Below are 72,089 nucleotides of genomic sequence, written 5' to 3'. Positions count from 1 at the left end.
ACTTACCGGCAAAATTCCGCCCGAGTTATCCAAATGGATTACACAGGCATGAACAATATTTGCAGGAGTTGTTTAACATATTGTCAAACTTAATACTGAACCTTATTTTTCTATAGCTAACACGAGCACGAAGAGAGTGGTGGAGACACAGGATAAAGAGTGTGAATATTTTACAGATTAAAAAGTTAAAAACCAGGTGAAATGTTTTTAAAAACCAAATTGGAAAATAATTAAGTAAAGTAGTGATGGAGGTTCAGGTGATGGGTAATATCTGCATGATGTGGAAGCTAGTGGACCCCATTGTGGCTCCACATGAACACATCTATAGTAAGTGTTGGTTGCTCAAGGAACTGCGACTCAGATTTGATGAACTGGAGTCTGAGCTTCAGATGCTGTGACACATCAGGGAAGGGGAGAGATACCTGGACGCTGTGTTTCAGGAGGCACCCCTTAGATTAACTACCTTGAATTTTGCCAGTGGTCTGGAACACAAGAGTGTCACTGAGTGCGGCAGGTAGAGGGAGCTGAGGGTTAGCACTGCAGGAGACTCAGCCCTTGTCCCTGACCAACAGGTAGGAGAATCTTGCTCCTTGTGTGGATGAGAGAGGAGATTGTAGGAAGGATGAGCAAACTGACCATGGCACTGTTTCAGGGAGCTGTTCAAGTGGGGCGGGGGGAGGGGGGAGGAGTGGAGGTGGGGTGGAGACAAATGTAGTCATAGTTGGGGTAGTATGGTCAGGGGAATAGACACTGTTCTCTGTAGCCAGGATTGAGAGTCTTGAAGGCTGTGTTGCCTGCCTGGTAAACACAGTGAGCGTTTTAACAACACCAGGTTAAAGTCCAACAGGTTTATTTGGTAGCAAATGCCATTAGCTTTTGGAGCGCTGCTCCTTCGTCAGATGGAGTGGATATCTGCTCTCAAACAGGGCATACAGAGACACAAACCATGGACTACTCTCTGGAATCGGTTGCATTCTTGGACACACGCATCTCCATTAAGGACGGTCACCTCAGCACCTCACTGTACCGCAAGCCCACGGATAACCTCACAATGCTCCACTTCTCCAGCTTCCACCCTAAACACGTTAAAGAAGCCATCCCCTACGGACAAGCCCTCCGTATACACAGGATCTGTTTGGATGAGGAGGATCACAACAGACACCTCCAGACGCTGAAAGATGCCCTCATAAGAACAGGATATGGCACTCGACTCATCGATTGACAGTTCCGACGCGCCACAGCGAAAAACCGCACCGGCCTCCTCAGAAGACAAACACGCGACACGGTGGACAGAGTACCCTTCGTCATCCAGTACTTCCCCGGAGCGGAGAACCTACGGCATCTCCTCCGGAGCCTTCAACATGTCATTGATGAAGACGAACATCTCGCCAAGGCCATCCCCACACCCCCACTTCTTGCCTTCAAACAACCGCACAACCTCAAATAGACCATTGTCCACAGCAAACTACCCAGCCTTCAGGAGAACAGTGACCACGACACCACACAACCCTGCCACAGCAACCTCTGCAAGACGTGCCGGATCATCGACATGGATGCCATCAGCTCACATGAGAACACCATCTACCAGGTACACGGTACCTATTCTTGCAACTCGGCCAACGTTGTCTACCTGATACGCTGCAGGAAGGGATGTCCCGAGGCATGGTACACTGAGGAAACCATGCAGACGCTACGACAACGGATGAATGAACACCGCTCAACAATCACCAGGCAAGACTGTTCTCTTCCTGTGGGGGAGCACTTCAGCGGTCACGGGCATTCAGCCTCTGATTTTCGGGTAAGCGTTCTCCAAGGCGGCCTTCACGACACAAGACAGCGCAGAGTCGCTGAGCAGAAATTGATAGCCAAGTTCCACACACATGAGGACAGCCTAAACTGGGATCTTGGATTTATGTCACACTATCAGTAACCCCCACAGCTTGCCTCCTGGACTTGCAGAATCTCACTGACTGTCCTGTCTGGAGACAATACACATCTCTTTAACCTGTGCTTAATGCTCCCTCCACTCACATTGTCTGTATCTTTAAGACCTGGTTGGCTGTAGAGATTCACATTCTAATCAGTATTCTGTAACTTGATTTTGTGTCTCTGTATGCCCTGTTTGAGAGCAGATATCCACTCCATCTGACGAAGGAGTAGCGCTCCGAAAGCTAATGGCATTTGCTACCAAATAAACCTGTTGGACTTTAACCTGGTGTTGTTAAAACTCTTACTGTGTTGATATAAAGGCAGTGGATAGTGATGTAGAAACAGTTTGGATTGAAATCATGAATAGAACATAGAACAGTACAGCACAGAACAGGCCCTTCAGCCCACGATGTTGTGCCGAGCTTTATCTGAAACCAAGATCAAGCTATCCCACTCCCTATCATCCTGGTGTGCTCCATGTGCCTATCCAATAACCGCTTAAATGTTCCTAAAGTGTCTGACTCCACTATCACTGCAGGCAGTCCATTCCACACCCCAACCACTCTCTACGTAAAGAACCTACCTCTGATATCCTTCCTATATCTCCCACCACGAACCCTATAGTTATGCCCCCTTGCAATAGCTCCATCCATCCGAGGAAATAGTCTTTGAACGTTCATTCTATCTATCCCCTTCATCATTTTATAAACCTCTATTAAGTCTCCCCTCAGCCTCCTCCGCTCCAGAGAGAACAGCCCCAGCTCCCTCAACCTTTCCTCATAAGACCTACCCTCCAAACCAGGCAGCATCCTGGTAAATCTCCTCTGCACTCTTTCCAGCGCTTCCACATCCTTCTTATAGTGAGGTGACCAGAACTGCACACAATATTCCAAATGTGGTCTCACCAAGGTCCTGTACAGTTGCAGCATCACCCCACAGCTCTTAAACTCCAACCCCCTGTTAATAAAAGCTAACACACTATAGGCCTTCTTCACAGCTCTATCCACTTGAGTGGCAACCTTTAAAGATCTGTGGATATGGACCCCAAGATCTCTCTGTTCCTCCACAGTCTTCAGAACCCTACCTTTGACCCTGTAATCCACATTTAAATTAGTCCTACCAAAATGAATCACCTCACATTTATCAGGGTTAAACTCCATTTGCCATTTTTCAGCCCAGCTTTGCATCCTATCTATGTCTCTTTACAGCCTACAACAGCCCTCCACCTCATCCACTACTCCACCAATCTTGGTATCATCAGCAAATTTACTGATCCACCCTTCAGCCCCCTCCTCTATGTCATTAATAAAAATCACAAAGAGCAGAGGACCAAGCACTGATCCCTGTGGCACTCCACTAGCAACCTGTCTCCAATCCAAAAATTTTCCATCCACCACCACCCTCTGTCTTCGATCAGATAGCCAGTTACCTATCCAATCGGCCAACTTTCCCTCTATCCCACACCCCTTCACTTTCATCATAAGCCGACCATGGGGGACCTTATCAAACGCCTTACTAAAATCCATGTATATGACATCAACTGCCCTACCTTCATCAACACACTTAGTTACCTCCTCAAAAAATTCAATCAAATTTGTGAGGCACGACTTGCCCTTCATGAATCCATGCTGACTATCCCGGATTAATCCGCATCTTTCTAAATGGTCGTAAATCCCATCCCTAAGGACCTTTTCCATCAACTTACCAACCACCGAAGTAAGACTAACCAGTCTATAATTACCAGGGTCATTTCTATTCCCTTTCTTAAACAAAGGAACAACATTCGCCATTCTCCAGTCCTCTGGCACCATCCCCGTGGACAGCGAGGACCCAAAGATCAAAGCCAAAGGCTCTGCAATCTCATCCCTTGCCTCCCAAAGAATCCTAGGATATATATCATCAGGCCCAGGGGACTTATCGACCTTCAGTTTATTCAAAACTGCCAGGATATCCTCCCTCCGAACATCTATTTCCTCCAGCCTATTAGCCTCTAACACCTTCTCTTCCTCAGAAACATGGCCCCTCTCCTTGGTGAACACTGAAGAAAAGTATTCATTCATCACCTCGCCTATCTCTACTGACTCCATACACAAGTTCCCACTACTGTCCTTGACCGGCCCTAACCTCACCCTGGTCATTCTTTTATTCCTCACATAAGAGTAAAAAACCTTGGGGTTTTCCTTGATCCGACCCGCCAAGGACTTCTCATGTCCCCTCCTAGCTCTCCTAAGCCCCTTTTTCAGCTCGTTCCTTGCTAACTTGTAACCCTCAATCGAGCCATCTGAACCTTGTTTCCTCATCCCTACATAAGCTTCCCTCTTCCTTTTCACAAGACATTCCACCTCTTTCGTGAACTATGGTTCCCTCACTCGGCCATTTCCTCCCTGCCTGACAGGGACATATCTATCAAGGACACCCATGACACCCATGGAGGAATGGCAGGGGAAGGAAGACAAGAGTGGGAGTACTCTATAGACCCCCAAAATATGATCTCTCAAGAAATCAAAGCATAAATATCAAGGGCATGTTTGAAGGGAACTGCAATTATCATGGAAAATTTTAATCTACATGTTGATTGGACAAACCAAACTGGCAAGGGTAATGTGGAAGAAGAATTTGTGGAGTGCTTTTTGGAGCAATTGTGGAACCTACCCAGGAACAGGCAATTTTAGATTTGGTTTTGTGTAATGAAAAAGGATTAATAAGAGACCTTGTGCTTAAGGATTCCCCAGAGAGTAGTGATGACCACAATATGATAGAATTCCAGTTTGAGAGTGAACACCACAGATCCATAACCAGCGTCTTCAACTTAGATAAGGGCAATTATAATGGTATGATGGATGAGTTGTCTAAGTTGAACTGTGTAAACAAGCTAAGATACAAGTCAGTAGATGAGCAGTGACAGATATTCAAACAGCTGGTCCAAAATGCTCAGCAGGTGTTTATCCCAACCAAAAAGAGGGATTCCATGAGAAACAGGCAAAATCCATAGTTGACATAGGAGGTCAAGGATTATGTTACATTGAAAAGCAGGATATACAAAGTGGCAAGGGATAGTGGTAGAAGTTGGGGCTGGGAAGTTTTTAGGATCCAGCAGCAAAAGACTATAAGAAGAGAGAAAAGGAATTTTGAGAGAAAACTTGCATGCAGCATAAAAACAAACAATAAGAGTTTCTATGGATATAGATATAAAGGAAGTGGGGGCTAAGGTAAATGTGGGACCTCTACTGAATGAAGTTGGTGACTTAGTAACAGTAAACCAAGAAATGGCGGAAATGCTAAATAAATTTTTTGCATCTGTCTTCACGGAAGACTTTACAAATATCCTTAAGATATCAGATGGGCTGATTTCAAATAACACGGTAGAGCTCACAAAAATTCCAATCACAAGGATAGAGTATTAGAGAAACGCAAGAGGCTAAAGGCGGACAAGGCCCCAGGACTCGATGAACCACATGTTAGAGATTAAATGGAGTGGCTGAAATGCTAATGGACCCATTGGTTGAAATTTTTCGTAACTCGCTAAAACCAGGAGGGTATCAGAAGATTAGAAAACAGCCAATGTGATGCCATTGTTCAAAAATGGAGAAAGGCAGAAGGCAGGGAATAATAAGCCATTTTAACATCTATTATTGGCAAAATGCTGGAGTCAATAATCAAAGAGGAAATAGCTAATCATTTAGGAAAGCTGAATGTAGTCAAACCTAGTCAACATGGTTTTATGAAAAGTAAATAATTTTTGACAATTTTGCTCGAATTCTTTGAGGATGTAACAGGGAGAATAGATAGAGGGGAACCTGTAGATGTAGTGTATTTAGATTTCCAAAAGGCATTTGACAAGGTGCTGCATAAGAGGCTGGTGCATCAAGTAAAATCTCATGAAATTGGAGGTGTGTTAGCATGGATTAAAAACTGGCTGTCACATAGAAAACAGAGGGTTGGAATAAATGGGTCCTTTTTGGAGTGGAAAGATATAACTAGTGGAGTAACACAAGGATCAGTTCTTGGCCCACAATTGTTCACAGTAATGACCTGGGGGAAGGAATGGAATGTAGTGTTTCCGAATTTGCTGATGATATGAAGATAGGTGGAAGGGCATGTGTGATGAGGATATTGTGATTCTGCAATGGGATATAGATAGATTGGGTGACTGGACGAAAACCTGGCAAAAGGAGTTTAATGTGGGGTAGTGTGAGGTCATCCACTTCGGTAGGAGTAATCAAAAGACAGATTATTATCTAAATGGAGAGAGACCGCAGGTGAGTAAAGTACAGAGGGATCTAGGTGTTCAAGTGCATGAATCACAATAAGTTGCAGGCAGGTCCAACAAGTAGTTAAGAAGGCAAACGGCATTTTGGCCTTTATTGCAAAGAGATTGCAGTTGTACAGGGTGTTGGTGAGGCCTCACCTGGAGTACTGCTCAGTTCCCTTACCTAAAAAGGGATATAGTAACATTGGAGGCAGTCCAAAGGAGATTCACCAGGCTAATTCCTGGGATGAGATGGTTATCCTATCAAGAGAGACTAAATAGTCTGGGTCTGTATTCCTTGGTGTTTAGAAGAGTGAGGGATGATCTTATTCAAACATTTAAGATCTTGATGTATTTGACAGGGTAGATGGTGAGATAGTTTCACTAGTGGGAGAGTCTTGAATAAGGGGACATAGCTACAAGATAAAGGACTGGTCATTTAAAACTGAGGTGGGTAGAAATTTCTCCTTGCTGTGAATCTCTGGAATTCTCTATCCCAAAGGGTAGTGGAGGCTGGATCATTAGAAGTATTCAAAGTAGAAGTGGATAAGTATTTGATAGATCAAAGAATAGAGGGCTATGGGGAAATGGCAAAGAAAAGGAGTTGAGGCTGGCATAGATCAGACATGATTGTATTGAATGGTGGGGCAGGCTTGAAGCATCTGGTGGCCAATTGGCACAGCCATAATAGTAAACAGATCACTAACAGAGCCTATGGGAATTTAGTCTCCAATGACAAGGACAGCAACTACATTCATGTCGTGGTATTAACTCTGTAAAGCATAGAGAGCCACAAATTCAAACAACTAAGTACGCCCAAAGAATAGACAGGAAAATCCCCCTTTTTCCCACCCTTGGGCACTTAGATTCTGTTTGGGGAAATTGCTCCCATTATTTCATTGGAGGTAGTTCAGAGGAGGTTCCAGTGGGGGGGGGGAGGGGCTGCAGGTTGCATTGGGGCAATTTGTTTGGATTAAAAAGGGGGCCAAGATGGAGGTGAAATATCACAGTCTAAAGTTGATTAACTCAGTGTAGAGTCCAGAAGGCTGTAACGTGCCTCATCGGAAGATGAGGTACTGTTCGTCCAGTTTGTGTTGGGCTTCATTAGAGCATTGCAACAGGCAAAGGAGGGACATATGGGTATGAGAATTGAAATGGCAAGCAACAGGAAGTTTAGGGTTATGGTTGCGGACTGAGTGAAGATGTTCCACAAAACAGTCACCTAGTCTGCAGTTTAGTTCACCCCACTGAACCTGGGGAAGTTTGTTGACAATGACAACTATAACTCCATTCATTTACTGCCATTAACATAAAAAGAATCGGAGAATTGCTACCTGTTTATTGGACTAGAAGACAATTCATGATTCAGAAATGTAAAATAGGACAAAAAATTCAAATTAAACAAACAGTGAGTGTAAAGAAAAGGGCATTCTTTTCTACTAGGTTCCAATGCTTTATACATTGATTGCATTTCTTCATACAATGTATATGATGGTTACAGTGTACACTATAGGAGTACGTTAAATACTTTGCCAAAAGCTTAGAGTGACTGAGGCATTCACCTATGGCTCATTCTTCATCCAATTGCACTGCCATTCCTCAGCCATCTAGTCAAAAGTTACCAAATAAAATTTGGGTCTCAGAAGGGCATTTTGAAGTTCAGCTATATTTTATATCCCATATCTTTTCCATCCATCAATGCTACTGACATGTATCTTTGCAGTATTTTCTGTTTTTCAGATCCCAGTATTTGATTTTTTTAAACTTTCTTATTTTATACTGATGTGTTGGTGCTTGGGAAATAATTGCTCCCCTCTTCATTATGAAAAAATGATAATTATTTTACTTCAATGTGTAAGAGATCTCATATATCTGAATAGGTTTTCAAAAGAAAGAAAACAGTCTTACATGTTTCTTGCATTAAATTTCTTGGCGTCTGTGCTGATTAAAGACTCTCATTCAAACCCTTTTTGCAAACGAGCATCTGCATTAATATAACAATGCTAAATTGTTCTGTGATTCTTATCTGATTTCTGATTTAATGGATACCATTGTGCTTGGACTCGTGCTTCAATATTAACATTTCTCCATTGCATTTCCTTGCCTGCAGGCTGTTTTTAAAATAAAGAGGCATTTTCATTAAGGCGATTTGTTAGTACAGTAAAGAAATGCCTCGAAGGAACAAAGGCCAAAGATGGAAAGATGGATTCTGATATTAGCTCCAAAATATTTGTGTGTGAAAAATACTTAGAGTAGACATAAACTGCAGGAAAGAATCCTTTGACTGTGACATTAATAGTCAACCCATGTTACTTATCTTCCATGAATGTTTGCGTTCATGAAGTTGAAAGACATCACTGTTGAAGATTGAAATATTTTCATCTGTTTTTCTGCCCAAGTGTAATACGTGAAATCTCCATTATGGCACCAGAAATGCATCCAAACCTCAGTGAAGCCCTCCAAGGCAAAAAAAATGCACAGTTTGAATGGTAGGGCTCTAGGAAGTACAGAGGACCAGAGGGATCTTGCTATGAATGTCCATAACTCTCTGAAGGCTTAAGGTGGTTAAAAGGCTTCTGGAATATTTACCTTTATCAGCAGAGGCTCAGAATATAAAAGCAGGCCACAGCTGGAGTATTGTGTGCAGTTCTGGTCGTCACACTATAGGAAGGATGTGATTGCATTAGAGAAGGTGCAGAGGAGGTTCACCAGGATGTTACCTGGGCTGGAGCTCCTTATAATGTTTTACACCTCCATTAAAACCCCCCTCAGCCTTCCAAGCTCTAAGAAAAACAACCCCAGCCTAGCCAGCCTATCTTCATAGTTGAAATGCTCCAGCCCAGGCAATATCCTGGTGAATCTCCTCAGCTATGAAGACAGGTTGGCTAAGCTAGGGTTGTTCTCCTTAGAGCTGGAACTCACTGCCTGAAAGGGGGTAGAGGTGGGAACCCTCACAACATTTAACATAGAAACATAGAAGATAGGAGCAGGAGGAGGCCATTTGGCCGTTTGAGCCTGCTCCGCCATTCATTACGATCATGGCTGATCATCCAACTCAATAGCCTAATCCTGCTTTTTCCCCATAACCTTTGATCCTGTTCACCCCAAATGCTATATCCAGCTGTCTCTTGAATACATTCAATGTTTTGGCATCCACTACTTCCTGTGATAATGAATTCCACAGGCTCACCACTCTTTGGGTGAAGAAATGTCTCCTCACCTCCGTCCTAAATGGTCTACCCTGAATCCTCAGACTGTGACACCTGGTTCTGGACTCACCTACCATCGGGAATATCCTCCCTGCATCTACTCTATCTAGCCCTGTTAGAATTGTATAAGTCTCTATGAGATCCCCCCTCATTCGTCTGAACTCCAGCAAAAACAATCCTAACCTAGTCAATCTCTCCTCATACATCATGCCATCTCTGGAATCAGCCTGGTAAACCTTCACTGCAATCCCTAGAGAGCAAGAACATCCTTCCTCAGAAAAGGAGACCAAAACTGCACACAATACTCAGGTGTGGCCCTACCAAGGCCCTGTATAATTGCAGCAACACATCCCTGCTCCTGTACTCGAAACCTCTCGCAATGAAGGCCAACATACCATTTGCTTTCTTTATCACCTGCTGCACCTTCATGCTTACCTTCAGTGACTGGTGCACAAGGACAGCCAGGTCCCTCTGCACACTCCCCTCTCTCAATTTACAGCCAATCAGGTAATCTGCCTTCTTGTTTTTGCTTCCAAAGTGAATAACCTCACATTTATCCAAATTATACTGCATCTGCCATTGATTTGCCCACTCATCCAACCTGTTTAGATCATTCTGAAGGATCTCTGCATCCTGGTCACAGTTCACCCTCTCACCCAACATGGTATCATCTGCAAACTTTGAGATATCACATTTTGTTCCCTCATCCAAATCATTGATATAGGGCCCAACTTTACCATTGCGTAAACATGGTAAAGTCGGGCGTGAGGCCATTAACACGAACCGCGCCCGCGCAGATGCCCACTTTACTGAGGCCCAAAAATGGCCGCGATCCGATTCGCGCCTGAAACGGGTGCAACGGCGATTTAAATGCATTTGCATGCATTTAAATTGAATTAATGAACTGCCCAGCCAACTTTATCTGCATTTCCCCCTTTACCATCGTGTTCGTGCGTCCAGATTCGGCGTGAAACAGACACGCTTGGCAAAGGTCTGTTTCGGGCGCTCCAGCTTCTGAAGAGGTAAATTCAGAGCTTCCAACGGCTCTCTGACTCAGACCGGTGGTGGGTGGGGAGGCGGAGCGCGGGGGGGAGGCCAGATCATTTTCTGGTGGGGGGGTGGGGGGGGGGAGGGAGGCGGGCCAAATCATTCTCTGGTAAGGGGAGGACGGGAGAAGGGAGGCCCGATTATTTTCTGGTGGGGGGGAGGCGGGTCAGATGTATCTCTGGTGAGGGGGAGAAGCCCGAACTTTCTCTGGGGGAGGAGGCCCGATCATTCTCTGGCGGGGTTGGGGGGGTTGGTCAGGGGCAAGGGGGGACTGCTGCCACTCTGTGGGTGATCGGTGGGGGGAAGGGGGCAGAGGTTCACGATCGGTCTGGGTAGCGAGGGGGGTGGGTGGATAAGGGGGAAAGTTATGTTGTAGGGGTGGGAATGATGTTTGTGGGGACCATTGCTCCCGCTTTATCTGCTTTTTGTGGCCCGGGAGCGATGTGACAGAGGCGCGATTTTCACATTTTTTTCTAACTGCGCATGCGCAGTTCAGAGCTCTGATCATTTCAGGCGCGCTAAGCCCCGCCCACAGCGCAATTCAGACCCGTGATTTTTTTTTCAAGATAAGTGCGTATGGAGGTGCCTGGGAACAGTTTTCCAAGTCGGATCTGAATTGCGCCAGATTCAGCACTTAGAATGAAAATGGTAAAATCGGGCCCATAGAGGGATAGAGGGCAGCCCCCCTGCTTGAGGAAGCAGGGGGGCTGTAGAAGGAGTTGGACAGTGGGCAAAGTAATGGCAGATGGAATACAATGTGGAAAAGTGTGAGGTTATGCACTTTGGAAGGAGGAATGGAGGCATAGACTATTTTCTAAATGGGAAAATGCTTAGGAAATCAGAAACACAAAGGGTCTTGGGAGTCATTGTTCAAGATTCTCTTAAGGTTAATGTGCAGGTTCAGTCGGCAGTTAGGAACGCAAATGCAATTTTAGCATTCATGTCGAGAAGGCTAGAATACAAGAGCAGGGACGTACTTCTGAGGCTGCATCAGGCTCTGGTCAGAACCCATTTGGAGTATTGTCAGCAGTTTTGGACCCCGTATCTAAGGAAGGATTTGCTGGCCTTGGAAAGGATCCAGAGGAGGTTCACAAGAATGATCCCTGGAATGAAGAGCTTGTCATGTGAGGAATGGTTGAGGACTCTGGGTCTGTACTTGTTGGAGTTTAGAAGGATGAGGGGGGATCTTATTGAAACTTACAGGATACTTCAAGGCCTGGATACAGTGGTTGTGGAGTGGATGTTTCCACTAGTAGGAAAAATTAGAACCAGAGGGCACAACCTCAGGCTAAAGGGGCGATCCCTTAAAACAGAGCTGAGGAGGAATTTCTTCAGCCAGAGAGTGGTGAATCTGTGGAACTCTTTGCCGCAGAAGGCTGTGGAAGCCAGGTCATTGAGTGTCTTTAAGATAGAGATAGATAGGTTCTTGATTAATAAGGGGATCAGGGGTTATGGGGAAAAGGCAGGAGAATGGGGATGAGAAAAAAATCAACCATGATTGAATGGCAGAGCAGACTCGAAGGGGCGAGTGGTCTAATTCTGCTCCTATATCTTGTGGTCTTATGGTCTGATGTATTGTGAATAGCTGGGGTCCCAGCACCGATCCCTGTGACACCCCACTAGTTAATGCCTGCCAATTTGAAAAGCACCCATTAATTCCAACTCTTTGGACCCTGTTATACCATTTTGATTCTAAGTGCTGGGCGGACTTGAATCTGGGAGTGTTTCAGATCCGACTTTTAGACCCGTTCTCCCCCATACGCACTCTGCCTGCAAAAAATATCAGCGAGTCCGAATCGCACTGCGCAAGCCTGTGGGCGGGGCTTAATGCGCTCAAAATCCTGCAGCTCCGATCGGTGCCTCTAACTGCACATGCGCAGAAAAAAAAATGATAGAATGCAGTTTCCGTACCACTTCGCTCACGGGCCGGATAATGCCTCCCCCGACCCCCACAGACATTGCCCCACCCCACAGCATTACTGACCCCCTTATCCCCCCTCCACCCACCCAACACCCAGTACGATGCCGTGCCCCTCCCACTCTTCCCCCACTGATCTCAGGCAGAGTGGCAGCAGTACGCCCTGGGAAATGCGGCCTGGGAGGAAGTCGCCACCTCGGTCAGTGCCAGGGCACTGGCCCCTGAACTGGGAAGCAGTACTGGAAAGAAGTCAATGACCTCATCCTTGCTGAACCCCATCTTGCATCTTCCCCCAAATTTCCCCCAGACCCTCACAACCCCAGCATCCTGCATGCTTCCAGCTCCTGACCCCCAAGGACCTCCTTCCTTTCCCCCCAAGAGCCCCACTGCACTTGCCCTCTAAGGGCCATCACCTGATACTCTGCAGGAGTCACGCCACCATTTCTTTCATGGCTCCTTCTGTCTCCACAGGAGAAGACCGACCATAACACCCGTGAGAGGGCGATGACAGGGGGTGGTGAGCCAGGCCTCTGGGTCCTCATCCCCTTTGAGGAGCGGGTGCTGGAACTCTCAAGAGAAGGGGAGATGCGGGTTGTCAGCAACAGTATGGTGGGGCTGCTGTCAAGACATGAGCACCTCCACTCATTCCTCCACTCACTTTAAGGCAACTTCTCAGGGAAACAAGTTCCGGGTGCGAGGGGCAAGGTTTAACGGAGATGTACGAGACATGTTTATTTGCACAGAGAGGGTGTGGCTGCCAGGGGATTTCGCAGTCGCAGATATGATAGTGACCTTTAAGGGGCATCGCTTCAGTTATGTGAATGGGATGGGAATAGAGGCAAATGGTCCCTGGAAGGTAACAAATCAGATGGGCAATCTGGTCACTACAGGCTTGGAGGGTCGAAGGGCCTGTTCCTGTGATATAATTTTTTTGGTGCTTTGTTCTATGTTCAGTGGAGAAATGTGAATCATGTGTTTGGCACCTCGGATTCCTCTCCCTCCCTTGCACTTAACCTTGTGTCCTGGGACACATCTGGATGTCCCGGTGCCCTCTGGACTCCAGACCCATACTGCAACTCCTGCCCATCCTGGTCCAGACAGCTCGGACAAGTCCTCGGAGGATATGGGTGAAGGGACCTCCAAGGGTGGCATCGTTTTGGCGTCAGCTGCCACCTCACAACTCAACATCCCAGATACTGACACGTCGGTGAGTCCAGTGAGTGGTGAGGCTTCTGGATCACTCTCTGGTGAGAACGACACATCTGATAATGTACATCGGGTGGAGGAAGGAACATCCGAGACTTCTGATATGCGAGGGCCTGCTGGAGACAAGAACTCAGCTGGCCCCAGGCTACATACTGAGCCTCTGAAATCACTTCTCCCTCAGCTGCTGGAGATGTAGCAACAGAGCCAGGGAATGCAGGAGGGGCTGACGGCCACACTGAACCAACTGCGAGGCTGCTGGGAGGAGTCCCAAAGCTTTCAGGCGGACCAGCTATTGCCTGTCTTGCATGCTTCCCAGGCCAACACTGCAAGGATGGCATCTGCACTGGAAAGTCTGGGGCAGGGGAACCTCACCATGAGTGGCAGGCTCCAAGCGGTGGCCAAGTCACTGCAGGCCACAGCAGAGTCCCAGAGGGCCACAGCTGAGGGACTGAACAGGCTCCTCGAGGTTCTGCGGCTCATGGCTGAGAGGCTTGAGAGCTTGCAGGAGACTCAGCGGGACAGTGCTGAGACACAGCGGGCTATGGCAGCACCCCTTGAGAACGTGGCCCACCCACAGAGGGTCATGGCAGAGGGCTTGCAGAGCGCAGCCCAGTCTCAGAGGGCCATGGCTGAGGGGCTGCAGAGTATGGCCCAGTCTCAGAGGGCACTTGCTGCGGCCATTGAGAGGTCGGCCCCGACTCAAGTGGCCATCATAGAGGGCTCGACCACCATAGGTAGGACGTAGGTGGTCCTCCAGGACTGGCAGGGCCAGGTGATGCCGAAGCTTCTGGAGCTCACTGCAGTAGCACCACTGTCCCATGGAGTGACCCAAGGGCCCACAGGAGCCCCAAGGGAGGAGGAAGGGCTCGAGGCCATGCCGGGATCTTCCAGCCAGGAAAATGTGTCTATGGCAACACCTTCTGACTCCCTGCTTCCTGACATTGGGGCATCTCAGGGGCAGTAGGATGAAGAGGTTGTCATGGAAACATCCCAGACACCTGGAAGCAGGCCAGGGCCCTCAATGTCCAGGGCCTTCAGAGGACACCCGCCACGTGCATCACAGGCCACGGGGCCCCCTCCACCTCCAATGTACATTCTAGGGAGTCACTGAGTCCAGTTGTAGGCCACGTAAGGTTAGGAAGTTTTAGTTGCACTGAGTTGGCACAGGTGAAGGGGTGCACTAGTTAGAAAGATATTTAAGCACCTTAACGTTTTCTGTTCACAAGCTTTTATGTTAGAACGTCTTATTTATTGATGTTTGTTGCAATTAAATGTTTTTTCACCACCAACCTGTGACTAATTTGTCTCAGATTTGTCTCGAATAGGAATCCTCTTCCATTGATGATCACCGGAGCGATGCTTCACGTTGATGTCAGTTTGGGAGGCCCCTCAATGCTGTGTCACTGAGAAAAGAAAGCCATTGGTCCCCAGATCCCATGAGCGATTCCCTCCCGTCCCTCACCCGCCCTAGGGCCCTGCATGGGGGTTTCAGATCCCTTACCCACTGCAGGGACATGGACCCAGGTGCCAGCATGCATGCAGAGCTCAGGTAGGAGTCAGACTAGTTTGCACCAGGACATCATTATAATGGTGCTATCATCCTCCTGCCTGCCAAAAAACTCGCTAACACAGAGTACCCAGGTTCATCGCTCTGGTGTAACAATGTTGCAGGAGATAGAAGGAATTTTGGGGGTGGGGATGGAACCCACAGACACAAACCTCTAGCGACTGAACCACCTGATGATCAGGGCCTCCCTAGCCGCCCTCGCATGCCTCATTTGAGCTGCCAGCCCTCCAGCACCTGGGTGGTGTTCCTCGGTGTGCTCTTCCTCATCTTCCTCCTCCTCCTCTTCCTCCTTCTCCTGCTGGACATCCTCCTCAGCGACGCCGGCTGGTCAGCCTCCACGTCCTCCTCCTCCAAGATGTCACCTCTCTGTACAGCCAGATTGTGCAAGGCACAGCACACGATCACAATGCAGGAAGAGATCACAGGGCTGTATTGTAGGGCCTCACCAGAGCGGTCCAGGCACCAGAATAGCATTTTGAGGAGCCCAATTCACTTCTCTACTATCGGGTGGGTGGCTCCATGGGCCTCATTATAGCGGGTCTCCACCTCAGACACAGGCCTCTGCATAGGCATCATCAGCCATGTCCGAAGTGGGTAACCCATATCATCCACTAGTCACTCCCACAGCCTGGGCTCCTCCTCAAATGCCTCCGGGAGGTCCGAGCTCCTGACAATGAAGCTGTCGTGCACGCTGCCTGGGTGTTTTGCATAGACTTGCATGATGTTCATATTGTGGTCACACACCAGTTGAACATTCAGGGAGTGGAACGCCTTTCTGTTGATGAATCTCCGCGGATTCTGTAGGAGTCCTTGAGGACAATGTGTGTGCAGTCGGTGACCCCTGTACGTTAGGCATCCCCGCAATGGCTGCGAACCTGCAGCCCGGGCTTCCTGATGGGCCTGGTCCAGGTTAAATTTGATGTACTGTCCAGCCCGGGCATACAGGGCTTCCGTGACCTGCTTGATACAGGTGTGCACAGCTGTTTGGGAGATGCCATAGACATCTCTGCTAGGGGTCTGGAAGGAGCCAGTCGCATAAAAATTCAGAGCAGCCGTCAATTTGACAGCCACCGAGAGTGGGTGCCCCCTCCCCCCACCCACCTCTAGGTGCCAGGTCCTGCAACAGTTTGCACAGGTGTTGCACTATCTGCTTTCAGAGGCGGGGACGTTGGTGACACACGGTGTCCGAGATCTGTTCCAATTACACTCATGCACGGAACTGCCGGGGTCTCTGCTCCCTCCTCCTCCACTCTGGGTGAATGGCAGCCACCTCCTGCCTCTGATGATCGTCTCTCTCTCCTCCTGCAAGTGGTAAGGCCCGGGCCTCCTGTGTCTGCAATTCTTCCTCCAGCTCCTCCTCCTCAGCTCCAGCAGCAACCAAAAGAACAGCAAGATCAGATGTGACCCATGGAGTGACCCAGGGGTCCACAGGAACCCCACAGGAGGAGGAAGGGCTTGAGCCCATGCCGGGGCCTTCCAGCCAGGAGATTGTGGCTGTGGCTATACCTTCCGACTCCCCCCTTCCTGACCCCGGGGCATCTCAGGAGCTGTGGGATGAAGAGGGTGTCATGGAAACATCCCAGGCACCTGGAAGCAGGCCAGGGCCCTCAAGGTCCAGGGCTTCCAGAGGACGCCAGCTACACGCATCACAGGCCACGGAGCGAGATAGGCAGCTGGCCCCTTCCACCTCCGATGTACATTCTGGGGAGTCACTGAGACGTAGTGGTAGGTCACGTAAGGTTAGGAAGTTGTAGTTTCACTGAGATGGCACGGGTGAAGGGCTGCACCAGTTAGAAAGATATTTAAGTGTTAATGTTTTCTGTTCACAGGTTTGTTAGAATGTCTTATTTAAACATCTTTATTGCAATTAAAAGTTTTTTCAACACCCAGCTGTGACTGATTTGTCTCAAACAGGAATCCTCTTCCATTGATGATCACCGGAGCGATGCTTCATGTTGATGTCAGTTTGGGAGGCCCCTCAATGCTGTGACCCTGAGAAAAGGAAACCATTGGTTCCTCAGACCCCACAAGCGATTCCCTCCCATTCACCCCCCCCCCCCACCCCCTTCACCCCAGAGCCCTGTAAGGGGGTTTCAGATCCCTTACCCACCACAGACGTGGGCCCAGGTGCCAGCGTGCATGTGGAGCTCAGGTAGGAGTCAGACTTGTTTGCACCACGGCATCATCATAATGGTGCTTAGCGAATCGTCATCACCCTCCTCCCTGCCAAAAAACTCGCTAACACAGAGTACCCAGGCCCACCATTCTGGTGTGACAATGTTGCAGGAGATAGAAGGAATTTTGGAGGGGCGGGGGGGAGGGGGGGGAAGGTGGGGGGCGTGAGGAATGGAACCCACAGACACAAACCCCTAGTGAGTGAACCGCCTGGTGATCAGGGCCTCCCTTGCCGCCCTCGCATGCCTTATTTGAGCTGCCAGCCCTCCAGCACCTGGTTGGTGTTCCTCAGCATGCTCTTCCTCATCCTCCTCCTCCTCCTCCTCTTACTGATCATCTTCCCCAGCGATGCCTGGCTGGTCAGCTTCCACGTCCTCCTCCTCCAATAGGTCACCTCTTTTTGGAGCCAGATTGTGCAAGGCGCAGTACAGCACTACTATGCAGGAAGAGATCACAGGGCTGTATTGTAGGGTCCCACCAGAGCGGTCCAGGCACCGGAATCACATTTTGAAGAGCCCAATGCACCTCTCCACTATCGTGCAGGTGGCTACATGGGCCTCATTATAGCGGGTCTCCGCCTCAGACACAGGCCTCCACACAGGCGTCATCAGCCATGTCCGAAGTGGGTAACCCATATCACCCACTAGCCACTCCCATGGCCTGGGCTCCTCCTCAAATGTTTCCGGGATGTCCGAGCCCCTGACAATGAAGCTGTTGTGCACGCTGCCTGGGTGTCTCGCACATTATGTTATGGTCATACACAAGTTGAACATTCAGGGAGTGGAACCACTTTCTGTTGATGAATCTCTGCGGATTCTGTAGGGGGGCCTTGAGGCTGACATGTGTGCAGTCGATGGCTCCGTGTACGTTAGGTATCCCCGCAATGGCCGCAAACCCTGCAGCCCGGGCTTCCAGATTGGCCTGGTCCAGGTTAAATTTGATGTACTGCCCAGCCATGGCATACAGGGCTTCCGTGACCTGCTTGACACAGGTGTGCACGTCTGACTGGGAGATGCCACATACATCTCCGCTAGGGGTCTGGAAGGAGCCAATCACATAAAGGTTCAGAACGGCAGTCAATTTGACAGCCTTCGAGAGTGGGTGCCCCCTGCCCTGAGGTGCCAGGCCCTGCAACAGGTGGCACAGGTTTTGCACTGTCTCCTTTCGGAGGCGGAGATGACAGCGGCACACGGTGTCCGACATCTGTTCAAATGACACTCATACACGGAACTGCCAGGGTCTCTGCTCCCTCCTTCTCCTGCTCCTTCTCCCTCTGGATGAATGGCGGCCACCTCCTGCCTCTGGTGGTTGTCTCCCTCCGGTCCTGCAAGTGGTAAGGTCCAGGCCTCCTGTGTCCACAATTCTTCCTTCAGCTCCTCCTCCTCAGCTCCAGCAGCAACCAAAAGAACAGCAAGATCAATTGGTTGCATCGCAAAAGCCATCTCGTCACTCTGAAGGTGTGGGTGGTGTTGGGGGGGGGGGGGGTTGGGAGGCGGAGATGGAGAGGAACACATGTAGAAGTTAAGGAACGCTGCTTTCTCCTAGCACATCAACAGTCACAGATTCTCCCCCCACCCCCCGGCCAATTCCCCCAGCCACATGCTCCCCACAATCACAGCTCCTTGAAAAGTTGAGAGGCTGCAGCAGCGCCATTTGCAAGGGCTTTGTGCATATCCTGCAGCTGGAAATGAGCTGAGTGCGTGTGGTGAACCATCGTTGGTTCCCACTAGATAGTATTGAGCCAGGGTCTGGCCAGTACTACAAGTATGTATATATGTTGCTGTTGGGGTTAGGGATGGGTTGTTCTACTTGTTGCTGTTGGGGTTAGGGTGGGGTTGTTACACCTTTGTACTGTAGTATTGTGGTACATCCCAGTCGGGCTCCGCCTCCTGGGAGAGGTATAAAGGTCTCTGCTCTGTCTGGGACCCCTCAGTCTGGGATCGTGTATATAATTAGTAGCTGCCTTGTTACAGCAAATAAAAGCCTTTATTTCCTGAGCATCAAGCCTCGTGGTGATAACACGCATCAATTTTATTTGCTGTAAATAAACTCTCGTCGAAGAAGAAAAAAAAAGAGAGTATGGAGCAGATATTGAAGCCTGAACGCCTTACACTAGATCCACGTGCGGTGGGCGCCTCTAACACCTTCGACCACTGGTTGAAATGTTTTGAGGACTACCTGGCAGCCTCCGCAGCGGTCACCACAGATGATGACAGACTCCGGGTCCTCCATGCGAGGGTAAGCGACACCGTCTACCTCGCGATCCGTGCGGCCACCGATTACACAAAGGCCCTCGAGCTTCTGAAGAAGCATGATATTAAACCGCCCAACGAAATACATGCTCGTTACCTCCTAGCCACTCGACGACGGCAGTCCGGCGAAATGATGGAGGAATATGCGAACGAGCTCCTACAGCTAGCCAGGGGCTGTAACTGCAAAGCTGTGTCGGCTGAGCAGAATATGAACGACCTTGCCCGAGATGCGTTTGTGGCGGGAGTCGGGTCATCGTACATTCGACTCAAACTACTGGAGAAACGTAACCTTGACCTTACCCAGGCAATAGAACTAGCGGAGATGCTGGAGACGGCCTCCAAAAGCCTAGTACTGTATCCTGAAGACCATGTGGAGACAACGTGGCAGGAGCAGTCGCCAATCCCTCCTCGTCCCTCGGGTTCGAAATGCTGCGTAATGGCGTGCTCACACTCGGGCCAGACGACGGCAGCAGCTCCGGGCGGCCCGCGGTGTTACTTCTGTGGGGGAGCGAAGCATACTCGGCAACGGTGTCCCACTAAAGCTGTGTTGTGCTCCGCCTGCGGTAAGAAGGGGCACTATTCGAAAGTGTGCCGATCTAAATCTGCTTCTAGGAACAGCAGTGCGGCCTGCGATTCCTCAGAGCCCGGTTCTTCGTCGTCGAAATCGTCGAGGGTTTCGTCCACGTGCGAGGCCAGGACGACGCCATTACAGTCGACGGAGTCGGAGATGTGTGACCACCAGGGGTCGCGGAGTTTGGCGCCATCACCCACGTGCGACCTATGGGAGCGGCCATGTTGGTCGGCACCGACCGCGAACGACCAGCAGGGGTCATCCTCATCAATTTCAGCTGCCTGCAGTGGCGCTCATGAACCAACGGTGGCGTCAATCATCCTGGACCAGGCCAAGCCTCATAGACTTGACAAGTCTATGATGGACATTCAGGTAAACGACCACTTGATTTATTGTCTGTTTGACAGCGGGAGCACTGAGAGCTTTATCCACCCGGATGCTGTGAAGCGGTGTGGACTCCGGATTCAACCTGTCAAACAGACAATTTCTATGGCATCAAGGTCCCGGTCTGTCACCGTGCTAGGGAGTTGCGTGGTAACTTTAACGGTGCAAGGCACAGTTTACGAGCATTTCAAGCTCCTAGTGTTGCCGCACCTTTGCGTGCCAATACTTCTCGGACTAAACTTCATGGTCCACTTGAGGAGTGTAACCCTACAGTACGGTGGGCCACTCCCTTCGCTTTCAGTGGGAGAACAGCAGCCTCCAAATTGCCCAACGAGGCCTGTAGCCTCTCGACGCTGAAGATCACCACACCCTCCCTGTTCCAAAATCTTGTGCCAGGCTGCAAGCCCATTGCAACTAAGAGTAGGCGTTACAGCGCTGAGGATCGGATGTTCATTCGATCTGAAGTTCAGCGGCTCCTCAAGGAAAGGATCATACAACCCAGCGCTAGTCCATGGAGAGCGCAGGTCGTGGTGGTCAAGAGTGGGAACAAACCCCGGATGGTCATTGACTATAGTCAGACCATTAATAGATACACGCAGCTGGATGCGTATCCCCTGCCGCGCATATCTGATATGGTCAATCAGATTGCGCAGTACCGGGTGTTCTCCAGCATAGACCTTAAGTCTGCCTACCACCAACTCCCCATTCGCCCAGAGGACCGACAATACACGGCTTTTGAGGCAGATGGTCGCTTGTATCACTTTCTCAGGGTTCCCTTTGGTGTCACCAATGGGGTCTCGGTCTTCCAGCGTGCTATGGACTGAATGGTGGACCAGAACGGGCTGCGGGCTACCTTCCCGTACCTGGATAACGTCACCATCTGCGGCCATGACCAGCAGGACCACGACACAAATCTCCTGAATTTCCTACGCACTGCATCTCGCCCGAACCTGACCTACAACAGGGAGAAGTGTGTGTTTCGTACGCGCCGTTTAGCCATCCTAGGATACGTGGTGGAAAACGGGGTCATTGGCCCTGATCCAGACCGTATGCGCCCCCTCTCTGAACTTCCCCTGCCCACTAGTGCAAAAGCACTGAGAAGATGCTTAGGCTTCTTCTCTTATTATGCACAGTGGGTTCCCAATTACGCGGACAAAGCCCGTCCGCTCATTAAGTCCACTTCTTTTCCCCTAACACCAGAGGCCCGATTGGCCTTCGATAAATTAAAAGCCGACATCGCGAAAGCTACGATGCACGCGGTTGATGAGTCCATCCCCTTTCAGGTGGAGAGCGATGCATCTGATTTCGCCCTGGCCGCCACACTTAACCAGGCGGGCAGGCCCGTCGCATTTTTTTCCCGCACCCTCCAAAGCCCCGAAATTCGGCATTCAGCGGTGGAAAAGGAGGCCCAGGCCATTGTGGAGGCCGTCAGGCACTGGCGCCATTACTTGGCGGGAAAACGGTTCACCCTGATCACGGACCAGTGGTCCGTGGTGTTCATGTTTAATAACATGCAGAGGGGCAAGATCAAGAACGACAAGATCTTGCGGTGGAGAATTGAACTCTCCACCTATAACTATGACATCATGTATCGTCCAGGGAAACTCAATGAGCCCTCGGATGCCCTCTCGCGTGGAACATGCGCCAGTATACAGGAGGACCGTTTGCAGGCTCTCCATAATGACCTATGCCATCCTGGGGTCACTCGGCTCTACCACTTTATAAAAGCCCGCAATCTCCCCTACTCGGTGGAGGACGTCAGGTCCATAACAAGAAGCTGTCGGGTATGCGCGGAATGCAAACCGCACTTTTACCGACCTGACCGGGCACAATTAGTCAAGGCTACTCGTCCCTTCGAGAGACTGAGTGTCGATTTTAAGGGCCCCCTTCCCTCAACAGATCGGAATGTGTACTTCCTCAACATCATTGACGAGTACTCTAGATTCCCTTTTGTTATTCCCTGCTCTGATACATCCGCTGCCACGGTTATCAAGGCATTCCGTGATCTTTTTACCCTGTTCGGGTACCCCAGCTACATTCACAGCGACAGGGGCTCGTCGTTCATGAGCGATGACTTGAGGCAATACCTGCTCTCATACGGGATTGCCTCTAGTAGAACCACGAGCTACAACGCTAGGGGTAACGGACAGGTGGAACGTGAGAATGCTACAGTCTGGAAGGCTGTCTTACTGGCGTTGAAGTCAAAAAGCCTTCCAGTCTCCCATTGGCAAGAGGTGCTCCCTGATGCGCTCCATTCCATACGCTCACTCCTGTGTACGGCAACCAACGCTACTCCCCATGAGAGGATGTTTTCATTCCCTCGGAAGTCTTCCTCGGGGACCTCATTACCGTCTTGGTTGACGTACTCAGGACCTGTCCTCCTGCGGCGACATGTAAGGGCCCGCAAGTCCGACCCGTTGGTCGAACAGGTCCGTCTCCTCCACGCCAACCCTCAGTATGCCTATGTGGCATACCCTGACGGGCGAGAGGACACGGTCTCGATCCGAGACCTGCCGCCAGCAGGAGACGTAGCAACCCCTGTCGCTCCCATACCCCCTGTTACAAACCCCATAACTCTCGTTTCCCCTCCGGACACGGCGCGGGCAGCATCGGGACCATTACTTAACCCTTTTACTCCCGTGTACAGCTCGCCTGAGTCCAGAGGATGGTCGCCACTTCAGGGCGTGTCGGAACTCCATGGATTACCGTCACCTCAGGGTCAACCGGCCCGTGAGTCTGTGGAGGAACAGTTGGACATCGCCTTGGGGAGAACGCCACCGCAAGTGCCTACTCCGGTGTCATCGCCGGTATTGAGGAGGTCACAACGACGGTGCGGTCCTCCTTACCATCTGAACTTATAGACTGATGACAAATTATTCTGTTTTTGTACCCCGCCGGCCTTTGTCTTCAAAGGAGGGGTGAATGTGGTGAACCATCGTTGGTTCCCACTAGATAGTATTGAGCCAGGGTCTGGCCAGTACTACAAGTATGTATATATGTTGCTGTTGGGGTTAGGGATGGGTTGTTCTACTTGTTGCTGTTGGGATTAGGGTTGGGTTGTTACACCTTTGTATTGTAGTGTTGTGGTACATCCCAGTCAGGCTCCGCCTCCTGGGAGAGGTATAAAGGTCTCTGATCTGTCTGGGACCCCTCAGTCTGGGATCGTGTATATAATTAGTAGCTGCCTTGTTACAGCAAATAAAAGCCTTTATTTCCTGAGCATCAAGCCTCGTGTGTGATAACGCGCATCAGTGCGCTAGGACCCAGCAGCATTGCAAGACCCAAGGTCAGTGCTGAGACCTGAGTCAGTGCTGCAAGTTGGACATTGGAGACCCTGCTGAGCAACAGCCCCCCTCACCCCCCACACACTCGCAGAGACGCCACAGGCCCAAGAAAGAAAATGGCCGCAACAAAAGGACCCCCGTTAGCAGCAGAGAGCTGTCGGACGCTAGGCACTCACCTCCTCACTAACCCGAATCGGACTTTTATGGAGCATGTGTGTTTCGCATCGATTCCGGATGGGTGAAAACGGTGGTAAAGGAGGAAGTACCGGTAACGTTGGGTGTGCAGCCCATTAATTCAATTTAAATGCATTCAAATGTATTTAAATGAAGAAAGACCATAAAGAAAGAAAAGGTAGAGAACAGTAAAAAATAAAATAAAATAGAATGAAAACAAAGGGGTCGAGGTGGGGTCGAGCAAGTCATCTGAAGTTGTTGAATTTGATGTTGAGACCGGAAAGTGGCATCATCCCTTCCCCTCCCTCTCAGAGCAAGGATAGAGTCCCCAATACAGCAGGATATAGATAGGCTGGAAAACTGGGCGGAGAGGTGGCAGATGGAGTTTAATCCGGATAAATGCGAAGTGATGCATTTTGGAAGAAATAATGTAGGGAGGAGTTATACAATAAATGGCAGAGTCATCAGGAGTATAGAAACACAGAGGGACCTAGGTGTACAAGTCCACAAATCCTTGAAGGTGGCAACACAGGTGGAGAAGGTGGTGAAGAAGGCATATGGTATGCTTGCCTTTATAGGACGGGGTATAGAGTATAAAAGCTGGAGTCTGATGATGCAGCTGTATAGAACGCTGGTTAGGCCACATTTGGAGTACTGCGTCCAGTTCTGGTCGCCGCACTACCAGAAGGACGTGGAGGCGTTAGAGAGAGTGCAGAGAAGGTTTACCAGGATGTTGCCTGGTATGGAGGGTCTTAGCTATGAGGAGAGATTGGGTAAACTGGGGTTGTTCTCCTTGGAAAGACGGAGAATGAGGGGAGATCTAATAGAGGTGTACAAGATTATGAAGGGGATAGATAGGGTGAACGGTGGGAAGCTTTTTCCCAGATCAGAAGTGACGTTCACGAGGGGTCACGGGCTCAAGGTGAGAGGGGCGAAGTATAACTCAGATATTAGAGGGATGTTTTTTACACAGAGGGTGGTGGGGGCCTGGAATGCGCTGCCAAGTAGGGTGGTGGAGGCAGGCACGCTGACATCGTTTAAGACTTACCTGGATAGTCACATGAGCAGCCTGGGAATGGAGGGATACAAACGATTGGTCTAGTTGGACCAAGGAGCGGCACAGGCTTGGAGGGCCGAAGGGCCTGTTTCCTGTGCTGTACTGTTCTTTGTTCTTTGTTCTTTGTTCTCACATTTCAGCCCGCCAGCCTCCGCATGCAAAGCATAATCCTCCGCCACTTTCACCAACTCCAGCGTGATGCCACCACCAAACACATCTTCCCTTCACTCTCTCTGTCAGCATTCCACAGAGACCGTTCCCTCTGGAATAACCCAGTTAACTCCTCCACTATACCCAGCACCTCTCCCATCACCCATGGCACCTTCCCATTCAATCGCAGAAGGTGTAACAGCTGCCCCTTTACCTCTTCTATGCTCACCATCCAAGGTCCAAAACATTCATTCCAGGTTAAGCAGCGTTTCACTTGCACCTCTTTCAATTTGGTCTATTGCATTCGCTGCTCCCAATGTGGTCTCCTCTATATCGGAGAGACCAAGCGTAGACTGGGTGATCGCTTTGCTGAGCACCTTCAGTCTGTGCGCAATCAGGACCCTGACCTTCCGGTTGCTTGCCATTTTAACACATGATCCTGCTCCCATGCCCACATGTCTGTCCTTGACCTGCTGCAATGTTCCAGTGAAGCTCAACGCAAACTGGAGGAACAACATCTCATCTTCCGTCTCGGCACTTTACAGCCTTCCAGTCTCAACATCGAATTCAACAACTTCAGATGATTTGCTCTTCCCCACCTCGACCCCTTTGTTTTCATTCTACTTTATTAATTTTTTCACTGTTCTCTACCTTTTATTTCTTTATGGTCTTTCTTCATTTTTCTTGCCGCCCCCCCCCCCCCCAACTCTTTCTTTCCCCCTACTTCATCCCCTTCCGTTACCTTTTCTCCCCCCGCTTTCCCTTTTCTACATTCTACCTCTTACAGCTTCTCTACCATTTGGCCATTCACACCCTTTAATCTCTCTGAGGACAGCTATTAGCAGTTTTTTCCCCTGCTTTCTATGGCTATGACTCATCTTTCATTCCCTCCCCCTGCAGTATAAATATATCCCACTTTCTATGCCTTTTAGCTTTGACAAAGGGTCATCTGGCTCGAAATGTCAGCTCTTTTCTCTCCTTACAGATGCTGCCAAACCTGCTATGATTTTCCAGTGTTTTACTCTCTTGGTTTCAGATTCCAGCATCTGCAATAATTTGCTTTTATATAGAATCATAGAATCTACAGCATGGAGACAGGCCCTTCGGCCCAAACTGGTCAATGCCCGACCAGAATGCCCATCTAAGCTAACCCCATTTGCCAGCATTTGGCCCATATCCCTTTAATATTTTCTTATCCATGTAGCAATCCAATGCCTTTTAAACATTGTCAATGCCCCTGCATCAACCACTTCCTCTGGCAGCTCATTCCTCAACCAACATCAGCTCAGCAAATTATCTAATCATTAACTTCACTGCTGTCACTACTTGCATATGGAACTTTTAAATTCACAATTATATGTCTTCCACGATGACTCAGTGGACAAAAGCAGAACATACTGGCCTGTGCTCAGAAACGGTACAACCACTAGGCTAACCATGCAGTAGCCTAGAGCAGCAAAATGTGCATGGGGGTGATAAAACACAATGAACTATTAATGAAACTATATAAATGAACAAACAGCTTCAGTGCTAGGTATGGAATGTCTACATCTAATAACAGGGAGGCAGTGGTGTAGTTGTATTGTCACTGGACTAGTAATCCAGACCATACCAGATGGTGAAATTTGAATCTGGAAAAATCTAGAATTAAAAGTCTAATGATGACCATGAAACCATCATCAATTGTCATTAAAAACCCATCTGGTTCACGAATGTCCTTTAGGATAGGAAATCTGCCATCCTTACCTAGTCTGACCTGGATGTGACTCCAGACCCACAGCAATGTGGTTGACTCTCAAATATTCTTTGAAATGGCCTAGCAAGCCACTCAGTTCAAGGGAAATTAGGGATGGGCAATAAATGCTGGCCCAGCCAGTTTCACCCAGATCCCATGAATGAATAAAAAAATTACATCCACATATACTGACATACAAATGGATTTCCATGTACTTACATTGCAGTCTCTCCCAAAATTTCATATTTTTCATTCTGTTTAGATGACAGTTTTACTAATTTATACGTCTACTTGTCTAATCCAAAACTGCGAACCAGTAAATAATAACAAAGAATGTCATTTAATAGTCCACTCTAATGTAACAATTATTGATTGTATAAATTGCACACAAAGTAATCTAGTAACTGTTGCAAGAACATAAAGTCTTACACCACGTGAGCCATATCACATATTAGAATGTGAATTCATTCTAGTATATATCCTGTGAAAAGTGTAGAACAATCAGACTGTACAGCCATTATCATAATATTCATCTTTTTCATGCGAAGTAAATCTGTAATTATAAATGCAGGATTTTTGTTCACACAATATTGATTTTCGAAAGTTAATTGTGGGCGATGTGGGGTACAAGGCTGAAGGTTTACCCAGGATGCCTACTACTCTTGCACTGGCCCTGCTTGTGCTGAGAAAGCTGATCTCAACTTAGTGGTGGAGGAAGGATTCATTTAGCCTCAGCATCTCTGGGTTATAGAGCGGCAATTCGCCATTCTGCTCCGCCCGGCCCTCTGCTACAAAGTGCATGAAGCTGTTATGAGGTGAGAAGAAAATTGGCCTTGGTGGTGATCCCTTCCCCTCCCGAACCTGTTGCCGACATTAACTGGCAAAGCCCTCACTATGAAAAAAATCCGAGTTGGCCACTGGATAGATGGATGGCTGGTGCCCAGGATCTATCTCAGCATTAGTCAGTTCCCTTCAAAGAAGCAGGAAGAAATTGAAGGAAAAACTTGAAATGATTTTTGTCAGACAAATAGACACAGATAAGATCACCATTGCGTTTTATCCCAGATTATACAATATGCAATTGCGTGAGAATTCAGATGAATGAATCTCTTTGAAGGAGCACTGTGCCAATTGCTTTCAGCAACAATCTGTGATAAATAATTGCGGAAAACATTCCTGCTGCAATTTTAAGTTGGAGGAGGAAATATAAATCTCACTGCACGCTCTGCAAGTGGAGATGCATCCAGTGGAACAGAAACAAAAGAATGGCAGCTCAGGATCCACACAGGAGATGGACCTTGTTTGTTATTGGAACATAGAAGGCGACAGGAGATTTACCACATCTTTCATGCCCTGAGACTTAAGTGGTTCTGTTCTGCCCTATAAATAGCATTACACACTGTCAATGCCACAATGTGGTAACCCAGCCCACCCCCAGTTTGGAAAGTTGGAATTCTCCATTATTTTCAAAGAAATATGTGTATCTGTTTAGCATTTGAAATGTATAATAATATGCCTCTAATCCTATCATTTTGAAATTTTCCTATATTCAGAGTCTTCCTTAGTTTCTAAATGGAGCAAGGTAATTGGCTAAACCTTCATAAAGTAGGTCTACAGTAGGCTTAATAAGAGGATTATTCAATGTAGAAAGCAACTGTTCCATACTGAAAGCAGACATGCCATAGAATAATATCAGAGATTTTACAATTTACTGTGATGATACTGGGGGAGATGATGACCTGGTGGTATTATCACTAGACTATTAATCCAGAAACTCAGGTAATGTTCTGGGGACCTGGGTTCAAATCCCACCACAGCAGATGGTGGAATTTGAATTCAGTAAAAAATCTGGAATTAAGTATCTACTGATGACCCTAAAATCATTGTTCAATGTCAAAAAAACCCATCTGGTTCACTAATGTCCTTTAGGGAAGGACGTCTGCCATTCTTTCCTGGTCTGGCCTACATATACATGTTGATCTTTCTCTACACCCTAGCTATGACTGTGACGCTACATTCTGCACTCTCCTTTCCTTCTCTATATATGGTATGCTTTGTATAGCTCAAGAAACACTGTATTTTGATACATGTGACAATCATAAATCAAATCAAATCAAATGTAACTCCAGAGCCATAGTAATGTGGTTGACTCTCAACTGTCCTCAGATGACTAGGGATGGGCTATAAATACTGGCCAGCCAGTAACGCCCATGTCCTATGAATGAATAAAAAATAGTTCTTGCAGAGTTTCAGTAAAACCTAACAAGGAGTCCTCTATCCCCATCCCACACTGACAGCCTTAGCACTTTCACTTTCACTTCCCAACTTTCCTTCATTGAGGACAGTGGGACAATCCGTCCCACATGCTTGCTAATTCTACCTCTATTTTTCTGAAGGTTCTCATTTTCCAGCCTTTGGATGCCTCACCAAAGTAGCCATTCCTGGTGTGCCAACCTCAATAGCAAATGTTACCAGGCCATTCAACAATAGGGGAGTCACCATTCCTGATCTGGAATTCATCTGACACCTGCACGCTTTTCAGCTGAAGCAACTGAACAACAATAAACAGTGAGAGCTGTCCTGATCATGAAATATTAGATTTCATAGGATCATAAAATCCTACAGTGAAGAAGGAGGCCATTCGGCCCATCGAGTCTGCGCCAACCCACAATCCCACTCAGGCCCTATCCCCATAACCCCACGCATTTACCCTAGCTAGTCCCCCTGGCACTAAGAGGCAATTTAACATGGCCAATCCACATAACCTGTACATCTTTGGACTGTGGGAGGAAACCGGAGTACCCGGAGGAAATCCACGCAGACAGAGGGAGAATGTGCAAACTCCACACAGACAGTGACCCAAGCCAGGGACCCGGGTTCGATTCCTATCTCGGGTCACTGTCTGTGTGGAGTTTGCACATTCTCCCTGTGTTTGTGTGCGTTTCCTCCGGGTGCTCTAGTATCTAACTTTGGTACAGGAGGTCTTGTGGGTAGTGCCCGCTGCCCCTGATCGGGTAGAAGCTGTGGGGGGAAGCCTAACACAAGATTGTCATTCACGGTGATGTGGGAATAACAAGGGAAAGTCAAGGTTGCTAAGTTTAAAGAGGATGAAAATAGATAGAGACTGTCGAGAACAGTATAAATGTTATGAGCATTGTTAAGAACAGTAGAAAAAAAGGTGAAAGAAAGATATGCAGGTAAGGCAGATTGGCCAAGCAAAATTGTCCCTTAGTGTCCAAAGATGTGTAGGTTAGGTGGATTAGCCATGGTGAATGTGTAGGGTTACAGGGATAGGGCGGAGCAGAGGCCATAGACGGGATGTTCTTTCGGAGAGTCAGTGCAGACTTGATGGGCCGAATGGCCTCTTTCTGCACTGTAGAGATTCTATGGCTGAACATGTTCTGCGTTACTCAGATTGAATAGAAGTCCAAATGTTAACAGTCAACAGCTAATGGTAAAAGGGACCTAGAAATATCACTAAGACGTGGACCAGTGAAATCAGTAGCCAGTCAGACAAGAACATCAATCATACGGGGTCACGGGCTCAAGGTGAGAGGGGCGAAGTATAACTCAGATATTAGAGGGATGTTTTTTACACAGAGGGTGGTGGGGGCCTGGAATGCGCTGCCAGGTAGGGTGGTGGAGGCAGGCACACTGACATCGTTTAATACACTGGACAAAGATCCAAAGATGTGCGGGTTAGGTTGATTGGCCATGCTAAAATTGCCCCTTAGTGTCTTGAGATGGGTAGGTTAGAGGGATTAGCGGGTAAATATGTAGGGATATAGGGGTAGGGCCTGGGTGAGATTGTGGTCGGTGTAGACTCGATGGGCCGAATGGCTTCTTTCTACACTGTAGGGTTTCTATGTCTAATCCCATCTCATCCTCTTCTGAGTTGTGTGGAGGCGAGATTTTGACTATTTTAAAACCAATCCACCTGCACTGCTAACATTGGGCCTCAATTGGTCTTTGCAGTGTCATGATGAGAAAGTGCTCAGTAGATGCTGAGTGCTTCCGCACAAGGAGAAGGGAAATATTGTCACTGAAATGATTCAGTACATCTCTTGGTCACTGATATTTGCTGCCTCAAGTGATGCGTGACCCCATGAAACCCAAAACCGGGCTATTTTAAAAATTCATGCATGGGATGTAGGTGTCGTTGGCTGGGCCAGCATTTAATGCCCACCTCTAATTGCCTTTGATCTGAGCAGTATAGGGGAATCAAGTTAAAAAGTCATAGAGGTTTACAGCTTGGAAACAGGCCCTTTGGTCTAACTTGTCCATGCTGCCCTTTTTTTAAAACTCCAAAGCCAGTCCCAATCTATCCCTCTATACCTTACCCATGTAACTGTCCAAATGCTTTTTAAAAGACAAAATTGTACATGCCTCTACTACTACCTCTGGCAGCTTGTTCCAGACACTCACCACCCTCTGTGTGAAAAAATTGCCCCTCTGGACACTTTTGAATCTCTCCCCTCTCACCTTAAACCTATGCCCTCTAGTTTTAGACTCCCCTACCTTTGGGAAAAGATATTGACTATCCAGCTGATCTGTGCCCCTCATTATTTTACAGACCTCTATAAGATCACCCCTCAGCCTCCTACGCTCCAGAGAGAAAAGTCCCAGTCTATCCAGTCTCTCCTTATAACTCAAACCATCAAGTCCCGGTATCATCCTAGTAAATCTTTTCTGCACGCTTTCTATTTTAATAATATCCTTTCTATAATAGGGTGTCCAGAACTGTACAGTATTCCAAGTGTGGCCTTACCAATGTCTTGTACAACTTCAACAAAATGTCCTAACTCCTGTATTCATTCTTCTGACCAATGAAACCAAGCATGCTGAATGCCTTCCTCACCACTCTGTCCACCTGTGACTCCACTTTCAAGGAGTTATGAACGTTTACCCCTAGGTTTCTTTGTTCTTAACTCTCCCCAATGCCCTACCATTAACTGAGTAAGTCCTGCCCTGGTTCAAACTACCAAAATGCATCACCTTGCATTTATCTAAATTAAACTCTATCTGCCATTCGTCAGTCCACTGGCCCAATTGATCAAGATCCCGTTGCAATCGGAGATAACTTTCTTCACTGTCCACTATGCCACCAATCTTGGTGTCATCTGAAAACTTACTAACCATGCCTCCTATATTCTCATCCAAATCATTAATATAAATGACAAATAATAGTGGACCCAGTACTGATCCCTGAGGCACACCTGAGCTAGTCACAGGCCTCCAGTTTGAAAAACAACCCTCTACAGCCACCCTCTGGCTTCTGACATCAAGCCAATTTTGTATCCATTTAACTACGTCACCCTGGATCCCGTGAGATTTAACCTTCCACAACAACCTACCATGCAGTACCTTGTCAAAGGCCTTGCTAAAGTTTGAGAGTCAAATCAGGAATCGGCGGGAATGTGGGGTTGAGGTTATAATCAGATTAGCCGTGATGTTATTGAATGGTGGAGCAGGTTTGAAGGGCCGAGTGGCCTGTGCCTGATTCTAATTGGTATGTTTGCATGTTTGTATATAGCAACTTTAATGTAGTAACACATCCCATGGACAGCGTATTACAAAACATAATTTGATAATTGAGAATCATTCATAATTGAATAAATAAAAATATAACTAGTTGTCTTACTTTGGATAATATATAGCAGCCATTTACATTCCCTATGTTGTTTTCAAATCTGTACAATATATGTTGCATTTCCAGTTGTATTGACATACTGTATATAATCTGAGTCTCAGAGAGGGGAGATCAGACTAGAGATGGTAAAGATATTGGAAAGTGAAAAGGGCATTTCTTTTAGAAATATTGAACATTTTATCTGTTGATTATTTAAACATTTTTTGAGAGATATTTTGTTTATTTGCCTTTCTTTGAATCAAACTGAAATTTGAGCAAATAAGCATGTTTAGTACTCTGAGAATATACAGATATGTCAGACACCAAACTTTTCCTGTATTGATCTGACTAGCTACTATTTATAATGTATATATTATTATTATAACTTTATTGTTTTCACTTGATCGCTCACTGAATTTGCAGTATGTCTATCACAATTGTTAATTTAACCACACAACAATGTGGCAGGATATGTTAACAGTCCATGTCCAGCATCATATCTATATTGGCAAAAGAACAGATCAAAATAAATTTAAACTGCTCACAAAATGCAGTCTCTATTTATATTTATAGAAAGAAAAGACTCAGGTTTATAACTTCCTTCATGACCCCAGGATGCGCAAAGCATTTTACAACAACAGTATTTATATAAGATCCAGAGTGGTCCTGACAGGGTGGATGTGGAGAGGATGTTCCCTCTTGTCAGAGAATATAGAGACCAGTTTCCAAATGAGCCATTGTCCACTAAGGACAGAAATCAGGTTAATGCTTTCTCTCAAAAGGTTGTGAGTCTTTGAAGCTCTCTTCCTCAGACATGGGTGGGAACTGGATGGATTATTGATAAGTAAGAAGGTGAAAGATTATCAGGGATCAGTGGGAATGTGGGGTTGAGGTTACAATCAGATTAGCCATGATGTTATTGAACGTTGGAGCAGGTTTGAAGGGCCGAGTGGCCTATGCCTGATTCTAATTGGTATGTTTGCATGTTTGTATATCCCATGGACAGACTGTTACCAAACATAATTTGATAACAAGCCACATGAAGAGGTAACGAGACTGATAACCAAAAGCTTGATCTAAGAGATAGGTTTTAAAGAGTGCCTTAAAAGAAGAGAAAGAGATGGAGGTCAGAGAGGTTTCAGAACTTAGGACATGAGCAGCTGAAGACATGGTCAATGGTTGAGCACTTAAAATTACCGATGTTCATGCGGCACAATATAAAGGAGCACAAATATCTCAGGGCTTGTCGGGCTGAAGGCAATTACAGAAATGGGGGGAGCTGAGGGTGTGAAAGGGTCTGAGGACAAGGGTGAGAATTATGAAATCAATGAGTTGCTTAATTGAGAGCCAAGATAGTTTGGTAAGCACTGGGGTAAACGGGTGAACAAGGCTTGGTGCCACTTGGGAAATGGACAGCAGAGTGTGGGGTGAGTTTTGGAGTATTTTAGCAGTGTAGTCACTGTTGTAATGTAGAATATTAGACCAATTCACAATGGTCTCATGAACAGCAATGAGATAATAACCAAATATTCTGTTTTTTAACAACAATAACGTCCTTTGGTATAATAACATCATTAACATAGTAAAATGTCTCAAGATGCTTTGCAGGCATGTTTTGACATTTTAGGTGTTGGCTGATGAATTTAAAATAAAAAGATCCAAGATATGCTCCCTATTCGTCTTTGAGTATTGCAGTGGGGCATGTTGCGTACATGGAGAGGGTAGTGTCTCCATTTAATATCTCACCCGAAAGAAGACAGTGCAGTACAGTACTCTCTCAATACTGTGTTGAACTACCAGCATGGACTTGGTGTGAGACATGAGCTAATAAGGTATAGAATCAGAACCTAGAGAACCACAGCCCACACATAGAAATCGAGGTGAGTTGGCGACGCTGGAACATTCTAGTAGTAATTAGAATGTTATCCTTGTTTCACTGGTATAAGTTTTGCCTATCGAGTGTCCTCAGGGTAATTGTACACGTTTCCCATCACACTATTGCAGTACCTTAAAAACTGAGTTTGTACAAAGTTCCCGTAGACCAGCCTGCAGGTGATTCAAATAGCACTAACAGCTCGGCAGCATCGTATGGCCGAATTTAAAACCTTTCTGAACTTCTGTAAGTTGAGCTTTGTCGGTTTATGTGTCACTTCATGAGATTAATGCCTGGTTAGAACTTCCCCTGTCCTCTATTTAAAGAGATGCTATTTATTAACAGTTATACATCCCGAGTTAAATATTGTGAATCCTGGGCGGAGGGGGAAGGGTGCTGTGGAGGAGGCGAGTTGAGCAAATATTTCCCCAAAACTGCAGAGAATAATGTCATCCGAAGCGGATTTCGCTGTGAGGATGTAAACTTTGCCGAGCCAATGGTTAGACACCGCACATTCATTGTAGCGTCTTGAACCAGTTATTGGGGAGTCCAGTAGATCTAACAGGCTTGTCCACCCCCGGGAGAGAACAGCCTTTTTAAACTTGAACGCCTGCCTTAGTCTTAAAGACAGTAAGAAGTCTCACAACACCAGGTTAAAGTCCAACAGGTTTATTTGGTAGCAAATACCATAAGTCTTAAAGAGCCAGGAGAATTCCAGTGCTGGGAATGAGAGGACAGATCCCACCCTGAAAGCAATGTGGAAAGGGCTCCGGGGGTGGGGTGGACCGTGTCATTGGCTGCTCGAACCGTCATTCACTCATTTCCCCAACATTGACTGTGAAGGGTTTGAGTTGCTTCAAAGACTCAGCAGATCCAGCAGCTGCCAGCAGCAACCTCTGATGCTCAAATAGGGCCAGAGCAGCAGCAGATATCCGGCGTCCCCTTGCAGTTTACTCCGGCGTCTGACGTCCGCATTTGGAAAGAAGAAAGTTTCTGTTTTTGTCTCCCTGTGAACGCGGTTTTTTAAAATTTAAGTTCAATTAAGATCAATGAGGTCCGAGAGATAATTGCCCAGCGGCCAGGGTGGAGAACCTTGTCGACAAGAGACTGACTTGCTGTGAGATATCTTCTCATCGCTATCCTCCTTCCAAGGTAACCATGCTGGTGAGGTGATTCTAGTTCCTGAGTGTTTGTCGCTGCTCAGATTGCCAGCAATACATACAGCTACACACACTCTCTCTCATTCACTTTCGGGGCCATTCATTACATTTTAAGGTAAAAGAAACTGGTTTCAGAATGTGATGCACGGGACGGGGTTTTTGGACTGAGTTTTACTAGTTAACTTTATACCAATATAAGGATCGGTTTTACAAATGTTGCACAGTAACCGGGATCTGAAAAAAGGCGACACTGTCTGGAAGCATTCTCTCCCAGTTCACCAGGCAAAGTGAGTTGGGACTCTGTTCTGACGGTAAAGAAGCCTGATTTTTTTCTCCCCTGGGGCTTGAGTTTAACTCGGGGCCCGGTTGATGGCAGTTAACTTCCTTTTGCAGCTGTCTGTGACACTCTCCAACTTTTAAGGTTAGTGAACATCATCTATGTGTCACAACTGGGCGATTAGTTATTCTGACAAATTGAGGATTATTACTATTGTCATTGATTATTCACCTTGGAATTACCCAACCGTGCCATTTCCCCACTCTGTTACTGGCTTCTCTCACCCTCTGTCTCCTCTTTCATGTCGGTTTTCTCTTCCACTGCCCTTGCACCATTTATGTGTTTCTGCTTGGCTTCCTTTTCTGGTTCTACCTCTCTCCTGTTAGTTTCTGAAAACCTGGGGAAGGGAAAGGTGGCAACATTGGGGTTCATTCAGGTAAGATAAAGGCAGCAATACAGTGGGGTAGGATTTTAATATCAGAAACAGGCGGCTTTGGATGGGCCAGGATATTCAAGTGGTAACTAACTGAATCCCAGTCCAAACCCGTCTCCAACCCGATCACCTGTGAGTTCTACTGCAGAGCAGTCAGTGTTGGATGGGAAACCATCCAATCCAAGAAGGTGAATTGATACTTTAAATATACTGTGAGCCTCATCCCCATTTGGAATTTTCTGTGTAACCTGGCAGCTAAACCCAGGCGAGGAATTACAGGTATCATAGCATGGTCATAGCACAAAAGGAGGTTATTTGGCCTGTCCTGTCTGTCTGGACTCTCCACAAGAGCAACCCATCTAATCCCACTACTCCACCCTTTCCCAACACTTCTGCATTTCATTTTCCTCTTCAGGTGTTTACCAATTTCCGATCGGATCTGCCTCCATCCCAATATCCAGCAGTGCATTCCAAAACCTAGCCACTCACTGTGTAAAAATCACTTTCACCCCTGTGGCCTTTGGTGCTTTCACCAAACACCTTAAACTGTTGTTCTCTGGTTGTCCAAGCTTCCACCAATGAATGGGAACAGTTTCTCTCCATCTACTCCACCGAGACCCCTCATAATTCTGTATACTGTATCTCTATCATCGCTCCTCCCAACCTTCTCGTCTCTAACCCAGAGCAGCCCCAGCTTCTCCATCCTATCCACTTAACTGAAGCCCTTCAACTGTGTAACCAATGTCAAAAATCCTTTTCTGCATCATCTCTAAAGCCTTCACATCCTTAAGTATGGTGCCTAGAATTGAACACAATACTCCAGTTGAAGCCAAACCAGAGGATTTTTTAAAAGAAGGGGAATAGGGATAGCCCAGGTAATTACCGACCGGTGAGTCTAACCTCAGTGGTTGGTAAACTGATGGAGAAGATCCTGAGGGACAGGATATATGAGCATTTAGAGAGGTTTAGTATGCTCAAGAATACTCAGCATGGCTTTGTCAAAGGCAGATCGTACCTTACGAGCCTGGTGGAGTTCTTCGAAAATGTGACTAAACACATGGACGAAGGGAAAGCGGTAGATGTGGTTTATATGGATTTTAGCAAGGCGTTCGATAAGGTCCCCCAAGCAAGGCTTCTAGAAAAAGTGAGAGGGCATGGGATCCAAGGGGCTGCTGCTCTGTGGATCCAGAACTGGCTTGCCCAAAGGAGGCAGAGAGTGTGTAGAGATGGGTCTTTTTCTAAATGGAGGTCGGTCACCAGTGGTGTGCCCTGGGGATCTGTTCTGGGACTCTTGCTGTTTGTCATTTTCATAAATGACCTGGATGAGGAAGTGGAGGGATGGGTTGGTAAGTTTGCCGACGACACAAAGGTTGGTGGGGTTGTGGATAGTCTGGAGGGATGTCAGGAGTTACAGAGGGACATAGATAGGATGCAAGACTGGGCAGAGAAGTGGCAGATGGACTTCAACCCAGATAAATGCGTAGTGGTCCATTTTGGTAGGACAAATGGGATGAAGGAGTACAATATAAAGGGAAAGACTCTTAGTACGGTAGAGGATCAGAAGGACCTTGGGGTCCGGGTCCATAGGACTCTGAAATCGGCCCCGCAGGTGGCGGAGGTGGTTAAGAAGGCGTATGGTGTGCTGGCCTTTATCAATCGAGGGATTGAGTTTATGAGTCCGGGGATAATGATGCAGCTATACAAGACCCTCGTCAGACCCCACTTGGAGTATTGTGCTCAGTTCTGGTCGCCTCACTATAGGAAGGATGTGGAAAAGATTGAAAGGGTGCAGAGGAGATTTACAAGGATGTTGCCTGGATTGAGTGGCATGCCTTATGAGGATAGGCTGAGGGAGCTTGGTCTTTTCTCCTTGGAGAGACAAAGGATGAGAGGAGACCTAATAGAGGTGTATAAGCTGTTGAGAGGCATAGATCGGGTGGACTCTCAGAGGCTTTTTCCCAGGGTGGAAATGTCTGCTACGAGAGGACACAGGTTTAAGGTGCTGGGGGGTAGGTACAGGGGAGATGTTAGGGGTAAGTTTTTCACACAGTGGGTGGTGGGTGACTGGAATCGGCTGCCGTCAGGGGTGGTGGAGGCGAACTCAATAGGGTCTTTTAAGAGACTCCTGGATGAGTACATGGAGCTTAATAGGATGGAGGGTTATAGGTAGGTCTAGAAGGTAGGGATGTGTTCGGCACAACTTGTGGGCTGAAGGGCCTGTTTGTGCTGTAGTTTTTCTATGTTTCTAAATATAAAGGTTCATTGTAACATCCTTGCTTCTATACTTTATGGCTCTAATTATAAAGTCCAGAATCTCTCATGGCTTTTTTTAGCTATGCTTTCAGTCTGCCTTGCCACCCTCATTGATTTGCGTATTTATACCCCAAGGTCTCTCGGTTTTTGCACACCCTTTAGAATTGTACTCTTTATTTTCTTTTGCCTCTCCTTTCTCTACCTGCCAAAATGTATCACTTCCCACTTCTGTGTGTTAAATTTCATTTGTCATGTGTTCACCCATTTCCCATTTCACCAGCTTGTCTATGTCCAGTTGCAGTCTATCACTATCCTCTTTGCTGTTCACAATAAGCCCAAGTTTTCTGTTATCTTCAAATGTGGCCTGTATATTCAAGTCTAGGTCATTCATGTATAGATTTTTCAATAAAATCAGCTCAGATACAGCAAGCACCTTGGCCACAATCTGGAACTGGCAGGGGCCTGGCTGCCCATTATCCAACATTAGCACCCCTCACCTTGTTGAACCAAATTTTCCATTAGCGAGGGTAAAAATGAAGAGGCCTGACTTAATGAAGAGGACGCTTAATTGCCAATGCAGCCAATTTCTATAGAAGCTAGATTGGTGAATCTTTTATTTTCAGTTGCTAATGAGCCTGGTGCATGTTTCCATTTAGCATTTTAGCCTCACATTGAACTATCATGAATTCCCAGTCTCTAAGTTAAGATGCAGCAGATTTCATTCAAACCACAATCAATAAAAACATGTCAGGCATAAAGCTCATTTAGGTAATGCAGCACACATGTAGCCCCTTGAATACATGCATCTTCACACCACCACCATGCCTTGTAAAGTCTTTATTAACTCCAGGAGTAGAAGTGCTTCTAATTCCTCATGGGTTTGCTCTCCCTGATGTGTAATATCTCTGAATCATTATAACATTTAACTCAAGATTCTAAGATCATGCAGATGGGTTTTTTATTCAGTCTTATCTCCTTATAGTATTTGTTTCAGATTGTATCAGTTTACAGATTTCCTCCATAGTGAAGTGCATGATTTTTTGAGGCAAATATGAACTCATGATTGTGGGATCCAGGTGAGTGCCTCTTCAGTTACCGGCTGTATCAGTGTGTCTGTCTGGGCAAACTCCCAAGACTAGACACCTATAATCTCCCCTCACTGGGATTAAATCACTGCCCTTCCATCAGATAGGTCTCCAATTTGTGATTACCCTCACTCCCCCTCAAGATTGACCAACCCCCAACATATAAACCCCCCTTTAGGATCAAACAGTTCCCTGGATGTGTCTGCCCCCCCTCCCCTGGGTACATATTGTCCTGCGGTCTTCACCAGATTGCTCCCTGCCTGAACCATTTGGTGACATCACACGCACACTGTGGAGTTAAAACTTACAGGGAATCCCCAACTTCCAGACTGCCTGCACATTACAGACCACCCCCATCACACCTGCCACTCCCAGTAGGTCAGTAAATTAACATCCAGCCCTGAGACTCAGACACTCCTCAATTAGGCAAGCAGTTTAAAAAGACTTACATTTATAAACAGGCTTTCACAATATCAGTAAGTCTCAAAACACTTTAAAAACATTTAAAGACTATTGAAGTGTAGTCATCGTAATGTATGGAAAATTTAAGAGCAGCAGCCTTATTCATTAAAACCATGGATTGGGTGCTAGATTGGCTGACATTTGATGGAAGATTTTGTGTGTCCCTGGTCTTCTGTAGCCTGTTAGAACCATAGAACCATAGAAAATTACAGCTCAGAAACAGGCCTTTTGGCCCTTCTTGTCTGTGCCGAACCATTTTATGCCTAGTCCCACTGACCTGCACTTGGACCATATCCCTCCACACCCCTCTCATCCATGAACCCGTCCAAGTTTTTCTTAAATGTTAAAAGTGACGCCACATTTACCACTTTATCCGGCAGCTCATTCCACACTCCCACCACTCTCTGCGTGAAGAAGCCCCCCCTAATATTCCCTTTAAACTTTTCTCCTTTCACCCTTAACCCATACCCTCTGGGTTTTTTCTCCCCTAGCCTCAGCGGAGAAAGCCTGCTTGCATTCACTCTATCTATACCCATCAAAATCTTATACACCTCTATCAAATCTCCCCTCAATCTTCTACGCTCCAGGGAATAAAGTCCCAACCTATTCAATCTCTCTCTGTAACTCAGCTTCTCAAGTCCCGGCAACATCCTTGTGAACCTTCTCTGCACTCTTTCAATCTTATTTACATCCTTCCTGTAACTAGGTGACCAAAACTGTACACAATACTCCAAATTCGGCCTCACTAATGCCTTATATAACCTTACCATAACACTCCAACTTTTATACTCGATACTCCGATTTATAAAGGCCAATGTACCAAAGGCACTCTTTACGACCCTATCCACCTGTGACGTCACTTTTAGGGAACTCTGAACCTGTATTCCCAGATCCCTCTGTTCAACTGCACTCTTCAGAGTCCTACCATTTACCCTGTACGTTCTTCTTTGGTTTGTCCTTCCAAAGTGCAATATCTCTCACTTGTCTGCGTTAAATTCCATTTGCCATTTTTCAGCCCATTTTTCTAGTTGGTCCAAATCCCTCTGCAAGCTTTGAAAACCTTTCTCACTGTCCACTACACCTCCAATCTTTGTATCATCAGCAAACTTGCTGATCCAATTGACCACATTATCATCCAGATCATTGATATAGATGACAAACAACAATGGACCCAACACCGATCCCTGCGGCACACCATTAGTCACAGGCCTCCACTCAGAGAAGCAATCCTCCACAACCACTCTCTGGCTTCTTCCATTGAGCCAGTGTCTTATCCAATTTACTACCTCCCCATGTATACCCAGCGACCGAACCTTCCTAACTAACCTCCCATGAGGGACCTTGTCAAAGGCCTTGCTGAAATCCAGGTAGACAACATCCACCGCCTTCCCTTCATCCACTTTCCTGGTAACCTCCTCGAAAAACTCTAATAGATTGGTCAAACATGACCTACCACGCACAAAGCCATGTTGACTCTCCCTAATAAGTCCCTGTCTATCCAAATATTTGTAGATCCTATCCCTTATCACACCTTCCAATAACTTGCCCACCACCGACGTCAAACTTACTGGCCGATAATTTCCCGGATTTCTTTTGGAACCTTTTTTAAACAACGGAACAACATGAGCCACCCTCCAATCATCCGGCACCTCCCCCGTGAATACTGACATTTTAAATATGTCTGCCAGGGCCCCTGCAAGTTCAACACTAGCTTCCCTCAAGGTCCGTGGGAATACCCTGTCCGGTCCTGGGGATTTATCCACTCTGATTTTCCTCAAGACAGCAAGCACCTCCTCCCCTTTAATCTGTAACGGTTCCATGGCCTCCCTACCAGTTTGCCCTATTTCCGTAGACTCCATGCCCGTTTCCTCAGTAAATACGGATGCAAAAAAACCATTTAGTATCTCCCCCATCTCTTTTGGTTCCATACACAGTCTACCACTCTGGTCTTCAAGAGGACCAATTTTATCCCTCACTATCCTTTTGCTCCTAACATACCTATAGAAGCTCTTTGGATTTTCCTTCACTCTGTCTGCCAAAGCAACCTCATGTCTTCTTTTAGCCCTCCTGATTTCCCTCTTAAGTAGCTTCTTGCACTTTTTATACTCCTCGAGCATCTGATGTGTTCCTTGCTGCCTGTACATTTCATACAACCCTCTCTTCCTCTTAATCAGTGTTACAATCTCCCTCGAGAACCAAGGTTCCTTATTCCTATTTACTTTGCCTTTAATCCTGACAGGAACATACAAACTCTGCACTCTCAAATTTTCTCCTTTGAAGGCCTCCCACTTTCCATTTACATCCTTACCAGAGAACAGCCTGTGCCAATCCACACTTCCCAGATCCCTTCTCATTTCATCAAATTTGGCCTTTTTCCAGTTCAGAACTTCAACCTGAGGACCAGATCTATCCTTATCCACGATCAGGTTGAAACTAATGGCATTATGATCACTGGATCCAAAGTGTTCCCTCACACTCACATCCATCACCTGCCCTAACTCATTTCCCAATAGGAGATCCAATATCGCATCCTCTCTAGTTGGCACCTCTATATACTGATGTAGAAAATTCTCCTGAACACATTTTACAAACTCTACGCCGTCTAAACCTTTAACAGTATGCGAGTCCCAATCTATATGTGGAAAATTAAAATCCCCTACTATCACAATGTTAGTAGGCTCAAAACTCCTCTGGTCTTTTATAGGTATTTTTGGTTGTTGTAAGGTTGGTTGGCTTGAGGTCTGACTGCCAGCCCTCCTCCCAATTACTGCCCAGTCATATTGTGTGAAATGTGCACTGTGAATAAGATGTGCTCAACTCCCAAAAGCCTTCCAACAGAAACAGCTGGTCTTCTAGAAGAGAAATAAACAGTGAATATCATGCTGCCAACTCTCTCAGCAGGAGTTCAATGAAATGACCCCAGCCTTCCATTCCACCATTTATTCATTTATGGGCGGCATGGTAGCACAGTGGTTAGCACTGCTGCTTCACAGCTCCAGGGACCTGGGTTCGAATCCGGCTCGGGTCGCTGTCTGTGTGGAGTTCGCACATTCTCCCTGTGTCTGCATGGGTTTCCTCCACGTGGTCCGGTTTCCTCCCATAGTCCAAAGATGTGCGGGCTAGGTTGATTGGCCATTCCAAATTGCCCATTAGTGTCCCGGATGCATAGGTTAGAGGGGTTAGTGCGTAAATATGTAGGGATATGTGGATAGGGCCTGGGTGGGATTGTGGTTGGTGCAGACTCGATGGGCCGAATGGCCTCTTTCTTCACTGTAGGATTCTATGATTCACCAAAGCTGCACTCACCCTCCGTTTGGGAGATGTGTAAAGAATCCGTGATACTGCATATCCTATTCGAAATGGAGTGGAAAGCTGTATTACATATTTTGGAAATGGTATTAAACCAAGGCTCAATCAGTAAAATCATTTTCAGTGAAGGAGTTCTTCCAGTATTCTAATCAACAATTGATTTTCAATAACAGATTCAAAGTGCGGCCTTATTTCAGGTCAGAGGGGGCATCTGTTTCAAAAAGTTTATTTATTTTTTAAAAATTTATTTATTAGTGTCACAAGGAGGTTACTGCAATGAAGTTACTGTGAAAATCCCCTGGTTGCCACACTCCAGCGCCTGTTCAGGTACACTGAGGGAGAATTTAGCGTAGCCAGTGCACCTAACCAGCACGTCTTTCAGACCATGGGAGGAAACCGGAGCACCCGGAGGAAACCCATGCAGACATGGGGGAGAACATGCAGACTCTGCACAGACAGTCACCCAAGCCGGCAATCGAACTTAGGTCCCTGGTACTGTGAAGCAGCAGTGCTAACCACTATGCCTCCCATAATCATCTGCCTCACCCTCCCCTGATAACAGATCTAATTTGTTTTGCAACCCTCACTGGATTGTCCCTGGCTGATGGCAACAATTTGGTGACAACACATGCATGCTGTGGAGTTAGAAGTTAAAAGAGTCCATAGCTTTGTGTGAACTAGTACTGAATTGGCAAACTTATAAGGAGAGTTCACAAGAGTGATTCGTGGGAAAAGGAAACATCACAGTGGGAGGAGGAAGTTTTCCTAAGTAATGAGTCAATGCATATTACTGAGTATTGAGTTAAGTTAATTCTGTATGTAGGTCATGGCATAATGTAAGTAGGAAATGCGTGGTCCCTTTAAAAAAGAATAAAACAAATAGTTCTAGAATTAACAAATCATGCGATATCTGTAAATCCAAACTATCAGATGGTTAATTGCACTGGAGCCCTAATAGCAAGCTTTACAAAAGACCAGCACAAATACAGAGACACTTGGTTACAAACAACCCCTTACCCTTATATCTTTGCTCACATTGGGTGTGAAATTATGCATTGCCTATTCAGTGCAGAGCCCAAACACTAATCCAATAAAGAGGCAAAGGAAAAGGAAACACAAGAACTTAAGTCAGAAAAACAGAAAGTTTGCGGCTGAATGTTATAGGCCTGGCGGAGGTTAGATAGTGAGGGATTAGATCCAGAAAAAAAAATTAATACATTTGAAGCATGAGGGATGTTTGACTCAGTTCAGGTAAGCAAGGACAGGAGTAATGGGTGACTTAGTATAGGATAGGATATGGACAGCAGTGTTTTAGACAAACTGAAAATTAAGATAGGTGGAGGAAGTGAAACAGACAATGAAAGTAGTCAGGACTGTTTCAACAAGGAACTTGCAGAGGTGAGGATAGAGCCTGACAATGCCATGGAGTTGGAAATTTTTGTCATGAACAGGATATAAAGTTAGAGACTTCAATTGGGATTTAACAGATTGCAAGGTTATAAACAATCTACTCAGTCTGAGATGGTGCTTGGGGAGAAAGTTGGTGGTGAAAGAATTGACATTTTGATAGGAACCAAAGATAATGGGGGTGATTCTCCCAGCCTGTTGCACTGTTCTAGCTGCACAATGGGCCAGGAGACAGCGGAGGCCATTTAGCGGGCTCCCCGGTAGGCACCATGGCCTCGGCGGCAAAGATTTTCCAAGTAATCAGCTCCGCGCCTAAAATCAGCATGGAGCTGATTACAATATGTTAAGCCACATTGCAAAGTCATTAGTGGGCCTGGGACTGAAGTCTCCGGGCCCGCTAGCGCCTCACCCCCCCCGGCCAGGAGTGGTTCACTCCAGCGGGGTCTACAACTGCTCCACACTAATGTGGAACTGGCGGCTGACACTGCTGGAGTGAAGAGAGGCCATGGAGCCCCCCCCCCCCCCCAACCAGGATGTTGGAGATAAGCGGGGGGTGCCCCCTGGGCAATGCCAGCCTGGCAGTGCCAGCCTGGCACCTTAGCGCTGCCCAAGGGGCAAACTGGCATTGCCCACTGGGCATCAGTACTAAGGGGGTGGGACCAGAGGGGTGGGGCCTATTGGGTGGGCAGAGCCTATTGGATGGACAATGATGGATGTGGGGTTCCCACTGCCACTCTGCATTCAGGATCAGTGGCAGAGGGAGTGAGAACGGCGATCGGAGCTGGCCATCCGTGTGGGGGGTCAGGGGAGTTGTGGCTGCTGGGTGGGGGGGCGGGGGGGTGCTGTGGTGCGGGCAGGTTAGTGTTGGATCTGAGGGGAGGGGGATTGGGAGATTGGAACTGGCCAGGAGGTGGAGGGTGGTGGAGTTAGCAATGGCAGCGATAGGGTTTGCGGGGCTGGCCAGTGATTGGGCTGGCCAGCGATCTGGAGGCCGGCAGTGCGGGGCTACTGTGAATGCACTGAGCTCGGCGCTGACAAATCGGTGCATGCGCAGCGGCCTGCTCAGTGCTATGCTGCCGGCCTCTCCAGTGGGAATAGCCCACTGATTTTCAGAGGGAATCCTGCTAGGGCGCCCTGTGATGCACAGAGTGTGGGAGATTCAATCTGAAAATCCCGCCAAAAAAAATGGGCAGGAGTTACTCCCATTTTCCCATGAATTGGGAACTTAGAATATTTTTGGGAGAATCCCAGCCAATGATTTTGGTTTTTCTAATGTTTAGTTGAGGAAAGTTGAAACTTATCTGAGACTGAATATCAAACAAGTAATTGAGAAAACTGGTGTAGAGTTAACTCTTTAAACCAAGGACAGAAAAATAGAAAAAAAGCATCTCCTGTAAGGATCTCCAGTACAATGGGCTTGAATGGCATCAATCCAGATTTTTGGTAACTTTGGACAGACTTAGTTCTCTGGCTTTACTCTGTTACAGTGCATCATGGCAGATTTACTGTTGCATTAAGTTTGTAGTGGGGAGTGGTGTTGTTGTATTGTCACTGCACTAGTAATCTATATACCCAGGGTAATGCTCTTGGGGTCCCAGGTTCCTGCGGCTAATGGTGAAATTTGAATTCAATAAAAAGAAAACTTGGAATTAAAAGTCTGATGATGACCATGCTCGATTGTGCTAAAGACCCATCTGGTTCACTAATGTCCTTTAGGAAAGGAAATCTGCCATCCTTATCTGGTCTGGCCTACATGTGACTCCAGAGCAACAGCAATGTGGTTGACTCTTAAATGCCCTCTGAAATGGCCATCAAGCCATTCAGTTCAAGGGTAATTAGGGATGGGCAACAAATGTCGGCCCAGCCAGCGACACCCACATCCTGTAAATTAAAAAAAAATGTTTTTAAAAAATTCTCCTCTTACAATTTCAAAGGTCATCAGATTTATTAAATATTTGCCCAAGTTGATGTTTTCATGTCTTATTCTAGACAGTGAAGTTACCAAGATATTTTATCATGGGGTGAAGGCCCATACTGAATCTGGACCTAACATGCAGATGTGCCCACATCCCAGAAAAAGTCACTGGATGTTAAGCAGAAGTTGGAATCTAGGTTATATTTTCTCTTTCTTAGCACCTTGTCCTCTAAGGCAGGTTATATCCCTACCCCAGCTAATGCACAGTAGACCAGAGATGGAAATGAGGCCACTCTAAGTGTGTGATTTAGATGCTGCAGAGTACATTTAATATTATTAACTTATATGAGACAAGTTAATTTGACTCACCACTAAGGTCACATTCATTTTCATTAGTGTCACAAGTAGGCTTACATTAACACTGCAATGAAGTTACTGTGAAAATCCCCTAGTCGCCACACTCTAGTGCCTGTTCAGGTACACTGAGGGAGAATTTAGCGTGGCCAATGCACCTAACCAGCATGTCTTTCAGACTGTGGGAGGAAACTGGAGCACCCAAAGGAAACCCACGCAGACATGGGGAGATGTGCAGACTCCACCCAGACAGTGACCCAGGCCGGGAATTGAACCCGGGTCCCTGTCACTGTGAGGCAGCAGTGCTAACCACTGTGCCAACTGTAAACTTTAAACCTAAAACTTAAACTTTAAAAAACTTTAAACTTCAATTTTACCATGATGACAACAAAATGCTACAAGTACCACTTGTACATGAATAACTAAACATATGCGCATGGCAATGTGAAATATACTGTCCATGCACGACCATAGCATCTTTCATGACCTTATGTCCCAAAGCACTTCTTGGTCTATTAAGTACAAGTACTTCTGAAGTCTAGCCACTGTAAAGTAGGAACCGTGGCAGCCATTTTGCACTTAACAAGCTCCCACAAACAGCAATTAAATAAGTAACCTGTTATAGGTATTGTTTTCGGGATAAACATTGGTCAGGATTGCCTATTACACTCACCTGTAAGGACTAATCAGACCTCAGCTTAACATCTCCACTGAAAGACAACGCCTCCCACCAGTGTGGTATTTAAGTGCCAATATGCTCAAATCTCTAAAGTGGGACTTGAGCCCACGCCCTTTTGACTCACAGGCCCTATCACAGAGCCAAGGCTGACTTTGAAAATTACATTTCTTACTGCTAAACCTGAAGTTTTATTGAAAATTGCTCCTACCCAAGAATAAGTAGAGCATGAAGAAAATTGGTTATTTGTTAAGATCATGTTAAAAACTATTATGCAAAATTCCAATGAGTGAGAGATAATCACATAGTAATTAGGGAACACCATTTTGAATTTTCACCACTGAAACCCTAAAAGTAGAAATCATCCACTTAACCCAATCCCGACTATCTCCCTCATTATTGTATTTACCAAAGTATAATCGCACATCAAGACAACACTTGGCATACAGGATGGAATCATTTCGTTCAAAAGACTGCATTATTTGGTAATACAGGACCTCTTTATTTAAAAAAAAAGTTGTTTACATGATACAATACAGCTTCATGTTTAGAAGTAAGAAATGCAATTGAAAGATGAAAGAGACGCTTGCGTGGTTCATTTCTGGGTATATAAAATTGATTTGCAATCGTGTCATTTTACAAAGAACAGGACATATGCAACTTTCCATAGATTAGGAATTTTAACAAAAATCTTATGTTTTATATCCAAACTGCAAATGTGATCACTGCTTCACTTCTTTCTTGACATCCCTTTGGGCTGCATCGTCTTGTCATGCCATAATTTTAAAACATATATAAAAATAGAATCTCTGGGAATGAGTTGCATACAGAATAATAGATCCTCAGGAATAAGTTATACAGGGAATAACAGATGTCTGGGGGTGAATTTCACAGGATTTGAGAAATGAATTACATGAATTATATCTGACCTCAAGAAAAAGATTACATCGAAAACAAAGGATCTCTGGGAACGCTGCAAAGGGAGTGACTGATCCCTGGCAGTAAGCTACACATCATTTATGAAAGCTAGTTAGTGAAACTAGTGACTTGTTACTGTTTTATAGAGTTTTCCAGTGAATCAGTGAATTTTAAAAATTCATTTGTAGGAAATGGGTGTCACTGGCTGGCCAGCATTTATTGCCCATCCCTAGTTGCCCTTGAGAAGGTGGTGGTAGACTCTTAATTCTTGATGACCAGGAAACCATTATCGATTGTCGGAAAAACCCATCTGATTTGCTAATGTCCTTGAGGGAAGGAAATCTGCCCTCTTTACCTGGTCTGGCCTACATGTGACTCCAGAGCCACAGCAATGTGGTTGACTCTTAACTGCCCTCTGAAATACCTAGCAAGGCACTCAGTTGTATCAATAAAAAGGAATGAAACTAGACAAATTTCTGTGATTGCTGAAATTCAGTAGTCTGTCGTATTGGAGGACTGTGGATTCACTGCTACAATTAACATTATAGCATTAACGTTTATTAACTTTAACATTTTTTAATTAACATTTTTTCTCTACAAAAGACATTTGAGGAACTTTTTTAAGATCAAGAAAGAAAAATCTGCATTTCTGAGCACCTTTAACATAGAAAGACATCGCAAGGAGCTTCACAAGCATAATCCAAAAATGGACATTGAACCAAAGATGTTAGGAATGTTAGGAATGTTGACTCACAGCTTGGTCAGACAATGAGTTTCCTGGAGGTTCCATATGAACTAGGAGCAGAAGTAGGCCATTCAGCCGCTCGAGCCTGCTCCACCATTCAATAAGATCATGGCTGATCTGTTTGTGTTTCAAGTTCCACATTCCCATCTAGCCCTGATAATCTTTGATTCCCTTGCCAAGCAAGAAATGATCTACCTCTGCTTTAAAAACATTCAGTGACCCCCCTCCCCACCGCCCCGCTTCCACCGCCTTCTGAGACAGAGAGTTCCAAAGTCACACAACCCTCTGAGAGAAAAGAATTCTCCTCATCGCTGTGGGACAGCGCCTAATGTTAAAACAGTGCCCCTAGTTCTGAACTCACCCACAAGAGGAAACATCCCTTTGATGTCCAGCTTGACAAGATCATTCAGGATTTTATTCAAATAGGTCACCCCTCACTCTTCTAAACTCCAGTGGAAAGCCCAGCCTATCAAACTTATCCTCATTAGACAAACCACTCATTCCAGGTACCAATCTAATAAACCTCCTCTGAACCGCCTCAAAGGATGCATTTACATCCTTCCTTATATAAGACCAAAACTACACATAGTATTTGAAATGCAGTTTCACCAATTCCCTGCATAACTGAAGCATTTTTATGCTCAGTTCGGTATGCACGATAGCACAGTGAGGCGGCACGATAGCACAGTGAGGCGGCACGATAGCACAGTGAGGCGGCACGATAGCACAGTGAGGCGGCACGATAGCACAGTGAGGCGGCACGATAGCACAGTGAGGCGGCACGATAGCACAGTGAGGCGGCACGATAGCACAGTGAGGCGGCACGATAGCACAGTGGGGCGGCACGATAGCACAGTGAGGCGGCACGATAGCACAGTGAGGCGGCACGATAGCACAGTGGGGCGGCACGATAGCACAGTGAGGCGGCACGATAGCACAGTGAGGCGGCACGATAGCACAGTGAGGCGGCACGATAGCACAGTGAGGCGGCACGATAGCACAGTGAGGCGGCACGATAGCACAGTGAGGCGGCACGATAGCACAGTGGGGCGGCACGATAGCACAGTGAGGCGGCACGATAGCACAGTGAGGCGGCACGATAGCACAGTGAGGCGGCACGATAGCACAGTGGGGCGGCACGATAGCACAGTGGGGCGGCACGATAGCACAGTGGGGCGGCACGATAGCACAGTGGGGCGGCACGATAGCACAGTGGGGCGGCACGATAGCACAGTGGGGCGGCACGATAGCACAGTGGGGCGGCACGATAGCACAGTGGGGCGGCACGATAGCACAGTGGGGCGGCACGATAGCACAGTGGGGCGGCACGATAGCACAGTGGGGCGGCACGATAGCACAGTGGGGCGGCACGATAGCACAGTGAGGCGGCACGATAGCACAGTGAGGCGGCACGATAGCACAGTGAGGCGGCACGATAGCACAGTGAGGCGGCACGATAGCACAGTGAGGCGGCACGATAGCACAGTGAGGCGGCACGATAGCACAGTGAGGCGGCACGATAGCACAGTGAGGCGGCACGATAGCACAGTGAGGCGGCACGATAGCACAGTGAGGCGGCACGATAGCACAGTGAGGCGGCACGATAGCACAGTGAGGCGGCACGATAGCACAGTGAGGCGGCACGATAGCACAGTGAGGCGGCACGATAGCACAGTGAGGCGGCACGATAGCACAGTGAGGCGGCACGATAGCACAGTGGGGCGGCACGATAGCACAGTGGGGCGGCACGATAGCACAGTGGGGCGGCACGATAGCACAGTGGGGCGGCACGATAGCACAGTGGGGCGGCACGATAGCACAGTGAGGCGGCACGATAGCACAGTGAGGCGGCACGATAGCACAGTGAGGCGGCACGATAGCACAGTGGGGCGGCACGATAGCACAGTGGGGCGGCACGATAGCACAGTGAGGCGGCACGATAGCACAGTGAGGCGGCACGATAGCACAGTGAGGCGGCACGATAGCACAGTGAGGCGGCACGATAGCACAGCGAGGCGGCACGATAGCACAGCGAGGCGGCACGATAGCACAGCGAGGCGGCACGATAGCACAGCGAGGCGGCACGATAGCACAGCGAGGCGGCACGATAGCACAGCGGGGCGGCACGATAGCACAGCGGGGCGGCACGATAGCACAGCGGGGCGGCACGATAGCACAGCGGGGCGGCACGATAGCACAGCGGGGCGGCACGATAGCACAGCGGGGCGGCACGATAGCACAGCGGGGCGGCACGATAGCACAGCGGGGCGGCACGATAGCACAGCGGGGCGGCACGATAGCACAGCGGGGCGGCACGGTAGCACAGTGGTTAGCACTGCTGCTTCACAGCTCCAGGGACCTGGGTTCGATTCCCGGCTCGGGTCACTGTCTGTGTGGAGTTTGCACATTCTCCTCGTGTCTGCGTGGGTTTCCTCCGGGTGCTCCGGTTTCCTCCCACAGTCCAAAGATGTGCGGGTTAGGTTGATTGGCCATGCTAAAAAATTGCCCTTCGTGTCCTGAGATGCGTAGGTTACAGGGATTAGTGGGTAAAATATGTAGGGATGTGGGGGTGGGGCCTGGGTGGGATTGTGGTCGGTGCAGACTCGATGGGCCAAATGGCCTCTTTCTGTACTGTAGGGTTTCTATGATTTCTATGATTTCTCGTAGTTAAGGATAGCATTCCATTAGCTTTCTTGATTACATAATGCATACTAACCTCTTGTGATTCATGCATGAGAAAACCAAGATTCCTCTGCACCTCGGAATTCTGCAGACATTCTCCATTTAAGTAATACTCTTTTTTTATTCTTCATGCCAAAGTGAACAACTTCACATTTTTCACATTTACTCAATCTGCCAGATTTATTCCCACTCACTCAACCTATTTATATCCTTCTGCAACTTCCTTATGTCCACTTCACAACATATTTTCCTACCTATCTTTGTGTCACCTGCAAATTTAACTGTCATAAATTTGTTCCCCTCACCTAAGTCATTGATGTAAATTGTAAAAAATTGAGGCCCCAGCACAGACCCTGTAGGACTCCACTCATTACATCCTACCAGTCAAAGACCCATCTACACGTACTCTCTGTTTTCTGCCAGCCAGCCAATATTCAATCCAAGCTAATATCGTAGAAACATAGGAACCCTACAATGCAAAAGGAGGCCATTTGGCCCATTGAGTCTGCACCGACAACAATTCCACTCAGGCCCTATCCCAGTAGCCCCACATATTTACCCTGTTAATTCCCCTGACACTAAGGGGCAATTTATCATGGCCAATCTACCTAACCTGCACATCTTTGGATTGTGGGAGGAAACCGGAGCACCCGGAGGAAACCCACGCAGATATGGGGAGAATGTGCAAACTTGACACAGACAGTCACCTGAGGTCGGAACTGAACCTGGGTCCCTGGCGCTGTGAGGTAACAGTGCTAACCACTGTGCCGCCCTTATATGTTACCCCACACCAAATACTTGATAATTTGACAGAATAATGATTGCAAATAGTACTCTGGAATGAGTAGATTGAGGTATGGTGTTTATAAAAGTTGAACCTTCTCATTGAGGTTTCGCTCATTGTTTTACACATTAAAATGAGGAAAATGATTCTTAAAGGAGGAGAGGAAATCAGCAAGGTGATAGAAGAAGAGAACTCCAGGATGTGCTTCCATAACTGGAAGCATGGCAATGGATAATGGTATGAAGAGAGCGAATGCACAAGAAGCTAGAGTCAGAGGAGGAGAGATTTTAGGCTGGCTGTAGGTATGGAGAAGGTTACAGAGATAGGGTGGGCCAAGGCCATGAGGGATTTAAACATGAATGAAGATTTTACCTTTTAAGCACCAGAGGACAAGAGACAATTTAAGTCAGCAAGGACTGCGGTGCTGAACAAGCAGGATTTGATTTAGGATTGGATGCAGACAGCATAATTCTGCATGTTCTTAAGTTTACAAAGAGATGATGGGATGTTAGATAGGCAACCATTGAAATAATCAAGTCTGAAAGTGACAAAAAGCATGGGTGAGGGTTGTGGCATTGTGATCTGAGTGTTGACACAGGCAGTGATAAGAGATGGAAATAAACAGTCTTTGGATGAAGAAGATGTGAGAAGAAAGAAGGAAAGTACCATCCTAAAGTTCTGTACAACCAATGAAGTACTTCTGTAGCATAGTCACTGTTGATTGCATTGTCAGTGTAGAAAAGAGCTAGACAAGGAAGGAGATGCATTGGAGGAAGATGGCGTGGTCAACCTTATTAAAAGCTGTAGGGAAGTTGAGGATAGGATAATGCATATCATTCAAAATCACAGAGAATCAACCCTGATTTTATTTAAGTGTTGAGGCAGGGCAGAGATGGATTAAAAAGATTCAGACAGGAAATTGTGAGAGATGGTACAGATTTGGGAAAGTAAAAAGCATCCAAATGGAAAAATGACAAATATAATGGGGGCGATTCTCCCAGCCCGTTGTGCTGTTTTTGTAGTGCAGTGATTAGATTTATTATTTTCACATGTATTAGTGTACAGTAAAAAGTATTGTTTCCTGCATGCTATACAGACAGAGCATACCATCCATAGAGAAGGAAAGGAGAGAGTGCAGAATGTAGGGTTATAGTCATAGCTAGGATGTAGAGAAAGATCAACTTAATACGAGGTAGGTCCATTCAAAATTCTGATGGCAGCAGGGGAGAAGCTGTTCTTGAGTTGGTTGGTACGTGATCTCAGACTTTCGTATCCTTTTCCCGACGAAGAAGGTGGAAGAAAGAATGTCCGGGGTGTGTGGAGTCCTTAATTTTGCTGGCTGCTTTGCCAAGGCAGCGAGAAGTGTAGACAGAGTCAATGGATGGGAGGCTGGTTTGCGTGTTGGATTGGACAACATTCACGACCTTTTGTAGTTTCTTGTGGACTTGGAAAGAGCAAGAGCTGTGATACAACCAGAAAGAATGCTTTCTAGCAATCTAGCAGCAGGTGGGAGACTCAAGTGTAGGCTGTTTTGCAGGCTTCCCGCTGGATGCTACAGCTTCTGCGAGTCTCTGTGAGCCAGATTTCCGGTGCTGTCGACTCCACGCCAGATATCGGCGCGGAACTGTATAAATTATTCAAATTAGTATTTAAATGTATTTTACATCTAATTAGTGGGCCCGGGACTGAAATCTCCAGGCCCGCTAGAGTCCCCCAGAGGGTTGGGGGTGATGGGGGTTTCCCCCAGGCATTGCCAGCTTGGCAGTGCCAGGCTGGACCCCCGGCACTGCCCAAGGAGCAAGCTGGGGGCTTCTTGGCACTGCCCACCAGGCATTGGACAGTGCCAAGGGGGCAGGGCCTAATGAGAGTCTGGGGGGAGAGCGGCGGGGGTGGGAGGTCCCGCTGCCACTCTGCATAGGGGATCGCAAGCAGAGAAAGGGAGGCCAGCGATTGGGGCTGGGCACGGGGTGGGCAGGGGGTGTCGATCCGCCGAGTGGGGTCAGGCATGTTGGGGGGAGGGTCGGGACTGCAGGGGGTGTGGTCAGGATGTAGTGGGGGTGTGGTCAGGATCTAGTGGGGGCGGCGGTGGTGGTGGGAGATATCAGGGCAGCTATGGGGTGGGGAGATCGAGGCAGGCCAGGGGCAGGGGGGCTCGAGGCTGGCCCATACATGTTCGGGGGCTAGCGATCGGGCTGTGGGGGAGTCAGAGGGCCAGCGACGAGGGGTCACGGGGCTGGCCAGAAATTGAGCTGGCCAGCAATCGGGAGGCTGGCAGTGCGGGGCTAGTGTGCATGTGTCGACCTCTGCACTGACAGATCGGTGCATACATAGTGGTCTGCTCAGCGCTATGCTGCTGGCCTCTCCAGTGGGCCCCGTTCCCTGACTTTTTGCAAGATTCATGCTAGTGCACCCTGAAGTGCACAGAGCGTGGGAGATTCATTTTGAAAATCCCGCTGAAAAGAAACAGCAGAAGTTACTCCAGTTTTTACGCAAGTTCGACACTTAGAATTCTTTTGGGAGAATCACCCCCAACATAAGCTACATTATCAGCATCAGCGAGATTCCTTATGAAATTCCATCGAACTCATTCTTGGCTGTGAGAGAAATGCCCACCTGTTTTGAAATCTGTGTCTCAATTATAAACCAATAATGTTCTCCTTTTTATACTTAATTTTTCACTTTTAAAGCTGTTATTTTATATCTACTTCTCCCCTTAGCACTTCTTCTGATTTCAAAAACTTATCTTTGTCCCTTTTATTTCCCACACCTCTGACTCCAAATAAGCAGTGACAGTATTCCAACCCATCACTGGCAATTTAGCATCGCTCCCAATTCTGCAATACATTTTGTTTAAAATTTATCTTTTATGCTGTTTAATATTCTATGAAGTAGATCACATTGATACCACCACCTCCTGCAGAAATGATTCTTGATCTTTGCTGATCACCCTTTCCCTAATATGTGCGGGTTAGGTGGATTGGCCATGCTAAATTGCCCCTTAGTCTTAGGGGGATTAGCAAGATAAATACATGGGGTAACGGGGATAGGGCCTGAGTGGGATTGTGGTCAGTGCAGGCGCGATGGGCAGAATGGCCTCATTCTGCACTGTAGGGATTCTAATCTATTCTAAAATCAACTGGTTACATCTACAAAAATACATGATTTTAAATACATGTTAAAGTCAGACTCCAATTCCACACCCTAAAACATAGAAAGTCAAGACTCATAGAATCCCTACAATGCAGAAGGAGGCCATTCAGCCCATCGAGTCGGCACCGACCACAATCTCACCCAGGTCATATCCCAATAACCCCATGCATTTACCTGTTATTCCCCCAGACACTAGGCGCAATTTGCCATGGCCAATCCACCTAACCTAATCCGCACATCTTTGGACTGTGGGAGGAAACTGGAGCACCCGAAGGAAACCGATGCAGACACAGGGAGAATGTGCAAATTCCACGTAGACGTCTCCCTGGAAATGCGGAGGCTGAGGGGCGACCTGATAGAAGTTTATAAAATTATGAGGGGCATAGATAAGGTGAACAGTTGGAAGCTTTTTCCCAGGGCAGAAATGACAATTACAAGGGGGCACAAGTTCAAGGTGGGGGGGGGGGGCGCGAATGGTTCAGTAGAGATGTGCGGGGTAGTTTTTTACACAGAGGGTGGGGGCCTGGAATGCACTGCCAAGGGAGGTGGCTCAGGCAGACACATTAGTGACATTTAAGACTTATCTGGATAGATACATGAAAAGGTGCAGAATAGAGGGATACAAGCAGTTGGTCTAGATAGGACAATGTGATTGGCATAGGCTTGGAGGGCCAAAGGGCCTGTTTCTGTGCTGTACTGTTCTTTGTTTGTTCTTTGAGAAGGCTGTCAAAGGAATGGAATCTGAAACATTGGCTTCAGGAAAAGAAATTAGAGGAAAAATAAAAAGCATGCAGAAGGACTGAGGACAGTGTATTAGTTGACTTTAATCGGGATCAATGAGAGGGTAAAAACGACAATGAAGGATTAAAGTCAACAAGGCAAATGGAATATGGTGAGATAAGCAAACTGCGTGAAGTGTTTTTTTTACATTCTAGATGCATCATTGCTGTATAATAACTCAACCCAAAAGTGTGCAATGATGTTCCAGACCTGGTATGATGATCAAAATCAAATGTTTTGAATCCAAGACTCTTGTTGGGTACATTCTGTAGATAGTGATTGCTGTCTGGTACCTTGGCCAGGAAGTCATTATTTATCTGTAAACCTTAGATTGGCATTCGGATAGCACCTGATGCTATCCCACTCTTCCCCATGTTGCGGCAGGAGTCACTGTTACTGATCAGCAGCAAGAACTCTGATTGATTTGTTTCTCTTCCTTAGTCTAAGGCTGTGGAGGCCAACTGTAGTGTTCCTGCGCTGTTCCCATCCCCTGCCCCGGCTGCAATCAGATCAAGCCAGGAATCATACTTGCGGTTCTGCCCAGACAGTTTATTGGCAGAGTCATTTGGGGAGTAACAAACACTTTCTAAAGGGTCAGTGTCATCACATTCCTTGCAGATGGTACATTTTTGTGAAAGGTGGCGATAGGCTACTTTATATTTGCTATCTTTGATTTGCTGTTTTTTCTCAGGTTTAATAGATAATTGGATAGAGGATTAGTTGACTGGCAGAAGGCAGAGAGTAGTGATAAAGGGGTTTTTTCAGGATGGCAGCCGATGACTAGTGGTGTGCCTCAGGGGTCAGTGCTGGGACCACAACTTTTCATAATATACATTAACGATTTGTAAGAAGGAACTGAAGGCACTGTTGCTAAGTTTGCAGATGATACAAAGATATGTCAGAGGGACAGGTAGTATTGAGGAAGCAGGAGGGCGGTAGAAGGACTTGGACAGGTTAGGAGAGTGGGCAAAGAAGTGGCAGATGGAATATAATGTGGAAAAGTGTGAGGTTATGCACTTTGGAAGGAGGAATGGAGGCATAGACTATTTTCTAAATGGGAAAATGCTTAGGAAATCAGAAACACAAAGGGACTTCGAAGTCCTTGTTCAAGATTCTTTTAAGGTTGACGTCCAGGTTCAGTCAGCGGTTAGGAAGGCAAATGCAATGTTAGCATTCATGTCGAGAGGGCTAGAATGCAAGAGCAGGGATGTACTTCTGAGGCTGCATCAGGCTCTGGTCAGAACCCATTTGGAGTATTGTCAGCAGTTTTGGACTCTGTATCTAAGGAAGGATGTGCTGGCCTTGGAAAGGGTCCAGAGCAGGTTCACAAGAATGATCCCTGGAATGAAGAGCTTGTCTTATGAGGAATGGCTGAGGACTCTGGGTCTGTACTCGTTGGAGTTTAGAAGGATGAGGGGGGATCTTATTGAAACTTACAGGAGAATGCGAGGTCTGGATAGAGTGGATGTGGAGAGGATGTTTCCACTAGTAGGAAAAACTAGAACCAGAGGGCACAACCTCAGGCTAAAGGGACGATCCTTTAAAACAGAGATGAGGAGGAATTTCTTCAGCCAGAGAGTGGTGAATCTGTGGAACTCTTTGCCGCAGAAGGATGTGGAAGCCAGGTGATTGAGTGTCTTTAAGACAGAGATAGATAGATTCTTGATTAATAAAGGGATCGGGGTGTGGGGAAAAGGCAGGAAAATGGGGATGAGAAAAATATCAGCCATGATTGAATGGCGGAGCAGACTCAGTGGGTCGAGTGGCCTAATTCTGCTCCTATGTCTTATGGTCTTATGGTCTAATAAGGAAATAAGTCAATTGGGAAAATAGGTGGGTTGTTATTGACTTGTGTCCGAATTAAAGCATGTTTAGTAGTACAATCAACATTGCAGAATGGCTGCATGCCATTTATGGCAGGATGCCCTATGGATATACCAGGATTTGAAATTGATTTAAAACCTCATCATTAAATAAAGTCACATTTCATTGCTTTGAAGCAAATTAATGTTAATCTACAGTTTTATAAAGAGTCAGTTGATTTACCGTGCATATAGTGCATATTCAGGGTCATGAAGACACATTTGGGACTTTTTTCTTAAAAGAAGGCTCCATTGTGTAAGTGTTGACATGATCAAGCATTCTCAAGGACATGGACTAAAAATGTTCCTTCCTATCTATTGTCCTAAAGAAAGGTTGTAAACAGCACAGGCTGCCGTGAAGGAAGTTACTGCAGCACCACAAGGAGCCTGTTTCCCACTATCCCAATTAACTAAAAGCTATGAAAAGAATTCAATGACTTATAAAGGATATGTGTGAAGGAAGCTCCATTATTGTACGCTATCCAATCTCCCATCCACTACGCATTTCCCTATCTTACATTTAATCCACAGTATTGTTCAGGTGCCATTCCTGATTCCAGATATTATTTGCGACCACCTTTATTTTGAAGATTATTTCCACTTCAGATGTCCCCTTACCATTTCCTGTTCAGCTATTATAGCACAATGCCTCATCCAGCTGGGAGAGTGAATAACCTCGTTGTTCTGTGTATCAGACAGTAGGGAGGAGAGTTTAATGGTATAAACCAATATTACTATTCTTACATTATTGTGTAATGATATGCAAGAGGTGTTCGCTCCCATTGACTACTTCTTTATTAGTTCATTATTTTAAGATTTTATAAAGGACACAGAGTTTTGCTCATCCACAAATTTGTCTATTTAAAAAAAGCTCCTAATGCCCTAATACAAGAGCCCTAAACTAGTGCATTGATACTGCACAGCCCTCCACTAGTTAGCCCAAGTTACCTCAGATTTCCATAAACACATATAAACCACAACATATTAATAAAAGACTTAACCAAAAATTCACAGGCACAATCCTTTGTTTTTGTCCAAAATCCCAATTCAACTCCAACCCGCTCTGGATTTAGCTGTTACCCTTAAATTATCCTGAAATCTCAGCCCCAATGTTCCTCGGATCTGGCTGCTAACTTACAACTGCCAAAACGGTTGGTCTATCCAGCATGACCATGAATCAGGTTGACTGTTTCTGACTGTCCTTGGTGACTGCAGTCCCAAACCTTCAGGCCAATACTGCCACAATATAGCAATCGGGGAGGTGGTTGGCCTAATGGTATTATCGCTAAACTATGAATCCAGAAACTTAACTCATGCTCAAATTCTGCCATGGCAGATGGTGGAATTTGAATTCAATAAAAAGAATCTGCTGATGACCATGCTGATTGTTGGAAAAATCCCTCTGGTTCACTAATGTCCTTTAGCGAAGGAAATCTGTTGTCCTTACCTGGTCTGGCCTATATGTGACTCCAGAGTCACTGCAATGTGGTTGACTCTCAGCTGCCCTCGGGTAACTAGGGATGGGCAATAAATGCTGGCCAGCCAGCGACACCCATGTCCCACAAATGAATAAAAACAAATCCCCAACACAGCCTGTCTTGTCTGGTGTTGAAAGTGGGTCTGAGTCAAGGTAGCTATCCCTGACTCTCCTTCCCACTGCAGTGCCAGACCCCATGACCTTGCCTTTGTTATTCCAATTTGTTGTCAAAAATATCAAACCCATTTCCTGGAGACATTCTGTTTGGATTTTCGGTTTTCAGCACCTTTTTAATCTCTTTAGCCTGGTCCAGACGAACCAATTCCTCATTATGTTGTTTCCAAGACTGAAACAATAGACTCCAGAGTTTAATCGGGAATTCTTTCACATAGGAGTGTGAGTTCAGCTGGCTGAAGGCAGGAGTTTGTTGGTTCACTTTGCGTTTGGGTGAATATCGCAGATGAAGTAGGTGCACACTGGTTGGTTCTGCAGGCAATGTTAGGAAAACTTACAGCAGTGACAAGCTTGGAGGAGCTGAGAGAATGTAACTGACACCTTGCTCAGCCGACTGGCTGGATTCCTTTCCAGTTGATGTTAAAACAGCAAACAAGGGATTTCTCAATTCTCAAAGGTATATAGAGATTTCAAAATAGTCACTCAAGTCATGTGACCTTCTTTCTCCACAAAAGGGATGTTTATCCAGTGCCTGGAACTGGCTTTGATTTCAGGGCTGATAATGTCCCTGTCATTTGTTGTTGAAAATGTTACCAGCCATATTGAGAGCCTGGTGTTGGGAAGACATTGTCAGGCCAACTCATGGACTCCGCTAGCAAGGTGAGCTTATCAGATGCAAATGATGTCCCTTTGATTCCCTTTTGAAGTGGACTTGGAAAGTTCCAGGTGTGGTATAAATTTCTTTGTAGCTCTGCAAGCACAACAAGCTTCGATGTGTGAGTCTCCTTGTTTTCATGATTATAAGGAGTCTGTACAATGAGGTGTGAGCTACCAATAGCTGAGAAAATAATTATTTGGTTCTTGTAAGTCATCAGGTGGCTCCCAGACAGAAGCCCAACCCTGTGGTCATGTGACTTGTAGCAGTCTTTATTTTTTTATGTTCAGCAGACAGAAAGTCATTTATTTAATGGCAAAAGAAAAAAGTTCTGAATTCCTTTTCATATCATGTGGAACCCAACAAATGCCATGAATTATAAATGCGACTTACAGGTGCAAGAAATCTTTCTCATTTATTAACATTGTGTCATTGCTGAGTGGCTACATATGATTATTGGAAGATATGAGTGTCCATGAATCTTATTCTGCCGTTTAGATGAATGTGTGACTATCCAGAACCACTTTCATCTCACTCCGGTCTTAATCTAAACTCTCTCTCTTTAGCATGATAAATCTGGAATTAATCCAGTTCCCTTTTCAGTATTTCAACTCAATCTGCATTCATTATAGCTCAGTTGTTTGGCCAGGCAGCAGTTTAACCCACGCTGAATCCTATCATCACGTGTACAAATATACAAACTGCCATTTCAGTTTCCCTAATTTGGAATGCACATTCTCTCGATGGAAACAGACCATCACTACCATTCCCTACAATGTGCACTTTTCTTTCTCTAGCACCAGAATTGTCCTGTTTAGCTTTGCATTTGTTTCTTATCTGTCCCTTCCTGTCATAGATGTAACGCACTGCTTCTCTCGACATACACGTCTCCTAGGGGAGGGCATCCATCCCCATGCCGATAGCAATCTTCATCGTTCTTGGTTTGCGGCCTGTTTCTCCTATACCTCTGCACTCTCTTTGGTTCTGTACATCTTTGTTTATTAAACTCTGCACTCACATCCCTGGTGCTACTGCCACTTGCAGTTTCCCTCCAAACTTGATGGAGCTTGTCAGCTTGCACGATTTGAAGTTCCATCGTGCTTTACTCTGCACTTTATGTAGCAAGGGCAATTTCTAACATCTTCTTTAGGGTTATTTTTGTTTCTGCCAGCAGTTCCTTTCTGTATGGCCATGTTATTCACCCCACTGACTAGCCAGTCTCTCAACATCTCATTAAGGGCAGCCCTATATTCACAATGTTCAGTCGCTGGCCTTAATTTTGCCACAAAGCTGCTATTGCCTCCCTGGGGCTCTTGCGGTTGAATTAAATTTATCTCTGCATAGTCACTGAGGGCTTTGGTGATAGTGCGCTTCTACTATTTCTTAAGTTCCTCAAAGGATTTTTAATCCAGAACAGTCAAGCTTCTTATTAACTTGTAGGTTTGGCCTCAACAGGCAATTAACAGAATTACCCTTTGCTTTTCCTCCCCCCAGTTTATTTTCTTTGAAGATGCATCACAGGCATTAGGCATATTGAACCCAATCCTCAAAGTTAGGGTTGAATAGTTCAAGCTTCCTGAAGAGCAGCATTGTGAAAACTCACAGGTTGCTGAATAGACGTGCTTCCAATGACTTGTACATGAGGTCTCCGTTCTCCATGCCAAATGGAAGGTGCTCTGTTGCTCCTCGTCGCCAATGTAGTATCGTAGAAGGAGTGGCAATCACCAAGGGGAATAAGAACAAAACTATTTATTAATTACAATACCTAATTACAGAGGGTAAGAATGATGATACCGATTGCTTCGACTCCAAGTTCTAGACTATCAGGGAGTGCCCATGCCCATCCCCCAGATCCACACGCTTCGGCCCAACTGGTTGAATGGTCACAGGACCTTTTGAAATCGCGTCCTTTAAAGGGATTTACTACTACAACCTGCATGGACAAATTTGACACATAAAGACAGTAACCGTTCATCCACTAATACTGGCATAGAAACATCTGATCTAATTAGTAGTTAATAGCGAAATGATATTCACACAAAAGTTCAGATGAAAATGACTGGAAGTGGATAGAGTGAATCAATCTGTTTTCAATGTCATGCACTATTTTTAACATAGAAGAGGACAAGAGTGAAATGTTAAAAGAAGAGATGTCTGTTATAAAAAGAGATGAATGCTGTGCTTGTGATGATTAAATGATAAAGAGGTCTGAATGCTGGAAGCGGAACATTGTGACTGAGTCATGACGGTCCTTGTGATTGCTAACCTCATAATCTGTTCTTTGTTGCAAATAACTTGCTTTCATGTGAACAGTTTAGTCTGTAATTGATTTTTTTTGCCTTCCATGCATGTGGGTCTTAAAATTGCTGCATTAAAATACCATAATGACACATGACTCATCTGACTCAACTCTTTTCCCAAAATCTGAATAAAAATGAACAAATATAGTTTTTTGAAGACATTACCCCTTTAAAAATAGTCCTGATGCATACTGATCAGAGGGCCAGAGCTAGTAATATGTTGGAATTTGAAAATATATAATGGTGACCATATAGTAATAGTCAAAGTGTCTATCATAGACCTTGTTTTTGTTATGTGGTACCTTTGTAATGTGGGCAGCACAATGGCACAGGATTAGCAGGGTGTCAGTGGCACAGTGGTTAGTACTGTTGCCTTGCAGCATCAAGGACCCAGGTTTAATTCTGGCCTTGGGTGACCCTAATGGAGTTTGTATGTTCTCCCCGTGTCTGCAAGAGGAGAACAGTTCTCTAGTTTCCTTCCACAGTCCAAAGATGTGCGTGTTAGGTGGATTGGCCATGCTAAGTCGCCCCTTCTTGTCCCAAGATGTGTAGGTTAGATGGATTAGCCATGGTAAATGTGTGTGGGGTTGCAGGATGGGGCGTGGATGAGGGTCTGGGTAAGATACTCTATCAGAGAGTCGGTACAAACTCGATGGGCCTAACGGCCTCCTTCTAAGGATTCTATTCTATTCTATCTTAACCTAATAGCCAGTTGAATGACATGAAACAACATTCCAATTTCAGATTTTATTGCACTGTAATCATGCAGAGATACATGTTGGCTGAGATTTTCTGCTCCCATTTTGGCAGGTTTGGCAACGGGAGCAGAAAATCTCATGAGATGTCCAGATCATGTTTGTAATGTAAAAGCATAACGTGATTGCCCCCTCCTCTCCCCACCCCACCAGCATCATAGTGGGCGCGATCATATCGGCCATTCATGCCACACTCCTGCTGCAGTGAAGTTGGAGAATTTGGTGCCCAGCCAAATCTCCGTTCACTGCAGCGGGATGGGAAAATCCTGCTGGCATGAACGGTGGTAAACTTCCAACCAGTATGTTTCCCGGCATTCAATTTTGGGAATATCATTTCCATACATTAGTATATAATTATCAGGCCTCTATGCTTGAATCATACCCCCCGCCACCATAAGAAAATCTATTCGTGTTGGTGTGAGAGCGGACCAGCATAAAACCCAACTGGTCTGTCAAGGTGGCTCATGGTGAATAGACTTCCCAGAAGAGCTCAGGTGAGTGCATTCCTCAGAAGGGAGAGTTGTCTCCTTGTGGGATGAATTTGAGGACAGATGGGTAACCTGTTCTTGAGTATCTGCTAAAGCTGCTCTGAAATCAATTGCTGGGAGGTGTACCAGAGCAACATAATGGAATGTCTCCCTGCAATTTATCTTCTCTTCTGTGAGAGATGACCCAGTACTCATCAATACATCATCAAAAGCTCAATATGAAGAATTCTGTTGAGTTTATATTTTAAAAGTTTATTTATTTGTCACAAGTAGGCTTACATCAACACTGCAGTGAAGTTACTGTGAAAATTCCCCTAGTCGCCACACTCTGGTGCCTGCTCGGGTACATCGAGGGAGAGTTTAGGATGGCCAATTCACCTAACCTGCACGTCTTTGGACTGTGGGAGGAAACCAGAGCACCCGGAGAAACCCACACAGAACATGCAAACTCCACACAGACAGTGACCCAAGCCAGGAGTCAAACCCAAGTCTGTGGTGCTGTGAGGCAGCAATGCTAACCACCGTACCACACTTCTGTAATGATCCTCTGAGAGAAAACGTTCTCCTCATCTCAATCTTATTTTCAAACTATAGTCCTCTAGTTCTAAGTCTCTCTCACAAGAGGAATCATCCTTTCAGCATTCACCTTGTTCAGTTTCTTCAGGATTTTATATGCTTCAATAAAATTGTTTCTTCTTCTAAATTCCAATAGACACAGGCCCAATTTGTCCAAACTTTCCTCATAAGATAGCACCTTCAGGAATCAGTCGGGTGAACATTGTCTGAACTGCTTCTAATGCTATTATACCCTTTCTACAGTAAGGCAACCAGGACTTTAGGTGTGGTCTCACCTATGCCCTTTACAATTGTAGCAAAATTTCCTTACTTTTATCTTCCATTCCCTGTACAATAAACAGGGATCAGTGTTATTCCAAGAGAAATGGTGAAATAAACTGCTAGATTCATATCACACTGTGTCATACGGCACAGTGGTTAGCACTGCTGCCTCACAGCGCTGGTGACCCGGGTTAGGTGGATTGGCCATGCTAAATTGCCCCTTAGAATCAGAAGGACTAGTAGGGTAAGTACGTGTGGTAACAAGGATAGGGCCTGGGTGGGATTGTTGTTGGTGTAGACTCGATAGGCCAAATGGCCTCCTTCTGTAGGGATTCTATGATAGTCTGAATTCTCTTCCCCCGGGAGCAGTGGAGGCTGGGTCATTGAATCTTTTAAAAGCTGAATTAAGTAGATTCTTGATAGACAAGGGAGTCAAAAGGTGGAGGGGATAGATGGAAAAGTGGTGTTGAGGCCATAATTGGATCAGCCATGACCTGATCAAATAGAGCAGGCTTGAGGCGTTGAATGGTCTACTCCTGCTCTTAATTTGTATATTCATATGTATCCGAGCACCGAAAATCAAGATTTCTGAGGGGCTCTTACATTGAGTCCCAGGCTGGCAGCTTTCATGAGCATCTGGTTCTCATAGGGTTGCTTTTTTCTGTAATTACCAGCGAATTATAATTGCATCAAAAAAGCAAAAGAGCGACCCCCTCATATCTAAGAATAATAATTCAATTCTTTGTGTCAGCTTTAATACTCCAACCAAAAGTACGAAGATAACCAAACATTGGCACGAAAGGTCAGAAATGATTATTTTCAGCCTATTTACTTGATTTCTGTGTCTCTGCTCCTAAACATTTAAGATGGCTTCCTCTGATTATCGCTGGAATGAATTTAGCTGTCATCTGGTTTAGATAACATCTGCTATCTCTCCACACCAGAGGCTGTATCTTGTTGCTGTCCTATGTTTATCTCCACCAGTTTCTGTGACTGCAGCCCCATTGTTCGCATGACCTTTTGTAATTCAACATTTAAATTCTGCAGTTTTACATATATACTTTCAAAGCTTTTCGGCGAAGGGTGCTTTTCACCTCAAATGGATTTAGAGGAAGGTGCGCTACTCTTTGCATCTATCCAAATTCAGATACGTTTGAAACAGTAATAGGGCCTTAGATGAATGCAATCAGAAACATATGTGCAGCTGAAATTTTCCTCTTTACCATGAATGTGTAGGTAATTATCCATGGTCTGCAAGGAACCATCAGCATCTTTATCTGTAAGGGGAAGACAAGTGGGTTTTTAGCATGAGGGGCACCATTCTATATCAAGCATGGGGCAAGGCAAGGTGGCAGCTGGTACAGGGATTGAAGAAGGGGCTCAGAGCCTCGAAAGCTTGTGTGGCTTTTGCTACCAAATAAACCTGTTGGACTTTAACCTGGTGTTGTTAAACTTCTTACAGGGATTGAACCAGTGCTGTTGGTGTCATTCTGTATCACACTCCAGCCAACGAAGCTGATCAACCCCAGTACCGTGTAATGACATAAAGGAACAGTGTAAATCACAATGTTGCATTAGATACAGGAATTTTAAAGTTTATTTATTTGTGTCACAAGTAGGCTTACATTGACACTGTAATGAAGTTGCTGTGAAAATCCCCTCGTCACCACACTCCGGCGCGTGTTCAGGTACATTGAGGGAGAATTTAGCATGGCCAATGTACCTAACCTGCACTCCAGTCCACCTCGTGTCCACTCTGCAGAATGAGTTTAGCCATTACAAAGAATGTCCTGAAAGAAGTGAAATGCCCAAACTGGAGTAGGGCATTTTTTTGTTACATCTTTTGCTTGTTTTTGATTACTTTATGCTTTTCTTATTTATGCATTATTTATGTTTTCACGTTGCCTGCCCTGTACACTGAATAAATCCAGCCATTTTACGTCAAGTTGTAATCACTGAAAGGAGGTAAGCTAATTACAGTGTATTATTTTTCATCGCTATGACCTCCATCCTATCTTAGAGACATTAGTCTTTACCTTAGGGTATGTTCAAACTACCGCTTAAGTACCATGTGTGACCATTTTCAGTGGTGGAAATCTGCTCCACAAAGCCAATAATCCATTTTATCTGTGCTTATAATTTTTATTTACCATTTGAACCTGTCACCCCACATGAGGAGGCCTCCAGCTGCCTGGACACAGACTCCAAGTTGGCAACCCAGAATTTGGAGAAGGGCATGGCATCAGTTCTCCATGGCAGTTAAAAGGGAATTCCAACAGTGGCAAAGGACCCCCCCCGCTCGGTTGACCTGGCCTTTCTATCGCCCCTGTGAGACCCCCAAAATGGAGTCACACTGGTGTTTTCCCTTGCTGTCTCTTGGCCTCCGAGTGGGTAGGCCTCATGGAAGGCCTACCTGCCTTCCTTAATTGGCTACCTCTTCCACATGCTGCCTCCTGATTGTCTCCTCCTTTCAGTATTACAGGGGAAGTCCCACCTCTCAGCTGACCTTGCTACCCAACGAAGGATTTTTGAGAAGATTCTACCCAAGGTCAGTGGCCTTTTATTAGGACCACGTAGAATTTATAAATGTTGTGTCTTGTGTATTGTTCAGGGGCTTTAATTTCCCCTTGTTTGAGATGGGAACTCTCAGTGCAGGAATCAATAATGTGAACAATAATGTAACCTAAAGAAATTGAGGTATAATAACAAACTTTTCTTTTTTCTTCATCCCACCCCCTGCCATTTTCCCAGTGAAGCTAAAAGCAGGAAAGAATGGGAGACTGGAGTCTCTTGGGAAACCTGCTGGAAAGTGCCCAGCAGCACTCCACCGTGGTAGGAAAGGTGTGGTTAACATGTCTGTTCATTTTCCGCATTCTGGTGCTGGGGACGGCCACTGAGAAGGTCTGGGGAGATGAGCAGGTCTTCTTTTCCTGCGACACCAAACAACCCGGTTGTCAGAATGTCTGCTACGACAGGATCTTCCCCATCTCCCACATCCGCTTCTGGGTGCTTCAGATCATCTTTGTGTCCACTCCCACGCTGGTCTACCTGGGCCACATCTTCCATCTGGTGCGAATGGAGGAGAAACAGAAGGAGAAAGAGAAGCTGAGTAGGCAAGAACCTGAAGATAAGGAGGCGTTGGCACAGAATGCCAAGAAAGCCAAATGTCCCTTGCTGGACGAACAGGGCAAAGTTAGAATGCAAGGAGCTCTTCTTCGCACTTACTTATTTAACATTATTTTTAAAACCCTTTTTGAAGTTGGCTTCATCCTGGCCCAGTACTATCTCTATGGCTTTGAGCTAAAACCTCTATACAAGTGTAGCTACCTGCCATGCCCCAACACCGTTGACTGTTACATCTCCCGTCCAACCGAGAAGACAGTTTTCATTATATTCATGCTGGCTATGGCTTGTCTCTCACTATTTTTGAACCTAATTGAAATATTTCATCTAGGACTTAAGAAATATAGAAAAAAGAGGAAGGACAACCAAGGCTCAAAGGCCACCTGTAGGCAGAATGGGCTGCTGCCGATTGAGAGGATGAAGCCCTGTGCCCCTAGTTACCAGTACCTTGCCAATCACAGTGGGTCACCACTATACAAGGTGGAGTCTGGCTTCAGTGTCTCCCCTCTGACAGAAACAAACTCCATGTGCCACACTTACAACGGCAATATGGCAATGAAGCAAAACCAAGACAATTTTGCCATGATGGAAGACAAGCAGGGGAGTCAGGAGGAGACCCGTGCACTACCCAACAGCCAAGTTTGTGTGACTGACAAGAGGAGGAACAGTGACACCAGCAAACAGAGTAACCGGACCAGATCAGATGATCTTGCAATCTAAGATTTTGGCTGCTGAAGTGTCAAGCTGTTTACTAAAATCATTCCACTTGAACCTTAAAAAAAAACTCCCCCCAAAATTGTTTCTCACCTGCCACGAGAAAACAGTCCAAGCGACAAATTGACCAACATGACAATGTTGATTTTAAAAATTGCTCTGATGATGTCAACACCAGGATAAGGTTTCAGTTCTATTTGATTTGTATGTATTGTTAGTGCCATTTGCCTCTGACCTCAAATAAGACATTAGACATTATGACATAAGGAGCAAAATTCTTCTTTAAACAAATTTATGTTTTCAGAAATCCCTTGTTCCCGTGAGTGGGAAAATCAGATCTTCTCCCAATTTTCATTAATAAGAATTTAAAGACCATGAGTTCAGAAAGAATACGCTTAGGTTTTATTGAACATTCCTATGAATTCATAGGAACTGGAAGGAAAGTTCCTATGAATTCTGGAAGGTTAATTGTTTTCATAAAACCAAACCTTTTGGAATTTTTGACAATTCAATTGCATTAATATACTGCCACATTTTGGCATGATTTGTATGATCATATTGCACATTGATAGACAAGCAAAATGATCTGCTAAATATTTTCACATGAAGATTGTTCCTCTGTGGTGCATGAATCATGAAAATGTTCAAGGGTATTTGACCCCAATAACCATCAATTTTGATAACCTCCCCTCACGTATTTGGATTATTTTCCTCTTTCAAACTCTAAACCAATTGGGACAGATCTTGTGGTCAGCACAAGCCATTCATTACACTTACATTTACCTATCGACTTTGTGTGGGATTTTACATTGGTACATGTTGTGTTCAGAAAGCTATTCTAGAGTCGAGGATTTGCGTGATCAAGACAGGGTGGTGAAGAAGGCGTTTAGCACACTGGCCTACATCAGTCTGGGCATTGAGTATAGGAGTTGGGACATTATGTTACAGTTGTACAAGTCGTTGGTGAGGCCACACTTGGAGTATTATGTACAATTTTGGTCACCCTATTATAGGAAAGACATTGATAAAGTGGAAAGAGTTATAGGGAGGTTAGTCAGGCTAGGTCTTGGAATGTAGGAGAATGAGGGGTGACCTTATTGAGGGGTATAAAATCATGAGGGGCATAGATAGGATGAACGCACATAATCTTTTTCCCAGGGAAGGGAAATTGAAAACTTGAGGGCATAGATTTAAGGGGAGAGGGGAAAGATTTAAAAGGGACCCGAGGGGCAACTTCTTCCACGCAGAGGGTGGTGCATATATGGAATGAGCTGCCAGAGAAAGTGGCTCAACAGGTACAGTAGCAACATTTAAAAAGCATTTGGATAAGTACATGGATAAGAAAGGATTAGACAGATATGGGCCAAAGGGGGGCAATTGGGACTAGCTGGAAGGACACCATGGTGGCATGGACCGCTTAGGCCGAAGGGCTTGTTTCCATGCTTTGTTGCTCTATGACTCTACAACTGTGCACCTCCTTAACCACATAGAAACTAAACTAGGAAGTGTCAGGTGTCAAAATAAAGAGTAGGAAGGAAAGACGAGGTTAACGGAGAGAAATAAAAGGCTGAAAGAATATTTTAAAATGTTTATTTTCTACATTTTAAGTCTCCAACAATAATTGAACCTGTAGGAATGGATTACCACATTTGTGAAAGTTAATTCTCAGGGCCAAGAAGGTTATTTGGCAGTAATTAAAACTGATCACACATTCAATTATACTGGAATGAACAAGTCCTGAATTTTTCTGGAACCCTCGGTGAGTATCCACTGTGTAGTACTGTAATGTCATACCTATCCAGAACTTTCAATTCCAAGTCTCTCGGCATGATCGTGTTCTATCAAAGCCTCTGGAAAAGCAGAGCAACGTAAAAAAGCCGCTCCCTTTTTTCCACACTTAACTGCGCATATGCAGTTGCTGGAAGCTGTGAGATTTACTCGTTAATAACAGTCAGGCTTACTGTTGTATTTCCCGCAAAATTCAGCTCCAATGTCCTTTTGAGCCCATTTACAGTTTGCATGATATTATCATCTTCATTATTTATTCTTCATTTTTGCTGTTAAAGAGATTCCACCTGACTGTTCCTGTTGTGAATTTATTTTAAGATGTGTCCCCCAGTCCTTGACTGTTTATGGAATCTAAGTGAGATTATAACATTAAATGGATAATAACTATCTGGCGGATAGATATGCAGTTCAACTTATCGTGTTAGAAGATGGGCATGCAAAGTTGCTCTGCGTCCTCCTGCATTCCCAGTACCCACCAAGGTTGATTTACAAGGTGCATGTCCATATTTTACTATTCTGCAACTTTCATCTGCCATGATGTCAATTACAACTGTGACTGATATGGAATAACATCTCTTCCCAGCAAAAATGGTACGCAAAACACTGTTTGCTCCAGAAGGTATTATTAGTGCACTGTGTAGCCAATGCAAACATTTTATTTATTCCGGAAATCTTGGTGCCCAAAGGGAACTGTTCCTCAAGTCTGCCTGCAATTCTTCAGAACTTAGAATAGAATCTTGCAGACCCAAGGGACTGAATAAAATGTCTTTTTGAGAATAGTATTCAAGGAGCACAAAGTTTTAAAAGATTGTCTTCCAGAATTACTGCCCATCAGTAAACAGTGAAAGGCATCAGGGAGGGTGAAATGAACAGAATAATGAATTATAAAACACAAATTGTAAATACTCCTGCAATGAATTTCTTACAGCACTGTGCCAGTTTACTATATTTAGAAGGTTTGGCACATTCGTAGAACTTCTGGAGCTTTAAGAACATGCAAACTATTTGTGGTGTCTCATTGACACGGTTGCAATTGCACAACAATTTGTGGAAATCCCAGACTGTCAACTTGGAAACGGAATTAATTTGCGCATAAACAAAGTTTCTAAGCTAACAG

At 46.0% G+C, this 72,089-nt stretch overlaps 1 protein-coding gene across 4 annotated transcripts; it reads left to right on the top strand.

Moving 5' to 3' along the window:
• The first annotated feature begins 35,229 nt into the window (after positions 1-35,229).
• On the top strand, positions 35,230-71,263 carry LOC144492830 (gap junction alpha-3 protein-like). 4 transcript variants are annotated; one of them, XM_078211329.1, is made up of 3 exons: positions 35,230-35,561; positions 67,822-67,895; positions 68,104-71,263. In XM_078211329.1, the coding sequence occupies exon 3, from the start codon at positions 68,120-68,122 to the stop codon at positions 69,188-69,190; it is 1,071 nt and encodes a 356-aa protein (XP_078067455.1). In that variant the 5' UTR covers positions 35,230-35,561; positions 67,822-67,895; positions 68,104-68,119; the 3' UTR covers positions 69,191-71,263. The 4 variants fall into 4 exon arrangements, with proteins under 4 accessions (XP_078067455.1, XP_078067456.1, XP_078067453.1 ...); XM_078211327.1 differs by having other exon boundaries at positions 35,231-35,561; positions 68,099-71,263; XM_078211330.1 differs by lacking the exon at positions 67,822-67,895.
• The last annotated feature ends 826 nt before the right edge of the window (positions 71,264-72,089 follow it).

Source organism: Mustelus asterias, chromosome 4 (assembly GCF_964213995.1).
Source record: "Mustelus asterias chromosome 4, sMusAst1.hap1.1, whole genome shotgun sequence".
In the NCBI taxonomy this organism is placed as follows: Eukaryota; Metazoa; Chordata; class Chondrichthyes; order Carcharhiniformes; family Triakidae; genus Mustelus; species Mustelus asterias.
The sequence above is the reverse complement of the archived record's forward strand: the minus strand, read 5'-3'. Positions and strand labels throughout refer to the sequence as shown.

Coding starts and splice junctions, on each gene's coding strand:
- LOC144492830 (XM_078211330.1), top strand. CDS start 68,120: ATGGGAGACTGGAGTCTCTTGGGAAACCTGCTGGAAAGTGCCCAGCAG.